The sequence below is a fragment of the Bos taurus genome, chromosome 1 (genome assembly GCF_002263795.3).
Source record: "Bos taurus isolate L1 Dominette 01449 registration number 42190680 breed Hereford chromosome 1, ARS-UCD2.0, whole genome shotgun sequence".
In the NCBI taxonomy this organism is placed as follows: domain Eukaryota; kingdom Metazoa; phylum Chordata; class Mammalia; order Artiodactyla; family Bovidae; genus Bos; species Bos taurus.
The window spans coordinates 62223281-62295369 of record NC_037328.1 but is presented as its reverse complement, the minus strand read 5'-3'; positions in this window follow the sequence as shown (position 1 = coordinate 62295369).

Sequence of the window (72089 nt, the reverse complement as noted above, 5' to 3'; positions counted from 1 at the left end):
GCTGTTGCACAGATGAATATGTATGATGCAGAAAGATTAAAGAAAGGCTTTCAAATGCCTAGAAAATAAGAAGCTAAAATCCAAATTTTTATTCCAGGAGAGATAAGTAGTATGGTCCTTATCTAAAACCATTATTGGAATTGACAGGAGTTAGAATTCATAGATACCTATTGACCTGAACTAGACTGCCTTTAATGGCATTCAGATCAGAATAGCAGTAAGAGTAAAGGACACAGGCCTCCATTGTCAGTTTCAGTGGAGCCTGCACTATTGGAATATACATGACCCTTCTCTCTTAATATTCATCAGAATTCATATGGCATGTTATGGTTCCCAACACCTTTGGCTGCTAATGAATTGATCACAGCTCCACTGGAGTGATTTATAGGCATTTCTCAATTATTCAAATTCATGGAGGGAAGATATCAAAGCAAAAAAACAACATGTAAGAAATCCTTATATAACTTTAACTTTCTCTCATGTTTCCCCTCTCTCTTCCTCCACCTGCTCCCTGGCACTTCCAAAAACAACTTGCAGTCAAATTGATGAAATTGATTTCCAAGAATTGATAATATAGATTGGGAATGAAGTTTAGGAGCCATGTGTCACAGTCGCAATGTCACCACTGATTCAGCTTTTGGAAAAACACACAGCTTTCTTGGACATCAGCTTTAACATTTACAAAATGGGTAAAATTACTTCCCATGTGAGTTTCAGTGGTATGTTGGAACAGTAAATAGTACATTAGCAAAGATATTACAAGTGCATAAACCAAATTCTTCAGACATGTCAGGCACTTTGAAGACAGTTTGAGGGCAATAATAGATATATTATCTCATGTCTTTTATTATCATGCATTTTTGATGAGTAGAGTTCTCTACAAACTCAAAAGAATTAGCTGAGATCATCTTATCTTTTATAATCTATGGTCTCTGAACTCAGTCTTCCCTGCCTTCCACTCTGGAATCTTCTTGGACAGTCCACCTGGCAGGGTACTATTCCAGAAAGAACAGTGATTCGGCATTTACAAAATCCAGGTTCTGATGTCACCTTAGTCATTAATTAACTCTGTGATCTTTGCAAGTGTCTCTGTTCCTTTGTCTTAATTTCTCCATTTATATATTTGGCAACTGGAATAAATGTAGCTCTGGTATGTTCAACACAATAAGTTATTGTGTATTCACATACACTTTATTTGGAAATACTTGGTTTATCAAATTGCTGTAGATAATTTACTTTTCCTTATTTTTTCCATCAAGGATTTTTAAAATTGAGTATATATTAAAAACAGAGATAAACAATAGGAAATACCATAAAATGTGTTATGCAATAAGATGATTGCTCTCTGTGATTCTGTAGAACATAAGTGCTTAATTTCTACTAGTTTCTCAAAGTAATAGTCAAATATAGATTCCTGATCCTCTTTATTGCCTTAGTAGCCCTCTGAAGAGACAAGAGGCAGTGAAATCTATGAACCACTGCGCTGGCCTGCCTTTAAGGTCCCTTCTGGGTCAAATAACCCATGATTCTCTATATCAGACTTGAGCCATCAGCTTTGTGTTTTGGTGCTGTGTGTTTGGTTCTAGAAAACTCTCTCTTGCTCTTTGAGTGATCGAAGCTTGACTTTTGGATGTTCAGGCCAGGTTAAGATCAACAGCCTTCCCATTTGGTAGCTAACTGCTCCTGTGTATTCTAGAATCACAGACTCACTCACCCTGTTCATAATAATAAAAGATACTTAGGCAGATGGTGAAATTAGTTAAATGATCTGGGTACAAATAAATGCAAACCAAGCCCCAAGATACTATTTATAACCACTTTTCCCATCCTTAGAAAATGTTCCTGAAAAATACAATTTTAGGAGTAAGCGTTAAAACTGGTGAAGTCTTCCTAATAAGACAGTAGAGGAAACCAAGAGTTCAGAGGTTGCCACTCTCACTATTATGTGAACTGCCTTAGCTTTGGCTGCCTAAGTTAGAGAGTGGAGGTCCTAGTCAGTCCTAGGTCTAAGAAATGCTATAATTTCACCTCAACATACCTCACCTCTTATTTGCCTGTATTCCTCCTTATACGCTGCATTCTCAGGCCAAACTTCATAGCCTGTTGCTCTTCAAAAGTACTAAAGGCCTTAATGCCTTTGCTCACACTATTCCCTACATCTAGATATAAGGGTGTGTCCAAATTCAATCCACTCTTCAAAGCCCTGCTCAAGAAATTAGTTCCCCCATGAAGTCTTACTTTCTGCTCACAGCATAATGTACTGTACTACACAATGTTGTGAACTCATAGTCCTTTCTTATAATTCCCCCTCATTCTTCCCAGTTAATATTTCTTGTATATTCTCTGTATATGTGTTCCCTCTCTTTCTCTCTCCTCCCTGGCTCCTATCTCCTCTAACATAGAAGCTACATCATATTCATCTTCCTAGTCTTATAATACTTTGTGGTTGTGAGTCACACAATTAATATTTGTTGAGTGACTAAAGGAATGCCATTCAACCAGAAGCTGGATTAACTGATTACGGTTAGAATGATTTAGAAAGGAATCACTCCAGAGCTGTGTATCTACTTACTCTTCCTGATGATAATTAAAGAAGACCCATCAATTCTCCTTTCCTTTAATCCTATTCCCCACTTGGGTAGTTTTGTTAACAAGAATTTGCCAACGAAGCCACAGAGCAAATTTGTGAGATTAAGGAAAAAACACATCAGACTTAACAGCACTCCAAAAAAAAGATGTTATCACTTATTCTCCAGTCAGTCACTTGTCCTCCTTGCCAATTTGATATAAGAAGAAGTCTCTTCTCTCCACCCTATACTAACTCACCACATTATTTTCTTTGTAAATGAAAGTGGAAGGAAGGGAAAGAGATAGTTCACATTTAAGATAGTTTTAGAAATTCAGTGATGTATTCATAGCTGTAATATTGTCCATAAAGATAAAGCCAAGCACACAGGCTGCTGAAAGTCTGTGCTGGCTGAGTAGTCTGTCCTGATGATTTTTCCATATCTGAACAATTTATACAATTGACAGTTTTTCTTTTTTATGATTAGAAAATGTGATTGAAAAACATACAATCACAATTTTAAAATCATATTAATGAACTAATTGAAAGCAACCCAGATATAATATCTCATTTAAAAAGTAATAAAATTAATCCATCCATTTTTTGAGTCACTGAGGTGTGTGGAAAAAAGGGACAATAAAATTTTTATTACATTATCTGTCTGGGGATGGTTCCTGAATGACTTATTAGCAGATTATTATTTTTCCCATGGTGCTTTTCTGTCAGTCATTTGAAATTGGCCTTGTGCTTAAAGAAATATGCAACAGTGATCAGAAATCCAGAGAAAACAGTACTAACCCTTTCTGATGCTGTTTCTGATGCTCAAATTGTGCCATCCCTTCCTTATAGCTCTCTTTATTTGACTCAGCTTCACTTAGCATGATCACCACTATTAGGTGGGCTGCAATCTGTGGGGTTGTGAAGAGTCGGATATGACTGAGCGACTTCACTTTCACTTTTCACTTTCCTACACTGGAGAAGGAAATGGCAGCCCAGTCCAGTGTTCTTGCCTAGAGAATCCCAGGGACGGGGGAGCCTCATGGGCTGGGGTCTATGGGGCCGCACAGAGTCAGACACGACTGAAGAGACTTAGCAGCAGCAGCAGCAGTAATAGCTAAAAGTATGGACTCATAGAACTTCCCTGGTGGATCAGTGGCTAAGACTCCGCTCTCCCAGTGTGGGAGTCTGCATTCAATCCCTGGTCAGGGAACTAGATCCCGCATGCTGCAACTGAGACCTGGCACAGCCAAATAAATAAATCAAAATATGGGCTCTGGAAAGGTCAGTTTTCATTCCAATTCCAAAGAAAAGCAATGCCAAAGAATGCTCAGACTACCACACAATAGCCCTAATCTTACACGCTAGTAAAGTAATGCTTAAAATCCTCCAAGCCAGGCTTCAGCAATACGTGAAGAGTAAACTTCCAGATGTTCAAGCTGGTTTTAGAAAAGGCAGAGGAACTAAAGAGCAAATTGCCAATATCCACTGGATCATTGAAAAAGAAATAGAGAGTTCCAGAAAAACATCTATTTCTGCTTTATTGACTATGCCAAAGCCTTTGACTGTGTGGAGCTCAATAAACTGTGGAAATTCTGAAAGAGATGGGAATACTAGACCACCTGACCTGCCTCTTGAGAAACCTGTATGCACGCCAGAAAGCAACAGTTAGAAGTGGACATGGAACCACACTGGTTCCAAATAGGAAAAGGAGTATGTCAAGGTTGTATATTGTCACCCTGCTTATTTAACTTATATGCAGAGTACATCATGAGAAACGCTGAGCTGGAGGAAGCACAAGCTGGAATCAAGATTGCCGGGAGAAACATCAATAACCTCAGATATGCAGATGATACCACCCTTATGGCAGAAAGTGAAGGGGAACTCAAAAGCCTCTTGATGAAAGTGAAAGTGGAGAGTGAAAAAGTTGGCTTAAAGCTCAACATTCAGAAAACTAAGATCATAGCATCAAGTCCCATCACTTCATGGCAAATAGAAGGGGAAACAGTGTCAGTCTTTATTTTTGGGGGCTCCAAAATCACTGCAGATGGTGATTATAGCCATGAAATTAAAAGATGCTTACTCCTTAGAAGGAACGTTATGACCAACCTAGACAGCATATTGAAAAGCAGAGACATTACTTTGTCAACAAAAGTCTGTGTAGTCAAGGCTATGGTTTTTCCAGTGATCATGTATGGATGTGAGAATTGGACTATAAAGAAAACTGAACGCTGAAGAATTGATGCTTTTGAACCATGGTGTTGGAGAAGACTCTTGAGAGTCCCTTGGACTGCAAGGAGATCCAACCAGTCCATCCAAAAGAGTCGGACACGACTGAGCAACTGAACTGAACTGAACTGAACTGAACCAAACCCTAAGGTTTAAAGAGTTTAAATAACTATTGTGAGCATCCTGTAATTGGTGGAATTGGGACTTCAACCCAAAATGTCTGCCTCCAGAGCCCATCAGTTCAGTTCAGCCATTCAGTCGTGTCCGACTCTGCGACCCCATGAATCGCAGCACGCCAGGCCTCCCTGTTTGTTACCAAGTCCCGGAGTTCACTCACTCACGTCCATCGAGTCAGTGATGCCATCCAGCCATCTCATCCTCTGTTGTCCCCTTTTCCTCCTGCCCCCAATACCTCCCAGCATCAGAGTCTTTTCCAATGAGTCAACTCTTCACATGAGCTGGCCAAAGTACTAGAGTTTCAGCTTTAGCATCATTCCTTCCAAAGAACACCCAGGGCTGATCTCCTTTAGAATGGACTGGTTGGATCTCCTTGCAGTCCAAGGGACTCTCAAGAGTCTTCTCCAACACCACAGTTCAAAAGCATCAATTCTTTGGCACTCAGCCTTCTTCACAGTCCAACTCTCACATCCATATATGACTACTGGAAAAACCATAGCCTTGACTAGACGGACCTTTGTTGGCAAAGCAATGTCTCTGCTTTTCAATATGCTGTCTAGGTTGGTCATAACTTTCCTTCCAAGGAGTAAGCGTCTTTTAATTTCATGGCTACAATCACCAACTGCAGTGATTTTGGAGCCCCCCAAAATAAAGTCTGACATTGTTTCCACTGTTTCCCCATCTATTTCCCATGAAGTGATGGGACCGGATACCATGATCTTAGTTTTCTGAATGTTGAGCTTTAAGCCAACTTTTTCACTTTCCTCTTTCACTTTCATCAAGAGGCTTTTTAGTTCCCCTTCACTTTCTGCCATAAGGGTGGTATCATCTGCATATCTGAGGTTATTGATGTTTCTCCCGGCAATCTTGATTCCAGCTTGTGCTTCTTCCAGCCCAGCGCTTCTCATGATGTACTCTGCATATAAGTTAAATAAGCAGGGTGACAGTATACAATCTTGACGTACTCCTTTTCCTATTTGGAGCTAGTGTGTTGTTCCATGTCCAGTTCTAACTGTTGCTTCCTGATCTGCATATAGGTTTCTCAAGAGGCAAGTCAGGTGGTCTGGTATTCCCATCTCTTGAAGAATTTCCCACAGTTTATTGTGATCCACACAGTCAAAGGCTTTGGCATAGGGTTACCCTCTATAAAAGACCAAGAATAAGAGTATCTGGCTTGTTGGGATGCTTTGAGGATTAAATGAGGTGTGAATCCCCAGTAGTTGGTAAGTGCTCACCTCAGTAAACTGCCATTACTGAGACCAGTCTTCCCTATCACTCATTTTGTACTGCTTGATGCTATACCTGTTAGTGTCCCAGGCAAGCGTGATAAGGACTTGAGCTGCCTTTCTTTCTGATCGGAATCCTCAGCTATCACAAGCATGGCGGTTCTCTTGGGCTCACCGTCTGTCTAGTCTACTTCTCCTCTTCTGATGCCTCTCTTCTTGTCCATATTTCATTATATTATCTTTCTGGAGATGAATCTTCCATCATTATTAGAGGAATATTATTTTTCTCATCATACTTTTATGTCATTCATTGGAGATGGTCCTCATACTCAGCAAGTAGTTTCTATATTGCATCTTCATTACCTTTTCAAGTCCTTACTTCTACCCAAGTCAGTGTCAATTGTTATCGCTCCTTGTTGGGAGAAACACTTAATATGGCTGCCACCTTCAAGGCTGGAGCCAGTCTGATCAACTGGTTCTGCATTAAGGCAAAAGTCATCTTCAGAAAAGTTGCATTTGGAAGGCTGTAGACTGCTTGCTGGGACTGAGAGTGGGTGAAGCTGTGTAAACATGAGGAAGAAAGTGGCAATGGATAGAGGGGAAATCAGTTCAGTCACTCAGTCATGTCCGATTCTTAGAGACCCCATGGACTGCAGCATACCAGCCTCCCTGTCCGTCACCAACTCCCAGAGTTTACCCAAATTCATGTTCATTGAGTCAGTGATGCCATCCAGCCATCTCATCTTCTGTCGTCCCCTTCTCTTCCTGCCTTCAATCTTTCCCAGCATCAGGGTCTATTCAAATGAGTCAATTCTTCGTATCAGGTGGTCAAAGTATTGGAGTTTCAGCTTCAGCATCAGTCCTTCCAATGAACATTCAGGACTGATTTCCTTTAGGATGGACTGGCTGGATCTGCTTGCAGTCCGAGGGACACTCAAGAGTCATCTCCAGCACGATACTTCAAAAGCATCAATTCTTTGATGCTCAGCTTTCTTTATAGTCCAACTCTAACATCCATACATGACCACTGGAAAAACCATGGCCTTGACTAGACAGACCTTTGTTGACAAAATAATGTCTCTGCTTTTTAATATGCTGTCTAGGTTGGTCATAACTTTACTTCCAAGGAGTAAGCGTCTTTTAATTTCATGGCTGCAGTCACCATCTGCAGTGATTTTGGAGCCCAAAAGAGTAAAGTCTGCCACTGTTTCCACTGTTTCCATATGTATTTGTCATGAAGTGGTGGGACCGGATGCCATGATCTTTGTTTTCTGAATGTTGAGCTTTAAACCAACTTTTTCACTCTCCTCTTTCACTTTTATCAAGAGGCTCTTTAGTTCTTGTTCACTTTCTGTCATAAGGGTGGTGTCATCTACATATCTGAGGTTATTTATGTTTCTCCCAGCAATCTTGATTTCAGCTTTTGCTTCATCCAGCCCAGCGTTTCTCATGATGTACTCTGCATATAAGTTAAATAAGCGGGGTGACAATATACAGCCTTGACGTACTTCTTTTCCTATTTGGAACCAGTCTGTTGTTCCATGTCCAGTTCTAACTGTTGCTTCCTGACCTGCATACAGGTTTCTCAAGAGGCAGGTCAGGTGGTCTGGTACTCCTATCTCTTGAAGAATTTTCCATAGTTTATTGTGATCCACATAGTCAAAGGCTTTGGCATAGTCAGTAAAGGAGAAATAGATGTTTTTCTGGAACTCTCTTGCTTTTTCGATGATCCACCAGATGTTGGCAATTTGCTCTTTGGTTCCTCTGCCTTTTCTAAAACCAGCTTGAACATCTGGAAGTTCACAGTTCACGTACTGCTGAAGCCTGGCTTGGAGAATTTTAAGCATTATTTTACTAGCGTGTGAGATGAGTGCAATTGTGTGGTAGTCTGAGCATTCTTTGGCATTGCCTTTCTTAGGGATTGGAAAGAAAACTGACCTTTTCCAGTCCTGTGGCCACTGCTGAGTTTTCCAAATTTGCTGGCATATTGAGTGCAGTACTTTCACAGCATCATCTTTTAGGATTTGAAATAGCTCAACTGGAATTCCATCACCTCCACTAGCTTTGTTCGTAGTGATGCTTCCTAAGGCCCACTTGACTTTGCATTCCAGGATGTTTGGCTCTATGTGAGTGATCACACCATCATGATTATCTGGGTTGTGAACATCTTTTTTGTACAGTTCTTCTGTGTATTCTTACCACCATTTCTTAATATCTTCTGCTTCTGTTAGGTCCATACCATTTCTATCCTTTATTGAGCCCATCTTTGCATGAAATGTTCCCTTGGTATTTCTGATTTTCTTGAAGAGATCTCTAGTCTTTCCCATTCTATTGTTTTCCTCTATTTCTTTGTACTGCTCACTGAGGAAGGCTTTCTTATCTCTCCTTGCTATTCTTTGGAACTCTATATTCAAATGGGTATATTTTTCCTTTTCTCCTTTGCTTTTCACTTCTCTTCTTTTCACAGCTATCTGTAAGGCCTCCTCAGACAGCCATTTTGCTTTTTTGTATTTCTTTTTCTTGGGGATGGTCTTACTCCCTTTCTCCTGTACAATGTCACGAACCTCCATCCATAGTTCATCTGACACTCTGTCTATCAGATCTAGTCCCTTAAATCTATTTCTCACTTCCACCGTATAGTCATAAGGGATTTAATTTAGATCATACCTGAATGGTCTAGTGGTTTTCCCTACTTTCTTCAATTTAAGCCTGAATTTGGCAATAAAGTGTTCATGAACTGAGCCACAGTCAGCTCCCGGTCTTGTTTTTGCTGACTGTATAGAGCTTCTCCATCTTTGGCTGCAAAGAATATAATCAATAGAGAGGAAGAGACAAGCAGTAAAACCTGAGTGAACAGAAGGGAGGGCCTGTGAGCATAGGAGACTGAACAGTAGGGCAGGATGAGGAAACATGGAGAAGGCTCACTCTTAAGGCAGTGATATTGGGGGCTAAAGGAAGGATTATTTGTTGTTGTTGTTGTTTTTCAGTTACTCAGTTGTGTCCAGCTTGTTGCGATTCCATGGAATGCAGCATGCCAGGCTTCCCTGTCCTTCACTGTTTCCCAGAATTTGTTCATACTCATGTCCATTGAGTCAGTGATGTCATCCAGCCATCTCATCCTGTGTTGTCCCCCTCTCTTCTGCACTCAGTCTTTCCCAGCATCAGAGTCTTTTCCAGTGAGTTGGCTCTTTGAATCAGGTGGCCAAAATATTAGAGCTTCAGCTTCAGTATCAGTCCTTCCAGTTTGTTGTTATTTTTCAGTTGCCTGGTCATATCCAACTCTTTATGACCCCATGGACTGAAGAACACCAGGCTTCCCTGTCCCTCACCATATCCCAAAGTTTGCCCAAGTTCATGTCCATTGCATCGGTGATGCTGTCCAGCTATCTTATCCTCTGACTCCCTCTTCTCCTTTGGCCCTCAATCTTTCCCAGCATCTGGGACTTATCCATTGAGTCAGCTATTCACATCAGATGACCAAAATACTGCAGCTTCAGCATCAGTCCTTCCAGCAAGTATTCAGGGTTGATTTCCCTTAAGTTTGACTGGTTTGATCTCCTTGCTGTCCAAGGGACTCTCCGGAGTCTTCTCCAGCACCACAGTTTGAAGGCACCAATTCTTTGGCATTCTGCCTTCTTTTTGGTCCAGCTCTCACAACCGTATGTGACTGCTGGGAAGACCATAGCCTTGACTATATGGACCTTTGTAAGAGAGTAATGTCTCTGCTTTTCAGCACACTGTCTAGGTTTGTCATTGCTTTCCTGCCAGAAAGCAATCATCTTCTGATTTCATGGCTGCAGTTACCATCTGCAGTGATTTTAGAGCCCAAGAAGAGGAAATCTGTCACTACTTCCACCTTTTCCCCTTCTATTTGCCGTGCAGTAATGGGGCCAGATGCCATGACCTTAGTTTTTATTTATTTAGTTTTAAGCCGGCTTTTTCACTTTTATTTACCCTCATCAAGAGGTTTTTTAGTTCCTCTTCACTTTCTGCCATTAGAGTGGTATCATCCACATATCTGAGGTTGTTGATGTGTCTCCTGCCTATCTTGATTGCAGTTATAACTCATCCAGCCTGCCATTTCTCATGATGTGCTCAGTGTATAGGTTAAACAAACAGGGCGACAGCAGACAGTCCTGTTGTACTCCTTTTTCAATCTTGAACTGATCAGTTGTTGCATACAGGGTTCTAACTGTTTCTTCTTGGCCTGCATAATGTTTCTTTTGGCTCCTTGGGGTACAGGTAAGATGGTCTGGTATTCCCATCCCTTTAAGAGCTTTCCAGTTTATTATGATCCACACAGTCAAAGGCTTTAGTATAGTTGATGAAACAGAGATAGATGTTTTTCTGGAATTCCTTAGCTTTTTCTGTGATCCAGCAAATGTGGACTATTTGATCTCTGGTTCTTCTTCCTTTTCTAAAACCAGCTTGAACATCTGGAATTTCTTGGTTCACATAATGCTGAAGCCTTCCAGTTTACTTATTATGAATTATTTATGACCTCATTAATTTCAGTTATTGAAGTAAAGTGATGAAATATCTCTCTAAAAATGTGAATCATTTATATTTTAAAATATAGTTTTACTGATGGACACCATGCCCAATGTTTTTAATCAATGGCTTGTCCCAGTTGCAGTTGAAACAAGAGAGGTAGATGTAACCCACAGCATGGATGATACATAGGATCCCATGGGAGAGTGCTGTTCACATTCTGAAAACATAGCAAGGAACCAGAAGCAGAAGACTATCTAGTAGGTAGTGATACTTGGTGATACTTTATGTGGGTCTATAACTGAGAAGCTGGATCTGAGCATTTCTCTTGGGGACTTTTCACCCTTCTGTGCCTGTTAAGCTCTATTCAAGGTTTTGAAAAATATCATTTGAGGGAAGTTTCAATTGTTTGCTCTAGTTTATTTCTAGATAAAAAACTGAATCCCTGCTTCTTTTTTACCCTCATAACCTTCCCTGCATAACCTAAATAAAAAGAAAACAAGTTTCTTTAATGGGCAGCCAACTCCTAGTTCCTTTTCTGGGATTCTCCTGTGCCCTCCAACTAAAAATAGTGAAAAGTGGCTTCTAAGAAAAAGGAATCCCAGGAAGAGATATCCCTAAAGTCTCAGAAAGTTAGAAAGCTTCTTCTGGAAATGTCCACCCCTATCCCACAAAACCTCACATACATATACAAAGCCATAGTCTCTGGAAGTTTTGAAACCTTTCACATTTCCTACCAAAATCCATCTCTCTTCCACTGAAAAGTCAAATTCATGTAACAGATGAGAAATGTTATTATACTTCTTAGACCTTTTATGTCTATATTATTGGTTTGTTTTTAGTTTTTATGGTGACTTCCACTTGATGTGATAAAACTCTACCTGACTAGCTTAGGTTGGAAAGAGTGTGAAATTGATAAATTTTGGTTCAATAATTCAGCTCCTTTGTGTGTTAATTTCCTTTGTTAATATACCTCTGTCTCCTCTTGACCAGTTGCCTCAGAACAAAATTTAATTGGTCACAGGGTACCAAGAAAAATAATGAGTTTGAATTCATGAACTTGTAATATACAACACACCTAGACAAAAATGATCCTTCTTTATCAGCATTTGGAGTGGTAACTCCTTGCCTCATTTTTCTCAGTTTGAACCCCAGAATTCTGACATTAACAGAAAAGGACTAATTGTTCTAGTTATCTTATGTTGAAAATGCTAAAACGTTCATCTTGAGAGCACATGAAAATACATAAATCATTTGTTGAGAATGATTATTGGAATAATTTTAAACACTATTTACTATAAAATTGTATATACAGCATCAGAGAAAGACTAGCTTTGGACTCTGATCCTGTCCAGTTTTCTCAGTCAGAGACAAATAGAACTTGACAACCAGATCAGACATGAGAATTTCCTTTTGCTTGACCTACATCCTCATCTGTGTGTTCTTTGATAGCATCAAAGTGCAGAATTTCAGGTGGTTCATTGCTGGGCTAAGATATTTGTGTCTTCCCTCAAGCTTCCATACAAAAGTGAAACCTTGTATTAATCACTTTTTCCAAATGAGTTCTTAATGGATAGTACAAGTTCATTCATACAGAAAAGTCATTTATAGCTTCTGCCCCATTCTCTAACCTGTGGAGTCCAAGACTTGTCTTTCCAATCTTAGTGTTTGCATTCTGCATTCAAAGTTTTTCTGGGAAGGGGATTTTTCAAGTCTTTTTGGTAGACTCTTCCTTCTTACATCTAAACTGAAAATGGATCTCCGATTTTTTAATGCTTTGCCTCTTCTCAGGTAACATCATTATACGTTGTCCTGGTGATAATAGCTTAAAATACTTCTATTCAATCATTTCATATTGAATATAAAATAGATTAAACACATATGTGACTGCTGCACTAAAGACAGCTTAAAGCATCTTTCATCAGCAACATATTTGTGAGAAAAGAACAAAGCATTATTAATAGGGCAAAGCGCACCAATTTAAACCATTTGCAGCCCCACCACCTAACGATATCCACTATTAACAGTGTTTTATGTACTCTTTAATCTCTTTTGATGAATATATAAACATTTTTAATAAAAATGTAATATTTGCATATATATACTTTATAGTCTGTTCTTTACAAGGAATATTATATCAAGAAAAATTTCCCAATTATTTAAATATTCATGTGTAACATCTATTTTTTTTTAACTTTAATGTGGTTTGATCTTAAATAAGGACCTTCAGAAAATAGGTAAACATTTAAATGGGTGATGGGGGAGCTGAAGTATTACATACATGAAACCTTTGTACATCAATTAAATGACCAGAGTATGTTGCTTCACCTCTTCATAGGAGACTGTCCCCAAATGATTCCCCAATTAGGCCAACCAAGCTGAATAGAAAGGCCCACTTCTTTACCAAAGTGTGCATGCTAGAGACAGAAGAGGATTTATGATTTTAATGGATTTATAATTTTAATATAGGATTTAAAATTTTTATTATATTGGTCAAAAATCACTTGCAGAGAAGAGAATCCAAGCTATTTTTTTTAAATAGAACTTTATCAAAATAATAATAATAAAGGCTTAAAAAGTCCAAGAATGGGTTGAAGAAATAGATTTCAGACCAGGTTTTTAGGGAGACCGCCCCTTCTCCCAAAGACACATCATTAAATCATCACACCAAGGGAAGTAATGCCTTTTCTGGGACTCCAGAAGCTGCTATATTCAGGAAGTTTCCACCGCTATCGGCTGGTCCATGGACAAGACCGTCCTAAATAGAGGCTATTTCTCATTCTGTTTCACAGCACCTGTGAATCTAGTGATTGGACCCTGCTGCCTAGCAACCAAATGCCTCCACTCTCTCCTCCTTTCCTTTCCAAATCCCATGGAAGTGTTCCAGTTGGAAAAATTAAAATTACATCTAATAAACTAGCTGCAAAAAAACCTGGAAAATGTAGTTTTTAGATTTCCCACCTTGACATTACAGAAGGGTATGCTATAAAGAACATCAAATCCAATTTGAGCATTAATCCCTGATATCCACAAAAAAATATCTAATGTACTTTGGAAAAATTTATTTATCTCTCTTAGCATGCTTTACACATTTCTTGATGTTAGGGCATTTATAGGCCAGCTTTGTAAAATATAGATTTTTTTCTGTTTAACCTAGATGAATTCAAACCCAACTCTGGTTAGGAGGTGTGGAATCAGATACTAATAAGCAAGTGATTTTGGAAAACAATAACTTTTTAAGTGTCATTAAAATTCCCTCAAAAGTTTGTAGAGCTAGAAAAAAACTAGGTCTCAACCTTACTAGGCACTTGGAAAATGTCAAAGTTTTATAAGTGAACCAGTTGATGATCTCTGGTGTTTCTAATATTTTAATCAGGGTAAACGTGTATCTGGAAGTTTTTTTTATTTTTTATTTTTTGTACATTTCATAGAATAAGAATGGGGAGAAAGTAAATAGATTAGGAAACTCTCATCTCACTTTCACTTTAAGCATGTGTGGGGGTTCTCTCTTTTCTATAAAGGAAAAATAAAATCTCGTTTAATCACTAACTGAATAAAGGCTCCATGCCAAGTCACTTCAATCGTATTCAACTCTTTGCAATGCTATGGACTGTAGCTTGCCAGGTTCCTCTCTCCGTGGGATTCTCTTGGCAAGGATACTGGAGTGGGTGGCCCTGCCCTCCCTAGGGGATCTTCCCAACCCAGGGATTGAACCTGCATCTCTTATGTCTCCTACATTGACAGATAGGTTCTTTACCACTAATGCCACCTGGAAAGCCCAAATAAAGATTAAATACTCCAAAAAATAAGCACTGTAGTTTTAAGGAGTTGTTCAAGACTGCTAGGCTCCATAAATATCATACTTCCTTAGTACATCACTATTACAAGGAGATTATTTCAGTAATCTCTTATTAATAATCCATGTATTATTTAAGTTATTTTTCTGCTACTGAGTAAGTGAAGGTTTCAGTAACCTAGCTAAACACTGTCATGCAATCTCCCTTGAGAATTTGCAAGAATCAGGTTAGGATTAGATACATACTCTTCGGCAATAAGTCAGAATTACCAACTCCTCAGGCAGCCTAATGAGCAAGCCCTTCAGATGCCAATCAGACACTCCAGATAGAAGGGAGCCAGCCATGCTTTGCTTTGCCAGGGTTATAAATACTGTGTTATGATCAGAATAAGTGAACACATTATAAAGCTTACCTGAAGTGAATGAGGTATTTCTAAAATCTACATTTAGGGTTTCTTCAACCAGTTATAGGGCTTTCCTGGTAGCTCAGATGGTAAAGAATCCACCCTCAATGCAGGATACCCTGGTTGGATTCCTGGGTCAGGAAGATCCCCTGGAGAAGGGATAGGCTACTCACTTTAGTATTCTTGCTTGGAGAATCCCCATGGACAGAGGAGCCTGGTGGGCTGTAGTCCATGGGATCTCAAAAAGTCAGACACGACTGAGCAACTAAGCACAGCACAACCAGTAATAACTTTTCACCTTTTTTCATCATCAGTAGAAGGCTAAAATAGAGATTTTGGTTCTTAGAAATTGATTGTGAGCATTTATTTGAGATTACCCTAGTAAAATCTCCTTAAAGAAATTAATATGGTTGATAACAGCCATAGGGAATCATGAATTTTAAAGTTACAGCTGAAAGTGGTTCAAAATAAAGGGAAAAAAAGAGGAAATAAATTTTATTCTCAACTTGTAGAATCATCTGATATCTCTGTATTTCCATATTATATTAATTGAAACATCTGTCATGTAATATTATAGAATAAAGTAATATTTACTGTATCTGTTTATCTGAAGCATTCTTTTAGAAATAAGGGGGAATTCATAAAAATAGTAAATAGTTAATCATTTAAGGAATGGTTGAAATGTCCTTATACTGTTAAAATCAAAATTTTAGTTGAAATTTTACAGATGATTAGTTCATAATATAGGTTAATTATTACTAGTAATGAGATTTGTCACTGGCAGATTGAATACTCAAACTTTATAAGGTTAACTCACAATACTATCTATTAAAATGTAGATTCACAACTGAAATAGTTTTGGTCTTTCTAGAGTTCCTTTGTTCTTTCCTTGAGAAACAACTCTTCTGGGCTAACCTGGAAATGAATTATTTGCAGTAATAGTCTAGAATCACATATGCACTTAAAATAAAAATGGGGTATTCTATTTAGTCCTCAGGGCTATGAGAAAAGGCAGATTATTTTTCGTTGTTTTGCCTTCATAAGACAGAAGTTTCAGATACTATGAAATTTGCAATGCTACCAATCTATTTGCAAACCATACCAGATGGAGAAACTATTATTAAGCAAGTCAAAAGGAAATTCTTTTGATTAAATTAAATATTGATGTAAAGGAGTATGCTATTTGGATCCTCTTCAGTGATATATTGTTGACCTTGAATATTTCTTCTCTAACACTCCTCTCATAGATTCATGATATTACATTATTTCTTCTTATGATTTCTTTTTTTTTTTTTTTTAAGAAATTGCCTTTCCAATTGCTAATCCTCATTCTCTTTTTTTTTCCCCTCTCCCCCAGATCCACTTCTGGGATATTTGGTACTCTTTTCATATATACTCTTCTTTTGATAATTTCTCTTTAATTATACCATGTTAATAATATCAAAGAGGGCTTCATTCATTGTATTATGGATGGTCTTTTAGAATTCTCACTCACATTCAGTGATCCTTTCCATTGCTTGCTCTCTTTCTCAGTTGCTCATTAAAAAGAATACATTTGAATCAGTATCTGACTCTGTGAGTCCATGAAGTGTAACCTACCAGGCTCCTCCATCCATGAAATTTTCCAGGCAAGAATACTGCAGGGTTGCCATTTCCTACTCCAGGGGATCTTCTTGACCCAGGGATCAAACCCATGTCTCTTGTGTCTCCGGCATCAACAGATGGATTCTTTACCCACCACCAGGAAAGCCTGATCTTCTCCATGCCAGTATTCTAATGCTAAACTCTAAGTAAAATCCAATCAGAGTGTCTTTATTTATTAAAGAAATATATACATAGCTTTGAGGAAAGAGATGAGAGTAAGGAAGGATTTTAGGAAATCTTTGCTCTATATATTCGTCAGGATCATCTCTTCTTTCTTGCTCCATCAATAAAAATTTCAGTATACAACTGCAAGACTAGTCAAGGTACTGAAAGTTTATTTGTGGATTGGTGTTTAGTTTGAATGTGTCCTGAGTTGATATGGCCTTTTGGGATTGGTGGGCCACTAAGCCCTGTTTTATTAAGGTTATTTCTATGATGAAAGTGCACTCTTGTATGTGTATCTCTTGTAGTGATGTTGAATTTATTGTATTTTATATGGTTGACATTTGAGAGTCATAAACTAAGACTTGACTTGTGTATAGAAGAAAGAGGCAGGTTAAATATCACTGAAGCGAATGTATAATTCCCCAGGCCAATCATCTACAGATGAAAATGTACTTTAAACCATCCGAGAAAGAGTTCCTTCCTGCATCTTTGAAAACTCTTTTTGTTTCTAGGATTTTGGATTTGAGGAGTCTAAATATGCTGCAGCAGTTTCTCCATGGCAGTGCAAAATTGCATATGTACATGGACAGATTCATCAGATTCTCAAAACTACCCAAAAGAGGTTAAAAGCCACTGATCTAATTATATGTTATATGCTTTATGTTAATTTCCCTTTTGTTACCTGAGCCTTTAGCCTTTTGAGAATATAGTAGCCTAATCTCAACTCTGAATTGGGAAATTAAGAGAAGGGATAAGCATTTAGGCTCAGGCCAGAATGTTAAAGCAAGGATATGCTCCACTCCAGTCCGACACAGTGGGGACAATATTCACTTAAGATGAATTGCCAAGGAGGAGACGAATCACAGGGACAGGTGTCCAGATTGAAAGAATAACCATCCCCAACCTCTCAACATGCTATAGAGATCAACCTCATTGCTTACCTTGAAGAATTCAGGTTTTATCTAATCAGGAAACCAGCAGTTTTCTTTATATGCTTGCCGGATATTTCTCTACCTGAATCCCTCACCACAAACTCAACATACTTAAAAGCAGCTTAATAGTCAGTCCACTATATTCCCAAATCATACATCTCTGCCTCCCTCAGAGTTTTCCATTTCTCTGAATTTTCCAAATCATTTAGGCTCATAACCATTTCTGCTTTTTCTGCTTCGCTGAAGTATTTCCCACATCGAGGCCATTATTCACAGGGTTAATTTCCTGTCTTCTTGCTCATCTTTAACACTGTGCCAGTAGGGGACCTGTCATTCAGACCACACTCAGCCCTGTCCAGTACACAGAAATGCCTCCAAGAGCCTCTTCTCCTTTCACTCCTGAAAGTGAGTTGTTGTTATTTAATGTGGAAGACTGACATTTGTTTGCCAACATCTTCATTTTTCCAAACAAGCATATTTGAAAACAAATGAAACGAGATTATCATTTGTCATCACCATTGTTTTTTTTTTAAACATTAAAACTGATATTCCTTTATAACTAAACAGGCTTAATTTAACATTTTGGAATGTTTCCTTTTTGTTTATTTTTCTCATTTACCTGAAGACGCTGAGATTTTAAAAATGAACACCTCTCCTAGCATCGGAACTGACAACCAAAACCATTGGCCTATGGCACTTAATATGCAGAAAGGTTAAGAGCTTGCCCTGGAGCCAGATCCATGGGAGTGTCACACACTAATTCTGAGATCTCAGTCAAGTTGCTTTCCTCTCATCTGTTTTGATCTGAAACAGTATAAATTGGGGATGTGAATACTATTTGCCTTGTAGAAATAAGGTAAAGATAAATGAATTAATAAAGGCAAGTTGCTCAGCATAGGAGTTGGCACACAGTAAACTACCAATAAATGGAAGATATAATCATTACTGTTACTATTTTGAACTCTTATTATGCTTCCTGTGTTTAACTTTTCACTAATAGCAGGTTTTTTCTTAAATATGTGTTGATTTAGCTAGTTCCTTAAACTAAGTTAGTCCCTTGGATAATTGTTTTACCTTATGGGGGATCAGTAATTCATGCATCTTAGGACTAAGACACTGCTGCTATTTTTCATATATTTAACGTGAGAGACATTTTTCTAGAAAATTTTTCATTTCATTGAATGTTATTATTCTTACTCTGAGAAATTTAACTGTGTGACTTATTTTCCGAAAATGGACTTCAATTTGGCCTTTGCTGTGATCAAAAAGGAATGAAGATTTTACTGTCTGATCTAGGTTTACAAACTAACCTAAAAGAATCCCCTTTGGGCAAGACTGCAGATGAATTTTCTGCACCACTGAATTTCACATTTCCTCATAATTAAAAGGGTGGGTAAAACCCTCCTTACTACATCTTAAACACAAGAATGTTTACCTGAGCACATCCAAAAGAATACCAACCTTTCTCTAACAGAGATAAATAGTCATTTATCAATCATATTCCTTACAGAGATAAAAGATTATAAAAACAAAGATCCATTACAGCTGAAAACCCTTGTCTTTCTGAGCCAATGTTGGAACATGGCTGGTGAATTGTAATGTTTAACTCTCTTGGTGAAGCTAACACAGCTGAATGAAGGGCTATGCAAATAGTGAAACCAAATGTATATGGAATAGTCAATTTATTCTTTGAAACTTGTTGAATATATTATAAAAACCTTAGGTGATTAAAGGAGAATTACTCTTGCTTCATACAAGCATAAATCTTTATTTGATGGGGAGTGTGAAGGGAATAATTAGGCTCCCTGTAGCATAACTGATGTTCTCATGAAGAGAAAAAGAAAACACTGATGAGATGCTGATGTATACCTTAACTCATATCACAGATCTAGACACAGAGGAACTGAGACATGAATGAATTGGCAAGCATCATGGGATGATGAACTGAGATGGGGGTGTTGGGGTCCCTGTCTGATTCTAGATCTTACTAGCTATGCAGCCTTGAACACAATCAACTCACACATTTGAGGTTCAATTTCTTTTTCTGTAAAAACCAATGAAGCTTGATATCTTTAAGAGATCTGGCATAAGGTATTTAATCCACACAGGAGCTATAATTACCATAAGGTATTGGAAGTATAGTGAAGTAAATTTTATAAGTAGAGTCTTAATGTCATACATACGTGCACTCATGTACACACAGGCAGATGAATGACTGATCTATTAGTTACTATTTTTATTTATTTTTAGCTGCACTGGGTCTTCTTTGCTTTCTCTAGTTGAGGTGAGCAGGAACTGGCTACTCTCTAGTTGCTGTGCACAGGGTTCTTGGTGTGGATTCTCTTGTGGCGGAGCACAGGCTCTAGGCGCATGGGCTTCAGTAGTTGTGGCACACGGGCTCAGCTGTACCGCAGCTTGTGGAACCTTCCTGGACCAGGGATGAACCCATGTCCACCTCATTGGCAGGTGGACTCCCAACCACTGAGCCACCAGGGAAGTCCTAGCAGCTACTACTGGGCGTTTACTCTGGAGCAGGCTGCATCAGTGGTAAGCAGTATGGTTTGGGACACTGAACTCTCGGGGCTTTCAAGCTGCTGGCTAAAACTAGATCATTGGATATGGTTTTCTTAATATGCTTTATGAAGTTAATCAATGTGTATATGAATCTGCATGGATTTTTTTCAGGGCTGTTGTTAATGACTTAAGTCAGCAATGCAATATTGACACAGATCTAAGACAAAGCATGACTCCAGTGGGACCGCACATAAAGTTTACTGAATAAATAAATAAACTAGTTAGCTCAACTTCCTTTTTTTTTTTGCATGTACAATATTCAAAAACATATATAAGATCTCTTATTTTCATTTGTGCCTAGATATAAGGTAATGTTTAAACCAAGCCATGGATTGATTATCTTTTTTTCAGAGATTTATTTTCACCTGGAGTGTTAACAGGGCTTAAATCATATATTCTATCATCTTTCACCATGGGCTCCAGGTAAAGGAGCTGCTGCTATTCTGCCTTAGATTGGTGTGGGTGGTGTTTAGGACAAGAAAATAATCAATGGCATCATAATCAGAATATGCCAAACCATAGACACTATGAATTATAATATTAATATCTAACACATATTAAGCATATATCATGTGGTAGGCACTGTGATAAGTGCTCTGGGCAAAGTAACTCATTTGTTTCTGTTTATAACCCTATGAGGCAGGTCATGTATAGATAAGAAAACTGAGGTTTAAAGGGATTTAGTGACTTTTTCCAATCCTGCAGCTCATGACTGATTATATGAAATTATGATCCCAGGCTATGTACCTTCAAGTCTGCCTTCTTAACCACGACTCTTAAACGGCTTCCCTTGAAACTGAGGTCTCCTTTGGAAACCAAGGTATCTTTCATACCAGGTGTTCTTTGAACTTCACAGTATTTATTTCTACTTTTCTTATAACCTCTGTAATCATCCACTTATTGAGTTGCAGCTCACAGTATGTGTGTGGGAGGTTGCAGATAACATACCAGCAGTTTATGTTCTTACTAATGCTTGCCAGCTGTTCTGGCACAGTATTTATTTGCCCTGTAAATCCTAGACTGTTCATTTTTATGAAAAAAAAAATCTGTCAATTGACAGTTCATTTTATTCTTCTACTGGAAACACTAGAGCATTGGGTATCCTTGACTTTGGCTTCACAGTGTCTAAATAAATGGAATTCTGGGCAGAAAGCCTGATAGCTTGAAAGTATGATACAGCAGCGTTTTCTCATAAAAGTTCCACCGAGTCTCAAATCAAGGTCTATCCTTTCTCCCGCCCCAATTTTGTAAATTACTCTCTGTACCTTCATCAACACAGGTAGGGGCTAATGAAGGTTAAATCTTTCTAATTTAGCTGTAAATATGGTAATTCAGTGTTTGAGCTGTGTGACAGGTGTCAGGCATACGTGCTTCCTCCAAAAGGCCCACACAATGACCTCCCAGTCCCTAGCATCATCTTTATGTCACCTAATGCCATATGGCAGAAAAGCCATTCACCTGATGGGAGCGACTAGACATTCTTTCTTATCTTCCTTTTCCGGTTGCATCTTTTCTACTCAGGAAAACAATTTGATATAATCATCCTGAGGTTCTTGGTCATAAGGCAGTCATCAGCCATTATATCTTTTCCTCCAAAGTTTAGTCTTTAAAACATCCTGCTTTGAGTTTCTATGGAAAACATTTTGATACATTCATTCCCCTTGGAAACCATTTCATCTTTCCCTTGATTCGTGGAGTAATTATGACTCCCTTGTTAGTTCATTAACTTTTCTTTTCCATTAAGCGGTCTGTCTTTTTCGACATTACCTTCTGTCAGCTAAAATGCCAAATGCAAAATAATTTGGGACTAAGGGGAGTCCATTTGGTACTGAACAACAACAAAAAGTCAACCTCTCTCTTTACAATGGAGTTGGAAAGGTGTTAACATATTGTTATTACATTTGTGATGGAGTTTCTCAAATATTTCAGGGCTAATAATTTTCGTAAGAGATTGTTCCTAGAGTAGAGTGAGGAAAACAGGTGCTGGGGGAGCATGAGACACTGGGTACCCTTTTCCCAGGAACAGAAATAACTACTGTTTGTTGTTTACTGTGCCTTGAAGCTAAATCTCAAATTCCCTTTCATGTACCAAACATTTTTATAGCCCTGCCTTAGCCTCCAGGTACTTTTGATATGTTTATATAATGGGAAAACTATTGGAAGTCAATAGGATAGACTACAGTGTACCTGTATCCTGCTTCCATGTCAGCTGGAGCTCACAGTAAACATTTTTAAAAGGCATGGTGTTTAGGGGGAAAAGCTTTTAATTATGTTCTGTTTTCAGCATCTATTGGGCAAGCATGAAAGTCCTTTGAAGTCAGATATTGCCTTACAATTTATACATCAGCACAGAGAAACCAAAAAATACATGGTTTTATTCTATTTTTGAAACTCTGTTCATGTACCAGTGCCTAGGGGCTTCATCATTTCTGACCATTTCCTCCTAGGCTGCAAATTGCAGACTCATTTGAGTGGTATATTTGATTTTAATGGGTATTTGCAGCAATCCTCACCTTTAGTGTGCTATGGAAATTTGTTCACTCCTGGAGACACCTTTATAATACTCAGGAATTTGGTTTTAGGATTTCTAAGTATTTGGGAAAATGCTATATATTTATGTATATACATGCATATAATTACATTGCTATTGCTAAGTCACTTTAGTCATGTCCGACTCTGTGTGACCCCATAGACGGCAGCCGACCAGGCTTCCCCGTCCCTGGGATTCTCCAGGCAAGAACACTGGAGTGGGTTGCCATTTTTTTCTCCAATGCATGAAAGTGAAAAGTGAAAGTGAAGTCGCTCAGTCGTGTCCGACCCTCAACGACCCCATGGACTGCAGCCTTCCAGGCTCCTCTGTCCATAGGATTTTCCAGGCAAGAGCACTAGAGTGGGATGCCATTGCCTTGTGTGTACATAAATGCAATTATATGTATTTACATATGTACATGTGTGTATATGTATATATATACATATATACATATATGTATATATATATATATATATATATATATATATATGGAAGAGGAAGGCTTCCCTTGTGGTTGAGATGGTGAAGAATCTGCCTGCAATGCAAGAGACCCAGGTTCAATCCTTGGGTTTGGAAGAACTTCTGGAGAAGGGAATGGCTACCACTTTAGTATTCTTGCCTAGAGAATTCCATGTACAGAGGAAACTGGTGGGCTACAATCCATGGATTGAAAAGAGTCAGACAGGACTGAGTGACTAACACACACATACACACACACACACACAAAAGAGGAGAATGAACAAGCTGGCTTGCAACTTAACATTCAAAAAATTAAGATCATGGCATCTGATCCCATCATTTCATGGCAAATAGAAGGGGAAAAGTGGAAGCACTGACAGATTTCCTTTATGAGGGCTCCAAAATCAGCACAGATGACTGTAGCCATGAAATTAAAAGACACTTGCTCCTTGGAAGGAAAGCTATGAAAAACTGAGACAGAGTATTGAAAAGCAGAGATGTCACATTGCTGACAAAGGTCCATATAGTCAAAGGTGTGGTTTTTCCAATAACCATGTACAGATGTGAGAGTTGTACCATAAATAAGGCTGAGCACTGAATAAATAATCATTTTGAATTGTGGTGCTGGAGAAGACTCTTGAGAATTCCCTGGACAGGAAGGAGATCAACCAATGGATGCTAAAGGAAATCAACCTTGAATATTCATTGGAAGGACTGATGTTGAAGCTGAAACTCCAGTACTTTGGCCACCTGATGCAAAGAGCCCACATATTGGAAAGGACCCTGATTCTGGGAAAGACTGTTGGCAAAAGGAGAAGGGGTTGACAGAGGATGAGGTGGCTAGATAGCATCACTGACACAATAGACATGAATTTGAGCAAACTCCACGAGATAGTGAAGGACAGGAGAGACAGTCTATGAAGTTGAAGAGTTGAATACAACTTAGCAACTGAACAACAGCAGCAATATGCACGTGTGTGTGTGTATACACACACAACACACACACACACACACACACACACACACACACACATACATATATATGTAGCATTTTCCCGGAGAAGGCAATGGCAACCCACTCTAGTACTCTTGCCTGGAAAATCCCATGGACGGAGGAGCCTGGTAGGTTGCAGTCCATGGGGTCGCTAAGAGTTGGACACGACTGAGCAACTTCACTTTCACTTTTCACTTTCATGCATTGGAGAAGGAAATGGCAACCCATTCCAGTGTTCTTGCCTGGAGAATCCCAGGGACGGGGGAGCCCGGTGGGCTGCCGTTTATGGGGTCGCACAGAGTCAGACGTGACTGAAGCAACTTAGCAGCAGCAGCAGCAGCATTTTCCCAAATATTTAGAATCCTAAAACCAAATCTTAAGTATTATTATGGTATCTCCAGGAGGGAACCAATTTCCATAGCACGCTAAATGTGAGGATTACTGCAAAAATCCATTAGACTCAAATATACCACTCAATTGAGTCTGCAATATATGCCAGACATATAGACATACATACATACATACATATATATATATATATATATATATATATATCTCCACACACATAAAATTATATGAACACATTTGAATAAAGCTTTTGAACCTAGAGATAGGCAGATAGATATATAAATCTCACTCATCACAGTATATATCAATAAAATAAAATACTGAGATTTCTTAACATTTAAAATAACATACTCTTGCCTGGAAAATCCCATGGACGGAGGAGCCTGGTAGGCTGCAATCCATGGGGTCACTAAGAGTCAGACACGACTGAGCGACTTCACTTTCACTTTTCACTTTCATGCATTGGAGAAGGAAATGGCAACCCACTCCAGTGTTCTTGCCTGGAGAATCCCAGGGATGGGAAAGCCTGGTAGGCTGCCATCCATGGGGTCACACAGAGTTGGACACGACTGAAGTGACTTAGCAGCAGCAGCAGCAGCAAACATACTTAGCTGATTAGAAAGTGCATCGTCTTCAGTTTCCTTATTACATGTTTGGAGGTTGTCTCCTCAAGACCCTTAGTACAAGTCCATTCCATACTAGGACTTAAAGATCTGTTTATATCATCCTTTCTTAATGGAGAGGACCCTAAAATATGGTATTGAAACCAGAGAACTAAAAATCCTAAAGCACTGCACACTGCTGGATAACATAGGAATTGGCAACTTTAGCCACATCTCATTTTAATAGAAACAGTGTCAGCGGAAGAGTTTAAAGGAAGACATTCTGTGGAATTCACTCAGAGAAGTGGCATGTGGGGACTTTGTGAAAGTATCGGGACAGGTTTGACTTAAAAGAGGAAATTTAAGAAATTAGCATGAAGGCCTGATGGCTGCCTTCATCTAATTGAAGAGCTGCCCAGTGGGACATTTGATATTTGGTTCTGAACCGAGGCTGCCAAACTGGGACAGTGGGTGGTAGTTATGAGGCCGATCACCCTGCCTCAGTATACAGAACTTTCTAACAGAATGATCTGCTGTTAAATGTGATCAGTTCTTTGTGTTACAGAGATATCCTTTCTTGGCTGTATTCTGGCCCAAGTTTAAGGGATTCTGTAGAGGAGAGTCTTACATAGAGTTATACTAGATAACATCTATATTAGTTTACTAGGGCTGCCATAACAAAATGTTGCCAACTGACAGGGTTAGGGACTTGGAATGTATTTTCTGACACAGCTCAGGAGACTAGGGGTCCAAGAGCAAGGTGTCGCAGGTTTGGCTTCTTCCAAGGACTTTCTCTCCTCTCCTTGCAGATGGTGCCTTAACCCTGGGTCCTTCATGGCTTTTCCTCTGTGTGTGTGTCCACCCTGGTATCTCTTTGTGTATCCAGATTTCTTCTTATGAGGTCACCAGTGGGTTTCGATGACAGCTTATTCCAGAAGCTCCTTTTAGCTTAATCACCTCTTCAAAGGGCCTCTCTCCACAGACGGTCATATTCTGAGGTGCTTGGGATTAGGGTTTCAACCTATGAATTTTGGTTGAAATTAGATCTAATAATGTCTAAGTTTGCTTCTGATTTCCAAGAAATTGGAGGAGAGAAGGGACAGTTCAAACCATACCAAAGTCTGCTCCCTGGAAGAGGAAAAGTCCTCAACCAAAATAAAGGATTGAGTAACTCTATAAGCATCCTTCTCTGAATTAATTCTTAGCACCAGAGGGGTCTTTTGTCTTCTCTCTGCAAATTCAGGTTTCACCATAAACTGTGCTCTTTGGCTTCTGGTTGAATGTGGAGAGGATTAAATTCATTATAATATTAAATAGATCAGGTGGAATTAGCTCTCAGCAGAGAGCAGCTGCTGGCTCCAGCAAAGTTGTGACAGGCTCTGCCAACTATGCGATGCAAATATAATCATCTAACATCCACTGTTTCCAGGTCTTGACAAGCCCCACAGACCTGCTGGGCAGTTCTCATCTGGCCCCACACGTTTTGGCTCGACAGTGGCTCCATTAGAGCCCAAAGCGCAGTGTCTCTGATGGGCATTCAAGACTAAAATCTGAGTAGTAGTTTAGACCTAGGTTTAGAGTGACCGAGGGAGAAAAAAGAATCCAGGCACACATGTTCATTTTGTGCTTATTAATACAGTTGATATTGATTTAGCTACTGGCGATGCTGTCTGCTTTCTGCTTAGAACAGCAAAATGAAGTGGGGACACATATACCTTGGCATCCATTCTATTATTAAGGAGCTTTAATTTTGCTGAGTTTGTACATGTATGATTTCATAGCGATAGATTAGTTTGAAAGACTATGATGCATTTTTATATGGTAGAAAGTACTAGAATAATGGATCTTTGATTTATTGGATGAGATAGGTCTAGGTGGAGCTGAAATGATTTAATTAGGTAGAATGAAGTCTGACCAAGTCAAGTGTATCAGTGTGGACTCACACAGTTTTAGGACAAATTTAGGCACTATCCTTATAGATGTTAATGAGCCTATGAAAAGTGTTCCTTAATTTGGAGGAGAAAGTATAGCTGCTCAGTCTCCTTGAAAATTTGACCATTTAGAGAGACTAGTGTCAAGGAGGAAGAAATCTTCCTCAAAAAAGCAAATGTTTGGTAATATAAGGGAGCAAAACTTGGCTCTCCAAGTGTCTCTTTGGCATGCAGATTATTTTTGAGATGCCCAAGATCAGTGCCCAAGACTCAGGAAGAACTTTGGCCTTCCCTTTAAATTCCTAAAAATTTTTAGGTAGAGTGCCTGTTCCAAAATAGAGCTGTCATCAAAGCACTCTGCAAAAAACACAGTCTAGGTGTGGTGGGAGAAACTCCACAGGGCTTAAAGATGAGAATCCCCTCTGTGTACCATTGTCTCTGCAAGGACCAACATTTTTTATTTTTTTACAAAGTATTTGCTTTCCATCTTCCTGTGAATTGCCTTCTTGCCTTTGAAGTCCCCCCTCTGCTCTCCACCCCGCCCACCCACGGTTCCCAACTTCCTCTTTTGCTTTTAGCTGAAGATAGTACTTAAGGTGAGAGTTTTAGCCATTTTGATCAGCTACCCAGTTTTTTTCAGGGTCTCTCCCATATATACATGTTATTAAATTTTTGTTTGATTTTTCTTCTGTTAATCTATGTTATATCAATTTTAATTCTCAGACCAGCTAAAATTTAAAAGGGTAGAGGATGTTTTCTTCCACCCTGACAGTAAACAAGTATTTGCTGGACCATGCAGGCAATGGGATGCAGTGGGGAATTCTCACAAACATATTTTATTAATTTTTCCCTATTAATCACATCTGGTTCATACTTTTGTTATACATGGTGACAGTTCCCTTCCTGGAACAGGCCCTCTAGGTACACTCTTTTCGGCAGTCACGGGGAAGGTTAAAGGTCCTCCCTGAGTCTTTCGGGCCTTAAAAATGATCAGTCTAAATTAATCCTCATGCCAAAGAGACACAATTTGGAGTGGCAGTTTTTGCTCCTCTACCCAAGGAATAAGGCAAGAAGATAATTGTGTTTACTGGAATTACCTGTAAATGCAAGTAAAGGAATATCTTTCCCAGATTACTTTGCCAGTAGAAACCTAGGATGCATATTGTGTACTCTCATAATGAGAAACTTCAGTATAAACTGATCGTAAAGCAGACCAAAGTAATGCCCTATAGAACCCCTCTTCTTATGTGAAATGAGTTTGGTTGCATTTTTTTCTGTGCCTGTATGTGCTTTTCCTGGGGTAAGATTGCTTCCAGGAAGGTTATCTTCTACTATCATGTTGATGTCTCAGAATACAATTCAAATAATAAAAACAGAGACAGATGGTCTGTGAAAAGGAGAGTGTCACCTCCTTTCACAACTAGTTCTCTGACTCAAAGTGAATTTGTTAGCAGCGTCCAAAGTGGAATGCAGCATTTTCTCTACACCCCCTCAATGTTGGAGAGAATCTTCTACACTCTAACTACCTGACACATAATGCATTCTAATGAAGACAAAGATGCTACACTCTGCTAACATATTCATGAGAGAAGTGTTTTGGTTCAATATTTATATTATCCCAAGTAAAATGGCACCCCACTCCAGTACTCTTGCCTGGCAAATCCCATGGTCGGAGGAGCCTGGTAGGCTGCAGTCCATGGGGTCGCTAAGAGTTGGACCTGACTGAACGACTTTACTTTCACTTTTCACTTTCATGCATTGGAGAAGGAAATGACAACCCACTCCAGTGTTCTTGCCTGGAGAATCCCAGGGACGGGGGAGAACCTGGTGGGCTGCCGTCTCTGGGGTCGCACAGAGTCGGACGTGACTGAAGTGACTTAGCACCAAGTAAAATATGCACACACTGTAAACTTTTTTTGATGATAGTTCTGTCCTCCTTCCAATCCACTAGGCACACACCACACGTGTTCACAAAATGATTGTCTTAAACATGACACATTTGTAACTGACAATTCCAGAAGTGAAGAATGTGCATGAGCTAGTTATCTGGGTTCAGGATCCTAAAGGCTGGCTACCCCACAGAGGTAAATATTCATTTCTACTTATAAGCTCTCTATGCTGATGGGTGTTTGATCATGAGCAGTGTGGTTTGCATTCTGCAACTTCTTTTATGAAAACCTGTTGTTTGAATTTGAAATAAATTTCCATATGAAGACTGGATTTTCCATCAGCAAGAGCTTTACTTACTGTAACAATACCAAATTAAAAAGTCATCCCTATCTTCATTCTGGATCAATCTTTTAGCTCCAGTGTCTTTCTTGCCCCACTATCTCCAAGAATTAGACTTCTATCACAAGTTTATAGTAATTCTTATAAAGAATTTCTTTGTCATTTGTTCTTTCATTTGTGCTAGAATATATTTACTGAACATCTCTTATATATCTGATACTTAAGGATGGAAGAGAAATACAGAGAGGAACATGACTTGATTCAGTATTGAGGGGAAATCCATGCAAACCAAAGTCTATGGCTGAATGTGACGTGTACTTTGATATGGGTATTTGTAGGTTCTGGAGACTCAGAAGAAGGCACATATCCTGGAATGTGGACCTTTCTGTACTCTGTCTATCCATTACTTAGAATCAGGTCACATTTTTAAGTGTATTCTCTTTTCTTGTAAGAATTTCACCTCCTCCCCACCATTTTTTTTTTCTTTTCTGCTTTCTTTGCTTCTGTGGTCTTCACTACCTGCCCCTATCACTCTTTCCACCACCTCTAGTTACTACAGCTGACTTCAGAGTGGGAAAAGCTCTCCTTAGCACTTTTCTTTATTGGCCCTCTGAAGAATGTATTGCTAGTGTCTATCGTCAGGAAGATCCCCTGGAGGAGGAAATGGCAACCCACTCCAGTATTCTTGCCTGGGAAATCCCATGGACAGAGGAGCCTGGTGGGCTACAATCCATGGAGTCGCAAAGAGTTGGACCCAATTTAGGAACTAAACAACAACAATCAGGAAATAGATGTAATCCTGGAAGTGATAAATGAAAAGAGTCTCACAAAACTGGTAAACATTTTCAAAGGTGTGGAGATAAAGGAGTCCCAGGAAGGGGAGTCCTAAGTGGAGGGAAGAGACAAGGCATGTAGCTATGTGCAGATGAGAGATGGGGTGGTGTTTTCTCTGAACTGTATGACTGTAGGGAACGTAGATTGCATCCTTTCAATGGGAGGATTGCCTTTCTGTGATTTCTAGTTTACTGACACACTCAAATGCATGTTCTTTTTACTTGAAGATGCTCTATTAATCTGGAAGTAAATTTGGAACTTGTCATGTTCTCCTCTCAGTTGTTGATAAAAGTAAAGCAAGAAAACAAATAAAAAAAAAACACTTCTGACATATTCACTCCTATATAAGACTCTCCCCCAACTTTTCTCTCAACCTCAATCTTAGATTCTTCACCTCTCTCAGAACTTTCAGCAGAAGATAGTTGAGAACAGAAATGAATGGCATATTTTCACTAGTATGGGCTGAAGATAAAGTTGACCTACATTTTAATGAAAGACCTAAGCTGAAGAATCTTGGGGGACTCCGTTGAGGAAATTGGGAGAAGGGACAAGGATTGAGCAGAGAGAAGGATATTGCATAATAAGAAACAGGAAGGTGACCAAGAAGCTGGAGGGACTTTGTTCACCAAGTGTTGGGGTGCAGCTTGGTGTTTGTGTGACTTGTCATTTGCTCATCTTTTATGCCAGCCTTGTCTGCATGGTGCCCATAAAGCAAGAACAACATAATAGTGGTTGGCTCAGGTGTCTTATTTGATCACTGAGCTAACATTTGTTTAGCACCTACACTGGGGATGCAGTGGTTAAAATGTATACATAATTCTCTGTCTAAATGACTTTATTATATTTTCATCTTTAATGAAATAAAAATCATTTCAAATTAAGCTTCCAAAGCAATAATATATCAAAAAACTGGAAAAGTAGAGTCACTGGAGCAAATCAGACCAATAGTTCAACCCCATCTATGTATTTGACAGATTCTTTCACATCTCTGAGACTCAGGCCTTGACAATTAAAGGTAATGCTTACTTCATAAGATCATTGTAAAGATTAGCTACTGCCTGATAAAAATAGATATTCAAAAATGATAGTTAAATTTTGTGACAGTACTGTGACATAGACACTGTTATGTAATAGGGCAAAAATCTCTTGAGGTATGATGTCATGACGTGTTGGCGTGAATGTCAATTTCCGTCTGTAATCCCCCTTTCTGAGTATACTGTTTTGCAATCCATATGCCACCTTCACTCTTACTTGACAGACCTACTAAAACCACTCAGATCTGGTCGTGGGTTCTATGATACTCATCGTATGTACTCATCGTGTGTGTATGTATGTCACCATCTCAAACTTAAGAGGCTTTGTCCTGTTATGACTGATAGAAAATGCCATAGACTTTGTTACACCAAAAATTCAAGGTTTTATGACTATTTCACTGAAGCCTTCCCCTTTCAATAGAGTTTATCACAAAAGAACTCTTAGATACTGCATGGTATATCAGATTTGGATACATTTTATTATTTTTTAATGGTGAAAACCATCTGAATAGAATATAAAATGAAACATATACAGTTGCAGCTTATGAAAATCATAAGAAAAAATACTGAGGCGGAGGAAAGAAACACAAGATTAGAGCTATAAATTGCCAGGGAGAATATGACAGTGAAAACCAGAGCTGCAATTTTATTGTGTTTTTTTTTTCCCCCTTTTCCTTGACCCCTAGAGAATACACAAATAAAATCAATTAATGGGCCTTGAAGAAGAATTACTTTAAACTGTTCAATTAAACCCCGCAATGCAGAGAACAGAAGGGAGAAAAAAAAAAACAACAATAAATACGTCTTAAAAAATGGACTTGTCAGAGGCGCCAGGGTCCCGACATGCACCATTACTGACGGATCGAATCGTACTTCCATTAACACCATAATCTTATAGACTCCACAGGCTGTAAAAAAGGGATTTACTTTAATCAGGTTTGGTTAGAACTGAATTTGAAAAGCGCTACAAGTGAAATAAAACATGACCTCCACCTCTTTGATTTTTCTCCAGCACTGGTTCCCCAGTATGTAATTTGCTGTCCACCGATGGGTCATTTTTAATGACTGTGATGTGCTGGTACATGTCTCTCTCTTTCGGTGGTGGAAATCAGTAATACAAACCTGCAATAACCATTTTTAACTCTTCTTAACTATTTTTCTTCATCTAATCATTTGGCTTTAAAAATTACCCCTAAGTCTAAGATTCCAAAATAGTTCTCCCAGATGAGATCTTCTTTTAGGCAATTCTCTAGGCTTTCCAAAGTTTTGAAAGAATTATAATCAGTTTTCCTTAAAATAAGAATGCCATGGGCTTTGGGTAAATAAATGCTGAGCGAAAGAGAGCGTCACACCTTTCTTTCTGGTCACACCTCTTGGTGCCTACTCTGCTAACTGACCCTGCATAGGGGTCAGTGTGTGCAGTGTTGGCCACTCTTAGGGTCTCTGGGATGTTTCTAGAGTTTCCCTGGAGAATTTATGTTCCAGAGAAAGCACTATGAGAAACACTGACTTAGACAGCTTTAATTTATCTCACCCAGTAAATTCCTTGCAATAATTTGATTGCTGCCTTGTTGGTAATAAGCACTCACCCACAGGTGACTGGAGCAACTCCGACAGACCAGAGGAGATGAATGGCCATTAAGGAGTCTGGGAAGTCTGTAAATCCAAGAGGTGTCAGAATAATCTTTTCTCGGTGCGTTTTGCTTCATACTTAGGCTTTTCCAATTTATCAAAAGATACCAGTTCAATATTGAGTTGGATTTCTTCTTCCTTTCTTTATGGAGCAGAGGACCTAAGAAGACATGCCATTCTAGTGTCAAGCAGCTGTTGTCTCTTGTGTGTGTGTTTTACAATATTAAGATGAATTGTGTTTTGTTTGGTATAGTTTTTAATTTATAAGACTAGTAAAGGCCACGGAGCCATACTGTTTCGTTGAGTCAAGCAATGCTATATAGACTCGATTCTTTGTAATGAATTCTGGTTATACAAGGGGGAAGCTGTGACTCTGTATCACCTGTAGTATGTGTGTGTGTGTGTGTGTGTGTGTGTGTGTGTGTGTGTGAATATTGTTGTATTGCCTATTCTTAATGTAAACCCTAACCCTTCAGATAACCCTGTGTTTTATATATTTATATCTACTTTTTATTATTTTCCATGCTCATACTCAGTCATGTCTGACTCTTTGCAACCCTTTGAACTGTAGCTCATTAGGGTCCACTGTCCATGGGATTTTCCAGGCAAGAATACAGGAGTGGGTTGCCATTTCCTCCTGCAGGGGATCTTCCTGACCCAGAGGTCGAACCTGCGTTTCTTGCATTGCAGGCAGTTTCTTTACCCACTGAACCATTTGGGAAGCCCTTTATTCCTTCAAGGGCTTGATGAAAGTTCTTTTCCAGACTAAAATACATCAAATTTCTTTATTATCCTGGTGTTGTCTCATCAACTAGAAAAGGTCAGAGATATTAGAGAGGGAAGGGTTATGAGATGAGTGGGGTTCAGCTGTACCTTGAAAAATTCTGCTGTGGTAGGAGGAAAGTGGCTTCATCCCACTAGTTGGAAAATTCTGTTTCATTTGCATTGTTGCCTAATTGTGATTATGTATATCTAAATTACAGAAGGCCAAAGGATAACTCAGAGGAGAGGTAGCTTAAAGTAGGTTTTATGGGGGCCTTGTTCACCGAAACTTGGTCTCCCCATGTTGCTCTCTCTCTCAAATTCTGGCTGAGTCTCCATCTGGAGCGCGGAACCCGCCATGCTTGCTAATTATGCCTGGGCTTCTAAGATCCAACTGGGGAGCCCTCAGTGTCTCCCCTCCTTCAGGAGAATGGAAGGACGCCTGCAGCCTACGCCCCCAAACATATGAACCTAAGAAGGTAGAAGAAAAGTTTTCCTCCCAACAGTACCAAGCCTTTTTCATGCAAGAAGATAGTCTTTCCCTTAAAATCCATCTGGAGATAACAAGATACTCCAGGAGTAATCCCAAATGTAACATTGCATGTACAGAAAATCATTTTAGTTTTAGGGCTGAAGACCAAAGGTCATTCTTAAATTTTGAAAGGACTCATTAAACAAAGTATCACTTATGTCACTGTAAAACAGCAACAACATCAACATGCTATGGGAGCTTAGAAGTGACAACTGAATATGCATCTTCTTAATGAAAGGCTGAACCTTTTGAGAGGTCAAGGCAACATTTAGAACACTGATACAGCAAGATGTGTGGGATAGATAATGTTACCTGCATTTTAAAGATGAAGAAATAGAATCATAAAGATTTTGGGATGGTCATATACACACTGCTACATTTAAAATGGATAACCAACAAGGAACTACTGTATAGCACATGGAACTCTGCTTCATGTTATGTGGCAGCCTAAGGAAATGGCAAAACACTCCAGTATCCTTGCCTGCCTTTTCATACTGTTCATGGGGTTCTCAAGGCAAGAATACTGAAGTGGTTTGCCAACAAAGGTCCGTCTAGTCAAGGCTATGGTTTTTCCAGTGGTTATGTATGGATGTGAGAGTTGGACTGTGAAGAAGGCTGAGCGCCGAAGAATTGATGCTTTTGAACTGTGGTGTTGGAGAAGACTCTTGAGAGTCCCTTGGACTGCAAGGAGATCCAACCAGTCCATTCTGAAGGAGATCAGCCCTGGGATTTCTTTGGAAGGAATGATGCTAAAGCTGAAACTCCAGTACTTTGGCCACCTCATGTGAAGAGTTGACTCATTGGAAAAGACTCTGATGCTGGGAGGGATTGGGGGCAGGAGGAGAAGGGGACGACAGACAGTGAGATGGCTGGATGGCATCACTTACTCGATGGACATGAGTCTGAGTGAACTCCGGTAGTTGGTGACGGACAGGGAGGCCTGGTGTGCTGCAATTCATGGGGTCGCAAAGAGTCGGACACGACTGAGCGACTGATCTGATCTGATCTGTTCTGATCCTTGCCTGGAAAATCCCATGGACAGAGGAGTCTGGCGGGTTGCAGTCCACGGGGTCGCAAACAGTCAGGCATGGCTAAGCGACTAACACTAGATAGGGGAGTTTGGGAGAGAATGTGTATGGTTGAGTCCCTTCGCTGTTCACTTGAAACTATCACAATATGGTTCATCAGCTATACCCCTCACCAAAATAAAAAGTTTCTTCAAAAAAAGTTAAAAAAAAAAAAAAAAGTAGGTTTTATGAAGGAAAAAGGAAAAGGAATAAGGAAAGAAAGACCAGGCAAGAAATACTGTCAGCGAGATGGAGAGAAAGGAGTGAGAAATACATAGATTATGTCAAGCATTGAGAAAACATGTTGATTGAAATACGAAGGATAGCAGTTCAGAGAAGATGAGCAAATATGACAATACTAGCGTAACAAAGACTCCAAATTAGAGGGTCTGATGGAAGATTTGGTCATAGAATTGCAAGGTTAATTCTAGAAGCACTTTTAAAAGCCCCCAAAAGCATAAAACTCACTTTAAAAGAACTCCAATTTTAAAAGCTCCCTAGAGGCAATGTAATAGAAAAGGGCTTTTAAATGCTATTTCTGTTTTTTTCCCTGTTTTCCTGAGGGGCTGTCTCAGAGGGATGATTTATTGTCTATTATATTTAAAGTGACAGGGCCAATTTTGAAGGCCCACTGCAGTGGTGCTAGCATCAAAGCAACAGGATTGCACACTGTACCCCATGTACAGCCAGTCAGTACCCGACTTCTGTTTGGTTTTGGGCAGCTTGACTGACAGAAATGGAATGAGAGGCACATGGAACTCTCTTCTTATGAATATGAGTACAGTCCTATTGTTCACATCTAAGTGAGGCTAATTAATAGAAAAAATCCTTAATCAAGGCAAGTTTTGACTGGATATTTTTCCCCTTGAAAGGTAAATGAACATAGATTCTTTGTAAAGGAGATGCAGGCTGATATTTCCTTCAAACCAATATGAAAATCTTCCTTTTACTTACTTAACAAATACTTATGTGCTCAGTGTTCAAGGCGGAGAAGGCAATGGCACCCCACTCCAGTACTCTTGCCTGGAAAATCCCATGGATGGTGGAGCCTGGTAGGCTGCAGTCCATGGGATCGAGAAGAGTCACACACAACTGAGTGACTTCACTTTCACTTTCCACTTTCATGCATTGGAGAAGGAAATGACAACCCACTCCAGTGTTCTTGCCTGGAGAAACCCAGGAACAGGGGAGCCTGGTGGGTTGCCGTCTATGGGGTTGCACATAGTCGGACACGACTGAAGTGATTTAGCAGCAGCAGCAGTGTTCAAGGCACTGGTCTAACTGGTTTGCATAGTTGTAAGTAACATTGCCTTGTGGTTAAAAATACAGAGGAAGAAGGAGAGTTAGTAAAGGATATGGGAAAACAAACAAACAAACAAACAAATAAGAATCTCCTGACCCATGATTTTCCTAAATAATTTAAATCTAAGGAATTGAACTAGAATGAGTTAGTCTAAATCCCACTTGTGAGAGCTATGAGTGAACTTGAGTCATTCAACCTCTTTGAATAAGAAAAGCATTAATACATTATCTGCTGACCATGGAGAGTACTACTAGAATAAGTTCAAGTAGCCAACACATTGGGCCAACACATTGAAAAACTCCATTATGAGTAAGTTTAACTGTGGTTGTCAAGTTTTCTCCCAGCTAATTTTTTCCATAATTTTTAGTGCTTTGTGGAGCCGAGGGTGTTTTGGATAATGTATTATCTTAGAACTCAATGTCATCCTAAATACACTGACCTCAAGGTGTAGTAAGTGGAATAATATATTCTATGCCTTTAATAAAATTCTATTAATTAGAATAATACCAAAGTTGTTCATGTTTCACCCTTTCACATTGGACTTCTTCCAGAAAATATTTGTGTTTACCTTTTCTGAATAATGTGATAATCATTGTGTAAAATTTGAAAACATAGGGGGGAAAAAAAGGCCATTGGCAATACTATTACCATGATTTAAGTGATGTTAATATTTTGACTAATTTCCTTCTTTTAAAATATTACATATGTATCTGAGTATGATTTTTCAACATGGCTTTAAACAGAATTTACTTTTTGTTTCCTTCTTTTTCATTTAACATTATTCTTTTAAGTAAAATAATAGCAATTGGAATTACATGCATTTCATTAGTTCATGACTTCCTTTGGTTGGAAATTTTTCCATAAAGTATTTTTACAATTTTAATGCTGTAGTGAGTGTATTTATACATAAGCTTTTATCCTTCTTTATGATTAGTTTTTTAGAAATAATATGTTTCTAGAAACAAAATTTCTTTTTGGGTTAGTTTTACATTTTTAAGACCATTTATAAAGATTTGCCAGTTTCCTTAATGGATTTTTTTTTTTTTAACCAGCACCAGGTTGAATGCCTTTCTTTCCAAGATGCTATTCTTTCCACACCCATACTAGCAGTAAACATTATCCTTTGTTTATTGTTTTTGAAATTGTATTAGCTATATATGATTTGAATATATATTTATGTAAAATATAAACCTATTTCATTATTTTGTGATGTATGATAAGTTTTAGCCACATTGTACTTTTAAAAGTACAGTCTTCTCTGAATCATATTATAAATTGAATCACCTTATTAACATAATATTTACGGAATATTCATAATAGGAAAAAATGTCTTGGGAAAAAGTATGATGCAAATATGAATGTAAAATATGCTCTGAGCTTCCTGAAAGCCAAAACAGAAAAGATAAGTCTAATTTTTTATTCTCTGGAAGCCAAAATAATAATAATAAGAGAAGTCTATTTTCTTCATTAACTGATAGAATTCAGAAATCTATTTAAGAGTGACAAACATATTTTTGTGGTAATTTATGCTAAAATGAAGTCATTTTATGAAATCTTAAAGAGAGAAAGTACTTAGTATCATAATGGAGAATGCCTTTAACCATTTTATAGAAAAATCCCAAACTATGCTTTCTTGTGAATTTATTTCTACCCTCAGTAAACAATAACTGTACTGTTACTGTAGTGTCACTAAGTCATGTCCAACTCTTTTTTGCAACTGCAGGGACTGTAGCCCACCAGGCTCCTCTGTCCATGGGATTTCCAAGGAAGAATACTGGAGTGTGTTGCCATTTCCTTCTCTAGGGAATCTTCCCGGCCCAGAGATCAGAACCTGTGCCTCTTTAACTAGTAGGTGAATTCTTTACCAGAGTCATCTGGTGGCTCAGATGATAAAGAACCCACCTGCAACTGATAAGACCTGGGTTCCATCTCTGGGTCCCTGGTTGGGAAGATCCCCTAAGGAAGGGAATAGCTAGACCATGAATTTAATTCTATGGAAGATTATGCTATGATTTATAAATTTCCAATGACTGACTGATTTTGATATACAGACAATTTAGAATACCTGTATAATTATACTATGCACTCAATATGTACCATATTCTTCACAAAACTTGATGAGATATATACTATGTCTTCATTCTGCAGGGGAGAATAATAAGACTTTGAAAAGATAAGAAACCTTTCCAAAGTCATACAGCTAGATTACATTGAGATTAAAGCTTTAATCAGAGGTCTAAGCTCTAATGACTAAGCAATACTACTTTCTCACTTCTAGAATTGTTTAGTAGAATGGAAGCATTAGCATTTGGAGAAATCAGAGAATGGCTTGCCTTTTTTCTTTTTTTAAATCAGACCTATTACAGAATAGGTATTTTTGAAGGTCAAAGGATAAATAAAAGTTTTGGCCTATTATCTAAAGAAAAATGCAGAATTTTCCCATGGAATTTATTTAAGCATGTCATCTTTTCACACATCCTCTGTTTGGCATTAATTGTACTTCAGTCTGGACAGGCCAAGTAGACATACAAAGATGGACATCTTGGTTCTGAATCAAGAAAATAATTCTGTTAGAATCCTCACATTGTGGACAATATGAAGATACTCTGCCAATTTCTGCCATATTCACTAGGAAATTAATGAATTGATGCTACATGTTTCATAATGTTTGTTGTTGATATTATTTGTTTAAACATTTTTTCTTCTACAGCTTAGTTTTATCTCGTTAGATCACCCAATTTGAATGTTGTTATTTAAAAAATGCACTTCTTCATGCTTAGATAACCTGTAATTTAGACATATAATCAACGTTCATTTATTCAGGAGTCAATTATACAATTTAATAATTAGACGACTGCCTCTTGACTTTGGCTTTTGGTCATTCATTGACACCACTGTGTTAGGGTGCTTTAACGGCAAAAAAAGATATGCACGAATCTTACTCTTGGTTGTTAAATTTCTGCTGCTGCTGCGTCGCTTCAGTTGTGTCCGACTCTGTGTGACCCCATAGACGGCAGCCCACAGGCTTCCCGTCCCTGGGATTCTCCAGGCAAGAACACTGGAGTGGGTTGCCATTTCCTTCTCCAATGCATGAAAGTGAAAAGGGAAAGTGAAGTCACTCACTCGTGTCCGACTCTAGCGACCGCATGGACTGCAGCCCACCAGGCTGCTCCATCCATGGGGTTTTCTAGGCAAAAGTACTGGAGTGGGGTGCCATTGCCTTCTCCTGTTAGATTTCAACTTTTTTGCCAAAACTAGGTTATGGGTAAAATTAATAGACAGTTTTTTTGTGGTTCATCTTTCTTCATCAGTAATAATAATGACAACAGTACAGAAATCAATTTTTAGCATACAGCTATTCCAGAAGACTAATGCCAAGTGCATAGATATATTAAACAACAGTTATAATAGCTAATATATAACCCTTTGTTTCAGTACTGTTCTGAAATTTTAGTATATATTAACTCATTTAATTCTCACAATGACCCTATGATGTAGGTATATTATTATCCTTATATTATTGGATAATATCATGTGAAAAACCCAAACGAACTTTTGGTCAACCCAATACATAGGAAAAACAGTGGCAAAGAGGCATTGGTGACAATCCCTAGGTTATACATGTGGCAAGTGGCAGTTCCAGGATTTCAGTGAGAATACATGAGCATTTGGAGCTTGTACTCTTAAATATTACTTTGTACAAGTCTGTCACATACAATATTTTCATAGTAATCTGGATTTATTCCTTCTTTTACAGGCAATTTATTTTTAAGAAAAGTCTACAGCAGGCTATCCTTAGATTTTATTCATTCTGCCAAACACTTAATAAAACATATTTACATTTAATTCTATTAATGTTATACTATATTTCCCATCACTATAGTTAACTAGGAGATTTATACATCTCAAGACTTAGCATGTTTCCTCGAGATTTGTAATAATAGTTATAGAATTCTCTTATTGTAATAAAATCAAGGCATTGTGGAATTGAAAGTGATTTCAGAAGTCATTTAGTCCAGATGCTTAATTGAAATCTCTTTTACTGTATGAGTTTTTGAGTAGTTTCTTTTAAGTTCCATCTACTCATTATTTATTAGGAAAATCATTCTGCTTGTTAAAAGATCCCTTCATTTGAACCAAAGTCTATTTCTTTGACATTTTTACCTATTGTTTTTACTCGTAGATTCACTCAGAATAAGTCTAAATCTTTTCCTCATAAAAAGTATTTTTTAAAAAGTCTTTGAAATAGTTAACTTGATTATCTTGTTGTTTCTTTTAAACATACACTTCTTTGGTTTACTTCCTTCAATTTTTATTCAGTGGACAGTGTTCCAGGTCTTCCAGTCTTCCAGATCTGACTACCATCTTCATTTGACCTAGCTATTGTCAACATCTTTATACATGATGGTCAGAGTTAAAATATGTAACACACACACACACAGACATATATTTTATGGCATTCATGCAGTGGAAGATCTATGACCATCCTTGCTCAAACCACTGTACTTATATGAAACCTTAGAGGACATGGGCACTACTGACACCATCAGCACATTGTTTTATTGTAATGAGATATGTAGTCAATTACAGTTTCTAAGGATACAAAGCTGTAAAGTTGCACACTCCAGTTGATACTTATGAAGAAGTGGTGGATCAAGGCAAAGCAGTTCATATTTGTCTATGTTAGATTTTCTTTTGTTAACTTATTTAAAATGTCCTAGAGTTGATTTTGTACCTTGTTTCCATTAGGCCTTAGCTTTGCTTCTTAAATTTTGGGAAGTGCATTGATAATCCTGATATACATTATATTCCAAGTCATCGTAAAATGTCAAAGAGGATAGTGCCTGCAATGCAGCCTTTGCTAGACTATCAGTCTTTCCTTCAGAGTGATATAAATCCCTGTAATAATACTCTAGGATTAAGAGCATACCTATCAATTAAGGGCATACATAGCTACTTCGGATCCAGCCTGTGTTTTTCCATTTACTTTTAACAACTGAAACATTCGCTGTGTTACTTCCTAAATCATAAGCCTTTGTTGTTCAAGTATCAGTCACCTTTCTTTCAGAGTTTAGGTAAATTACTGGGAATTAATGCTAAATCAGATATTTTCTAAATGGGAAAGAGAAGTACTAATGTTCTATGGCATTTTAAGTCTGTGACTTATCATGGAAATCATAGCTGCTGCTTGACTTAATGTTACTTTGAAATGAGCTTGCTGCCTGCTATGGTGATTATTATGCATTTATATAGAACATTCTTTCTAAAATGGTGTACAGTCATTTTTATTAGCTATTCTTTTCCATAGTCACATGAGCTACTTCAGTATTAAATTCATACAAAATTGGAGGCTGCCATCACTGCAGTCAAAACATTCTCTTAAGCTGTTAGGTCAAGTTTGATTTTGTATTTATGAAACTACAAAGTGCCCCACCGCCTCCATCAGCCTACTTGAAAATGAGGAAGTGACAATGACGAAAAGAACCTTTTTCCTGCCAGGTAACCAAGAAGTCGTTAGCAAAAGTTGGACTAGGACTCACGTTCCCAAAGTGTGCTCATTACTGTGGAGTAACATGAGTGCTGAATTGCTTCTCTTGTTTTCCTCTTACTTGTATCCTCCTCTCCTTTTTCTTCTCTATTTTAGACAGTCTCTTCAAATGTATGAATTGTACTCTCCAAGTTAAGTACCACTTTATTTCTTGTTTTAAATTTTGTGATGTTTCATCAATTTATCCAATTTATTAATTGGAAAATCTGGAGAATAAGATGCAAAGTGGGTGAAAGAGGACTTAATTTTGCACCAACCTTGGATCCCCTACATAATTCTCTAGAACTTGTTGATTGCTCCTGGGAAGCTAACTCTGATGTCTCACTGGTCCTATTGGTGCTCTGAGAGCTGAGGCCCAACGACTCTCTCCTGACCGTCCTGTCAGTGTCGGCCACCACCTGGGCTTTGCTTGGCTGCCTGTAAGTGGACTGCTTTGCATGTTCTAAATGCTGTGTGATGCTTCCTCCTGTAATCAGACTGAGCATTACTGCTTCCCCCAATCATCCTCTGTACTTAATTGACCAATAGAGCTCGACATATGGAGGATCGAATCACAAACCCAAATCAGCAGTTGTCAGAAGAGATTAATTCAAACAGGAGGCAGCAAGACACTTGTTTTCTTTTTTTCCCCCTCTCTCTCACTTCATGTTCATTTTCTGTGGTCTGATGAGGGAAATGATTATTAATATCTCCAGCTGTGCCCTCAGGCAGATGCCAGGAACTTCAGTGAACTGTTTTGCACTTCCCTAGCTTCCTTAAGTCTTTCTTCTGGAGATACTTTCTGGTGATGTGCTTAAACAGGTGGCCCTGGGGTGAGTCTGGTGAGTTTATATATGTGCATCAAGTTCAATCTGTACAATCCTGTTGGGAGAGTCTTCCCTGTGATCCATACTGAAAGCACTTTCCTTCTTGGGGTTACACAGAGCTCAAAGTGGAAAAGATGACTGGGTACATTCTTACTGTCCAATTTCTCCTGGATATAGTTCTCAGCCTGACGGTTAATCTGTCCAGGTGTGTTCAATTTTTTTTCTAATCTTTTCAGGCCTTTTCTAGGTACTGCGAAAAACAGAGAAACATGGCATATAATCATTGCTCTTGAACATTATATAAGGAAAAATGAAAATTACCTTTTATTTTATATCTATATATACAAGATATTGTATTAAGTATTATAAGCTTAGAACTTTAAGTCAATTGCTTAGTTGGTTAATCGTTAAGGACTTACTTGAAGGACATGGCAACTCACTCCAGTACTCTTGCCTGGAGAATTCCATGGACAGAGGAGCCAGGCAGGCTACAGTCCATGGAATCACAAAGAGTTGGACATGACTGAGTGACTAACTTTCTTTCATTTGTTTCAAGTGACAGAAAATACAAGTCAACCTCACTTAAAGAAAAATAATCCATTGGCTTGTCTATCACAGAAAGGAGTAAATTCCCATCAGGCACAGCTGAATCCAGGGGATTGTCAGAGCCCAGGCCGTCTTCATCTCTGGATCACCAAGACAGTACCAAGGTGGTTGTAAGCTTTCACAATTATATTCTGTCTTTAGTGCTTAGTCATGGGGAAAAGAGAAAGCTGTTTTTTTTTTTTTCCGCCCAGTAAATTCTAAGGGTCCTGGGCCTAACTTTCACCAGCCTAAAAGTGTGGCTTTGGGGTCTAGAAGATACAGATGCATTGTCTTAAGTCCTAATCTTGCCTAGTAGTTAGAAGCAGATCGCCTAAGTCCAAATACTAGCTGATACCTTCAATTTGTAACCTTGGGCAAGTTACTTAATTTCTCTCCGTCTTTGTTTTATCATCTGTAAATATAGGACAGAATCCGGTAATACTTATAATGAGGATTAAATGGGTTAAATCATGAAAATTCTAAGAGTAGTATCCAGAACTTAATTGATTATTCTTGTTTACATTCAAGATGTTTACAATCCAGTTAGGATTCTTTTTTAATGTGAAAAATTGGACTAAACAGCTTCAGTATAGTATCCAATTCAATAATTGTATGATTGTTTTTTACAGATATTAGTAAAAAAAATTAGACTTAGGAATAACCTAAATAATTAACTGAAGCTGAAAATATGCTACCAAATGTTTCCATAAGGCTCTTCTCTGTAGCAGGAGTTCCTTTCTCATCCCTGAGAACTGTATTTAGTGTACTTCCTATCTTGCTGTGAGGGCACGCTGCACTCAGTGGGAAAGGTGCTTGCCCAGCTGGCTTGTTCAGTAAATGAAGATGGAACCTGATTGCAAAAATCCCCAGCCAGGGCCACAGCTTTGTCATTCAGGAGATTTGTGGCTTTGAAAGGCGGTCTTGAAAGGGATGCCCTGACGGGCTTGGACAGTCCTTATCCAGTCAGCACAACTCTATCAGTGCTGCATCTCCTGCAAGCTGGATGAGGAAAGGTAGCAGAAGACACAACAGCATAATAGTGCAACAAACTGTGAGGAGACACGAGCTGAGACGGAGACACTCTGTTGGTGGGAAAGAAATACAAGGGCCCGTGTAGTAGGAGAATCTCAGAGGATGGTGTGACATCAGTGGAGGATGGGTTGGGTTTGTTGAATGAATTATTTCCCACTTAGAGTGTGTCTTCTGTATTTGGAAGATTGCCCCTCCCCTTGTAGCAGCCAAGAAAGAGCCTTGTTGTTCTAGACATGGTGGGGAGCGGCTCTATAAATCTAAGGTAGCTCATAGTTAATGATTGTGTCACCATTACTTGGTATCTGAAAAGTAATTACTATATGGTTAATGACTAAGGTCTGCTATTGGAGAAGTGAGGTACAGGGGCTATCTGGAATATTCCTCTTCTTCAAAATGTGAGCTGTACCATCTATACATGTTATCACCAGTCAATTTGCAGAACATAAAAGAAGTAACAAGGTTAGCTAAAGAGGGATTTTATTAGTTACCACTGAAAGTGACAATTCTGACATCACTTTTATTCACCATAGCCTCATGTTCACATTTTACAGTTAACTGGTGAGAGATCCTCTTGGTGCAGAGTTTTATTGCCTCCTCCCCACCCCAGGCTAGAACATGGGGGAGAAGGAGAGACTTACCTTTGTTATTCAGCAGTGGAAATATCCTGAAAGTAGGTCTTTGGGAATCTTCTACCATCATGCTTCTCCCCTTCCTTTTCTGCCTTCATTTTAGCCTATTTGCTGTCTGTAGCATCCCCCAGGTATACCTGGGTTTCTTAGCATCTTGTTTCAATTTAGGATACATTAGTCTTTAGCAGTGTTTCTCAAAGTATGGCCCAGTGATTAAGTGCATCAGAAATATCCACTCTTATTGAAAATACAAGTTTTTTGGCCACTGGAAACAGAATCACTGAGAGACCAGGCATGTGAATTTTTTTCAAGCTGCTTGGCTGATATTTATAAACATAGTGTACATATATATATATATATATATGAATAAAAACTCCTAAGAACCATTGGTTCAGAGCAGCACTAGTAAAAAAAAAAACATACAGTAAGATTTACACATAATTTTTAATTTTCTAGTTGACAAACTAAAGCAAGGAGGAAAATGATAAAATTAATTCCAATAATATACTTTAATTCAATATATGTAAAGTATTATTACTTCAACTTGTGATCAATATAAAATTATTGATAAGATATTTTATATTCTTTTTTTGCATAGTAAGTCTTCAAAAATCCATGGCACATTTCAGCTTTTGAGCAAATACTCTTCAGATTTTCAGTAGACACACATGGCTAGTGGTTACCATATTGGACAGTACCCATGTAGAGATATGGAGGACAATTTTTTTTTTAACACAAACTACTGATATAGTCAGAGTTTTATTGCACCACATGGCTTTTATTTATCATAGAACATATGATTCTTTTAAAAATTAATTTATTTTAATTGTAGACTAATTACTTTATAATATTGTAGTGGATTTTGCCATACATTGACATGAATCAGCCATGGGTGTACATGTGCCCCCATCCTGAGCCCCTCTCCCACCTCCCTCCCCAACCCATCCCTCTAGGTTGTCCCAGAGCACCAGTTTGAATGCCCTACTTCATGCATCAAACTTGCACTGGTCATCTATTTTTCATATGGTAATATACATGTTTCAATGCTATTTATCATAGAAAATTGTGATTCTTACCTCTGGTTTTGAACTGACTAAAATGAATCATCACAAAAATCCCACATTCTTTTAGTCATATATCTCTAAAATTCCAGCTTGTAGTTTTTGATTACATAATAAATGAGATAATTATTTTAAGCTTTTTTTTCCCTCTCATTTAGGGTATATTTCACTTCCCTTCTGTCATTCAAGAGGCTGAATTATTCTGAGAAAATATGTAACAAGAGCAAGTGTTCTTTCAATACCTATAGTAAAGCCATGAGAAATGGGCTTTCTGTGGTAATAATGATAATACTAGAGTTTATCAAGCACTTGGTTTGTGCCGGGTACTCTGTGACACTCTTTATATAGTGTGTATAATTTAGTTTTCGATGACCTCACCAAATCCATGTAATTATCCTCATCTAGCAAATTATGAAATGGAAATTCGGAGAAGTTAAATAACTTGCCAAAGTTCACACAGAAGAAACCAAGGCTCTTTCACGCAACATACTACAGTTTTAACACTTTTAATGTAATCAGAATTCCCAGAATTTTAAACTGGTTTTATTAAGGAGTATTAGGTCTTTTATTTTGTTTTGTTATTTAGCCCTTTCACAGGGCAGCTTTCTCAATCAGAAAATGCTTTGAGCAGAGAGATTTCATACATAGGTAAACTGTAAAGTGTCTCAATGGCTTTGTGAATGACCACATTCATGTCTGAGAGCTGTCATCAAGGAAAGGGAAGCAGCTCCTCTCTTTTTCTCCTTTCTTGTCCCCTTATCTCTAAGTCCATGGTTTCTTCTAGTTGACTTTCTCAGTTTCCAACCCTACCCTTTTGCATAGCGAATGGTGAAGTCTGAGCAATCTGAAAGACATGCTTTTGGTCTCCACTGCTTTGATCTGCCATGTACACTGAGATGAATGCAATCCTAGTAAAAGTACAGAGCTAATAGGAGAATCCAGCCATATCCTATTGGGAAGATGTAGCACTGAGCACACGTGAAGGGAGAGGGCCGAGGAAGGAGGCAGAGGAGAGGGAAACAGCTGTCTGGTAAAGCCGCACAGGTGTGGAGGGCACTCATCAGGTTCCCACAGGCTCTGTCATTAAGGCTGTGGCAGATGTTCTCAAATGTGACTGGCATAGTCACGGGGGAGGCTGTAAACTCAGCTTAATGTTTAGAGCACTGGTGTGGCACTGCTGGGCAGGAGGTGGGCGAGTTTCACCTTTTTGCCAGAGTGGCAGCTGCTCTTTTCTCCTCAGCTGTGAAGTTTCTGTCAAAATCCTCTTTGGCAGTCTCACCTTACCTCACGGGCTCAATTCTGCTCCCTTATAACTGGACTTGAGTTATTAAGAAAAGAAAATCCTATATAAACAGAGGCAACTAAATAGAACCCTTGATAACTTAGGGGATCCAGTATAGTCTTGGCTCAGAATCCCGTGAGGACTTGCCTAATATCAACCCAGCTCTAGGAGATTCAGCTGAGGATAGTTGGATGGCCTGGTAGTATAAAGTCCAGAGCAATCTTAAAAATTGCATTTGAGACCCTGGAATTTTTCCAACTATACCACACAGGGAAGGATATATCAGAAGTTAATTTGTTTTTCCTAAAAGTGACAAAATGCTATTCAACCCTAAATCTGCTGTAGAAATACATAATTTTTTTTTCCTCCCTTCAAAAAAAATTTTATATCACAGATTTCCAGGGTGACAGTATAGGAATAGAGATTGTTGCATTCTTTGTTTCATAGAGAGAGATAAGAACAACTATTAGGTACTGGAAATGTAGCATGGTGGCTTTAAAGTGAATTACTGAGGCCTGACGTTGCATGCTAATGGATTTATTTGAAGCAGGAACTTGTTATAACTGGACTGAAAATCACTGACCTCTTTGTGTGCTCTTCTGTATACATTCAGGTCTTAGTCTCTAGGCATTGCCAAATCCTCAGGCGTTAGAGAAGCCATGGCAAACCCTACCCGTATAGCTTGATTCTGTTCCGTTTTTTACTTTTTTTTTTTTTTTCCTCAAAAAAAAAAAAAGAAAAAAACTAGGCCTCTGGGAGAAAATCTTGGTTGTCAATTACTGGCATTTGAAAGAAGATAGATGAGGTTTTTCAGGAGATAGCTTTTTAGCTGTTTGCCAAAAGACCGTACACTTAGCATACTTTGAGTGAATTTATCAAGGTTCTGGGTCTGGCTTTCAGCCTCAGTGGTTCAAATGTCAATCTTGTCAGTGGCCAGAATTGATTAGATTTAGAAGGTTGACTGATAATACTAAAACTCACCAAATCTGAACTATGCGCCAAAATGTCAAGTTACAAATTTAAAGTGACAGGAGGATCAGAATAGGAAAATCAGCCTGCCAGGCCTCTTTCTAGGCCAGTTCCCATGGGTCAGTGAGCCACTTAGTACCCATGGACTTCAAACAGGGATAATTCATTTTGTAAGTCACATATATGTTGACATGAACATATATACTTATCTCTGATGATGCTTATAAACATTTATTGAGGGCTCACTATGGACCAGGGGCTTCCGAGAGAGGGCTAGTGGTAAAGAATCCACCTGCCAATTCAGGAGACGCAGGTTTGATCCTTGGTTTGGAAAGATCCCCTGGAGAAGGAGATGGCAACCTACTCCAGTATTCTTACCTGGGAAATCCCATGGACAGAGGAGCCTGGTGGGCTACAAGTCCATGGGGGTCATAAAGAGTTGGACACAATTTAGAGACTATGCGACAACAACACTATCTCAAATGTTTGACTGTCTCAAATGCTTGACATATATTAACTCATTTATAAATATGTTTAGCACCCTTAGTGGTAGATCCTATTATTATTATTATTACAGAGGATAAAACTGAGTCACAGAGGTGAAAATAATTTGCATAAAGTTAAAATAATTGGAGAAGGAAATGGCAACCCACTCCAATATTCTTGCCTGGAAAATTCCATGGACAGAGGAATCTGGCAGGCTATAGTCAATGGGGTCCCAAAGAGTCAGCCATGACTGAGCACATCAGCAAGAAAATAATATTAATGAAAGCTCAGGTAACCTAGTGGCAGACTCCAATTTTTAAACACGCTGCTGTAATGTGTATATCTGTTGCAGAAACAGAGCCCATTTCTGGCACAAGGACTCTGGCAGTTTAAGATACTCTAGCAGCTTCTGGCCCTTGGTCTCGCTTTTTCTATAGTGCAGGCTAATCTTTCTCACTTTGTTCATCTTTTCTCTGGACAAGATGCCCAATAATTGCTTGAAATCCAGCTTATTAAATTTCAATCCTACAGCTTCATTGCTTTCCCTAGTTCACCTTGATGGGAGTTATATAGAATTCTCAAACCTCTTTGTTCACATGTTTATAAACATCATGACCTGTTTTGTTGTTGTTTTTTTTTTTTCCTAGAGGTGGCCAGTGTGCACACATTATCTCTATATCCAACTCGTTTCATTCTCAGAGGCCAACCTCATTTCCTGGTCCTCAGTGGATTCTGCATAACTTATCCCTAGGTACCTCCCATGTCTATAAAACCAAACTTCTTGGAAGCCCCCTAACTCTTCAGTTCAGTTCAGTCGCTCAGCTGTGTCTGACTTTTTGTGGCCCCATGGACTGCAGCATGCCAGGCTTCCCTATCCATCACCAACTCCCAGAGCCTACTCAAAACTCATGTCCATCACATCAGTGATGCCATCCAACCATCTCATCCTCTGCCACCCCCTTCTCCTCCTGCCTTCAATCTTTCCCAGCATCAGGGACTTTTCCAGTGAGTCAGTTCTTCACATCAGGTGACCAGAGCATTGGAGTTTCAGCTTCAGCATCAGTTCTTCCAATGAATATTTGGGACTGATTTCCTTTAGGATTGACTGGTTGTATTTCTTCGCAGTCTCTAACTGCTCGTGTACAAATTGGAAACCACAGGACTGACTCCTAATTAGGCAAAACTTTTCATTTGCCAGAGAACTAACTGAAAAACATCCCTTGGGGGCATTCTCTAGCCTGGGGCTGAAGAATGCAAAGGCACATTTCCTTGTGATTTGTTTGCATACAAAATGAAAGTGAAAGTCGCTCAATCCTGTCCAACTCTGTGACCCCATGGATGAGTCCATGGAATTCTCCAGGCCTGAATACTGGAATAGGTAGCCTGTCCCTTCTTCAGGGGATCTTTCCAACCCAGGGATAGAACCCAGGGCTCCCACATTGCAGGCGGATTCTTTACCAGCTAAGAGGTGCTAAAATCTTCTAATTGGTGTCTTCTATAGTACCCTGCTACTAGCTGGGAATATCAGGAAAAGAGTGATTTCTTAGTTCAGTTTGATTGGCTGTACTTCAGCACAGCTGTCCTTTTAAATGTCCTAGATTGAATTTCTGAAGCAGATCATTTATCCTTGTCCATTCACCTCTATTTTGGGCATATCTTAAATTGCTTATTGTATCTGCAGTGAGTTCTCCTTTTAAGTCAATAGATATGTCCTATAATCAAGAGCTTCATAGAATATAGAAGGAATCAGATGTAAATGAATTCTTATTCAAAAGGAGTTCTCCTCTTTACAAAAACATCCCTTGTCTTAATTTCTCCTATCAATCCAAATGCAAAAAGCAGGTCCATTTTCAAGGGACTAACAAAATTTCCTTTTCAGTGTCTTAAGTTTGATCTGCAAGCATCAGTTGAAATTTGGGGCATGACTTCTTGAAAAGCACCAATAAGAGTTAAGTGAGTTAGTGAGCTCAGCAGTCTCTGTGGGAAAATCAGAAAAATCCTGTTTTTCATCAGGGAGGTGTAAAAACCAAAACCCAAAGCTGACATAGGTTTGTCCATGGTCTTAGAACTGTTCTGTTTTTAATATACCAATACTTCATTTGCCACTCTTCATGAGTTCTAGATTACTTTTTAGTATTTAGAATGCTTCATGAATTCACATGATATATTATTGACTGTCATATTTACTTTATCAGATCATCAGCACATTGGTTTCTGTAGGTCTGTACAGTCCAGTACATCCACCACAAATCACTTGTGGCTGTGTAAATTAATATTTATATTCAAAGCAAATGGAAAAGAAAATGGCAATCTACTCTAGTATTCTTGCCTGGGGAATCCCATGGACAGAGGGGCGTGGCGGGCTACAGTCCATGGGGTCCTAAGAGTAGGACACGACTTAGAAAATAACCACCACCAGCACCATTCAAATCAAAACCTAAAAATTCACTTCCTCAGTCACATTTGCCACGCTTGCTATAATGTTCAGTAGTCACAGGTGCCTAAAATAGCTACAGAACCGGCATTAGCACAGCTTACGTTTCATCTACTCTATTATCCAGTGTTGGAACCTTTTCCATAAGAGCTTTGGTATATCTTTTTCCAAAGATGAATTGTAATAGACAATTCTTGCATACTTTCAGATGAGAAACATGAAAATTCTAATAATCCATAAGAAAGCACATTCCTCAGTTGGGTGCCTTCAGATGAAAACTAACAAACAGAATTCTCCTTCAAATTAAAGAGACATTTACCTCTCTTTAAGTTTCACCCAGTAGTCCCAACTAAACAGAAAAGAGTGATATAATTCACTAAATCCTGTTATTGGAGCTATTACTGAAATACCATATTAACATTCCTTTGTCCATGTAAACATGTTTTTCAGTGACTGCAGAAGGGAGCACCTTATCAATCTTTTTGACCTTGCATACAACCATTAAAACAAAACACAACAAAAATTCTCTTTAGTAAAGTTCACAGTTCGTCCTCATTTTGTAATCTCCAAGTAAACATTTTACTGCTGACATCACATTCATTCCTTAAAGGACTCACTTCTTGGGCACCTAGGTCTGATTTCCTCACCTCTCCAAATAAGGATATGAACTGTGAAACAGTTACATACTTAGACAGTTCTGGGTCCTTAGCACAGTGTTTTCCAAATAATGTCGATTAGTTGTGTCTGCCTCTTTGCAACCCCATGGACTATACAGTCCATGGAATTCTCCAGGCCAGAATCCTGGAGTTGGTAGTGTTTCCCTTCTCCAGGGGATCTTCCCAACCCAGGGATCGAACTCAGGTCTCCCACACTGCAGGCAGATTCTTTACCAGCTGAGTCACAATGGGTCACAACCCAACAACAGGTTGTGAGAAGCATTGTTTTTATTAAATAAAGTAGCACATAATAGGTAAATAGGATAAACAAAAATATCAAAATGTACTGCACATAGTAAAATAAAACATTTTTGTTTTATCTGTGAGTCATGATGTAATATAATATTTGTTTTGCTGAGGGTTGCAGTCAAGAAAGTCTGAAAGCTGCTATAGGAGCATGCCTCTTTGGGATATTGTTCCTAAGATATGACTTATCCTAGGTACATTTTGTTAAAGATTTTGCTGAAAGAAATCTTTCAAATATAATCTGAATTTATATGTTTGCTTCCCAGAATCCATCAGATCATTTTATTTACTATATAACAGATGGTTCTATCTTATTACATTGTAATTTGGTCAGTATTTGGAAAGATGCTCGAGCGAGTATAGTAATGAAATCTCCGTCTCCTCCTATCCGTATTTATTTAGCACTTTCAGGATATCTTGCAGTGTGTCAGGCTGCATTGTAAGGACTGTGATGTTCTGGAGAGGGAATGGGAAATTAGCTGGATGGCATTTTAGGTTGATCTTAAAATGTGGTCAGTGTTTTAAGAGACTCCAACTCCATGTAAAGATGGGAGGGAAAACAGGAATATATCTTCTGTTTCTTTTATTTTAAAACACATTTATGTGTTACCTATATTTGTATGAGTTATGAAAATACTTAAAATCATTTTCTCTATATCTTAACCCCATGACTAGTGTTGATATTATTAGTCTTTATTACAGAAGAAAAAAATTTGAAGCTCTCAGATGTTATGTGATTTGCCGGGGGTCACATATTTAATTAAGTAGACCAAGAACACAGATCTTTTACTTTCAGATCCATTCCATGCCTACATCCCAAAGTGTACCCTGGCATCATGAGTGATATAGTCCTTTTCCAAGCATTCATGGGCACAGGACTTAGATATTAAATCATTTGACATTAAGTTTTAGAGGAAGAAGAACAAACTGGTTAATAAATAATTCCTGAATATGATTTGCTTAAAATGAACTATATTGTATATCTATTACAATTTTTACCAGCTCCTCTGATATCACTAATTTAGCCAAACTTCACTAAGAATTATAACACTTCATTCTTGTTACACTCACTATATTTTTTTTTTTCCCCTTATTGCCAAGAAACATTCCTAGGAAGGGAGACATGGCTTACTGAATTTCTTTTAGACCTGCCATCTGATATGTTTTAGGCCTTGGGCATATGAGCTTATAGTAATTTGCATGGTAATTAAACTCATTTAGACAATACACTGCTTAATAGGGGATGGGACAGCTTCTCACCTAGCACTTCATTAAGCTACCTGTGCTGAAGCCTTCCTAGATGACAGGGTCAAGTCCACATCACAGTATTATATATGCTGTATATTTGTTTTTTTGTTTGTTTGTTTTTAAGCTGACTAAATAAACACTTATGTTGGATCCAGATGTAAATGTTCTCTCCCAAGTCTGACCTGTTCTTCTTTCATATATTTAATTGTGCTTCACTTATTTTTTCCTTTGCACTTCAGTCTCCATTTTTCAAATCAACACACATGAATTAAAAAACAGTTGTGTTCACTTACTTCCAGTAATAAAATTACAAAGATGACTATGACAGCTGTTACCTTCATGAACTCACATCTTAGAGTCCATAGCAGTAAAAAAAAAAAAAAAAAAAAGCTGCAGATAGTAGAAAACACAATGGTGTTAGTGGATAAAAGGTGGGATTAATTCACTAAGGAATGCCAAAGAAGCAACAATTAACTCCAATAAGTTTATCAGAAAAGGCTTTCTGGAAGTCTATTTATTTTTGTTTCATTTCAATTGTGTTAAATTTTATTGAATTCTAATCAGTATCAATAGTATTCAAACCTTAATTCTTATAGCATTCCTATGAGGCCACATTTCTCATATTTTCATTTGACATCATAAAGACACTGAAACACGGATAATTAAGAATCTTGTTCAAGGTTACTCAGTTTAAATGATGGAGCTTAGATTTGAACCAAGTCTGGCTTGTACTCTACATTCTTAATCACTGTGTAATATAGCTCTGTTGACCTCAAAAGATCAAAATGATTTTGATAGGTGATGTGTGAGGGCCAGGGAAACTGATGATGTAGTCATGAGTGTTGCTATAGAGATGCATGCATTTATGTTGCTGTCAGCTGCCCTGCTCTTCCACACTTGTATGTTGGGCTTATGAGAGAATGTGGAGGGAACAAAGCTGCTAGAAGAGACTTTGGGAAAGATGAAGCTTCTTGGGTAAGGATGCAAATGAAAGGGGCAAAGGACAAAGCCCAGGGGATCACTGACATTTACCAGGAAGATAGCAGGTGGTGAAGATGATAGACTTCAAAATGCCTCCTCTATGTCTTTCATATAAAAATCATGGAAAAAAATAATGATAATGACACAAATGCTAACTGTGAAGGATCATGTCCATCAAATATTTATTGAAGAGCTTCCCTTGACCTAATGCTTTGCTATCACCCTGCAGACCTCATTTGCAACAGATGGATGTAGGAGGAAGGTTAAAAATGATATGGAGAAATATTCCAGTAGCACATACCCTGTCTATCCCCATATAACTTGTACTTCCAGGATTTTCACACCTAATCTGCTCCTAAACATGCACAATGAGTCACCACCACAAGAATCTGCAAAAAGTGGCAAGGGATTAAATAAATGAACAAGTAAATAGTATTCCCGGGCTTCCCAAGTGGCTCAGTGGTAGAGAATCTGCCTGCCAGTGCAAGAGATAAAGGAAACACAAGTTTGATCCATGGGTCAAGAAGATCCCCTGGAGAAGGAAATATGGCAACCCATTCCAGTATTCTTGCCTGGGAAATCCCATGGACAGAGGAACCTGGTGGGCTACAGACCATGGGATCATGAAGAGTCTCACACAACTTAGTGGCTGAGCACACATGCACAAATATTATTCATAAGAAGCACAACTAATAGGCATTACTCCAAAAAGGAAAAAATAATGCAAAATCAACCAAGTGAGTGGTTCTTTGGTTTGGTGTATATCCTACATGCAGTGGCTTCAAGGTCCTTGCTGATGGAGCACCTTGCAGGGTCACTGTGGAATACACTAGAAAATACCTCTCTACCAACTTGTTTATTAAGGTTTGTATCTTGTGCTTTGGGTCTGTATTTGTCTTACAAGAGCAAAAGAAACAGGCACCTATAGTGAAAGTCTACCCTTGAAAATAATACTTCCTGTACTGTTTTTCAGTTCAAATGTCACATTCCTTTTTTCTTCTAAATTTCTGCAGCATTTTGTACCCATCATACAACTTTGATCTAACATTTTCTCCTATTTTACTAAAAACTCCTTGACCACCAAGATTGCCTCTTCAGCTTTTGAGCAAAACTGTTTGCTAAATGCATAAATAAATGGGAGTTAAAGAATGTTTGAGATATATTATGCACTGAAATAGTGTTATGGGTAAAGAAACAAAACTATTCTGTGAATCCTGCTTTCTTACTAATTGGAAATGTATAAAAGGAGAGGGATTTAAATCATAAGGGTCAAAGAAAGGAAGTCCAGCATTCTTGTCTATAAATTCATTTCGTCCATCTCTACCACATAATAAGACATGAGTCAGAGGTCCATGATATTTGTCTGGGCATGATAGCCTGCATCAAGTCACCTGGGACACCCATACTGAAGGGAATGGGGGCAGAGTGCAATGCAGAAAGACTAAACTTTGGTTTACTAATAAAAGCTGAGAGACTAGAGATTGCTTTGATGATGAAGGAAACCTGGTGCTTTATTCTCTGATAAGATACTAGCCTAGCAGGAGCAATTGATTTGGTAATGGTCATCAGCAATGGCAGGTGGCAAATATGAGCATGGTTCCCATACAAGAATGAACAGCTTCTAGGAGTAAGGCAAATAGCAATTTATTTTTAGAAGAGATGGTGGCAGTCCATCAGAGGCAATCACATTAAGAGGTGAATTTATTTTATTTTTGCTTTAGATTGGTATCCTATTTTTAGAAGCACTATAAGATATGTGCTTATTTATATGCATTTTTTAATTTGGTTGAGTTTATATTATTTAGGGTGGAAATGCGTAATGTGTGATTGTTTCTGGAGTGACAAAGGGGAAGCTTAGCTATTATGTTGTGATATTTAATTAGTCAACAGAGGCATGTAGAATACTGACCCTAGGACCTTGTTGTCTTAATCAGGCTCTCAGGATTAGTTCGGTAGATACAGTTATATAAAGTGACACGGACCTCATACTAGAACTGTGTTGTTTGTTTTGGTTTTGCCTTCTTAAATACTTAAGATAAAAATGGACCAAGGGAGTCATCAAAAAGAATGAAATAGAATGAAAAATTACAATGTCTCTAAACTGCTTGTAGTGGGCTTCCCCGGTGGCTCAAGTGGTAGAGAATCTGCTTGCAATGTAGGAGACCTGGGTTCAATCCCTGGGTCAGGAAGATCCCCTGGAAAAGGGAATAGATACCCACTCCAGTATTCTGGCCTGCAGAATTCCATGGACAGAGGAGCCTGGCTGGCTACAAACTGTGGGGTCACAAAGGGTCAGACATGACTGAAGAGCTAACACACACAAGCTGCTTACAGCACCACCAGAGATGTGGGTGACTATGAGTAAAATCCTTCTGGTCACTGAACATCAGCCGGTGTAAATCAGCTTACCCAGACAGCTCCAGTTTGTAGCTTCCCATTCAGACTTCTATTAAACTTCCTTAGGTTACCAAGGATGTAGGTGCCACCTGACTTCAGTGTATAAATTGTCTTTGAAAGCCATTCAGCCTGAACTGAGGAGTATTTCAGTGGGTTGCAATCATAGAAAGTCCCCCATGCAGGATAATCACCGAAGACTATGTTAACTGTCTCCCCTTTCTCTATTTTTTCTAATTTCCTCCAATTATCAAGACTTATTCTTTTTCATTTTCTCTATGAATCTTGTATTTTGATATTCTAATTCTCATTTTGATCCCTCTTTTCTGACAGCCAGTAAAGCAAGACTTGATTTTCCTCTTCTGGGTCACTATATTCCCCACTTAGAAGGTAATAAACTTAGTTGATTTTCCTTAATAAAAACACCAGAAAATATAATTAATAAAGCTTTAATTTTATTTTGAAACTTCATGAATCCAGTGTCAACCAGATGATGAGACCTCTAACTTGTCAAGAAGATATCACACACAACCCTGAGTTGGGAGTAAGAACATGGCAGGCGATTCGTTAGATTTCTAGTAGAGACATTTCTGACCTGTTGCTGCCCCCTGGATTGGTGACTTGCTAATGGTAATGTGTGCAGTGTAACTCTAGCTTTCCATTTTATTTAATTAGGGAAGTCTTTCAGTCATGTCCTGCTCTTTGCTACCCCGTGGACTGTAGCCCACCAGGCTCCTCTGTCCATGGGATTTTCCAGGCAAGAATACTGGAGTGGGTTGCCATTTCCTTCTCCAGGGGATCTTCCCAACCCAGGGACTGAACCCAGGTCTCCCGCATTGCAGGCAAATGCTTTAACCTCTGAGCCACCAGGGAAGTCTTTGGGAAATGAGAAGTATGAGACAAGTTGTTATAGTAGGGGATGTTGCCTGGCAGAGTTTGGGAGGATTCTGGTGGCCTCCAAGTAGAGAATAATCTGATAATCTGTCCTTTATCCAAATTAAATTCTTTCCATTCAGAGGAAGAATACAAAGGAGGAGGAAAAAGAAAAGCGAAGAGTAAAGAGAAGAGGAGGAAGAGCAAAGAGGATGAGGAAGAGAAGGCGAGGGAGAGAAAGAAGAGTGGAAAGAAGAGAAAAAACAGAAGTAGGAGCAGCGGAAATGGAGGAGCAGGAAGGGAGAAAAAGGATAGAGAAGAAAGCAGAGAGGAAAACAAGCTAATCTGCTCTGGTGAAATCAGAGAGTGAGAGAGAGAAAGAGAGGGAAGGTGGGAGTGTAACTAAGATAGTATTTTTGAGACTTCCCTGAGCACTGAAGATCTATATTCATTTTCAAGGACTGTTTGTCTAGGCTCTTGATTCCAAGTTCCAGTCAGCATCCTTACCGGTGTCTCCTGTCACTGTGTAGAAAAACCAGGACAATTTATGTGTCCCAACATTCAGGGACATTTGTGAAGAACAGGAGGAAAAAATCTAAAGGTAAAGTTAGAGAAACCTGGCAGAGTTGATTCAGGTTGAGTGTGAGAAGGAAGAGGCCAGGTTGTTGTCCAGGGCCCTACAAATGCTCCTCCCGAATCCTCTGAGGATGGTCCCTCCATTCTTGAGGAAACCCATTCACTTCTCACCCAGGAAGCCATGTTCTGCTCCACCCTTGATACCCAGCACCAAGGCCTCAGGAAGAAAAGGAAGGAAGATAACACTGCGTGAGCACCTATCATACACCAGATGCTTCCTAATACATTATCATTCATTCTCACTGCATTGTGCCATAAGTAGTATCTTCATATTACATTTATAGAAAAGACTCAGAGAACTGCTGTTAGTTTTACAAATTTTACAAATCAGAGACTGTTCTCAGGTCATTGTGGCTACAAAGTACATGCTCCTTAGAAGATGTCAAACCCGCAATCTCATTATATTTCAAATTGGGGGTTTTCTTCATTCTAATTAGAACTACTAAATGCAAATAAACTTTAGCCTTGGGATTTTTTCTTCTCGAGATATAGATTCAACTTTGCACTTCTATAGAGTCGGATATTTTAACAGAGGAAGGAACATTTATATTTGTGGAATCTCTTTCCAGACTAATTTCTAGAAAATTTTACTTTTAACTTCTTTTTTTTACATAAGTAATATATACGTATTACAGAAACATCAGAAAATGCATAAGAGCAGAAAGAGGAGCCCTGAAAATTGAGTCTGATGCTACTACCCATAGATAACTAGTGTGAAAGTTATGTTTGTATTCTGTCATGTGTAGTAGATATTCAGAAACTATGGTGAACTGGGGGCTCCCAGATGGTGACAGTGATAAATAACACACCCGCCAATGCAGGAGGCATAAGAGACATGGGCTTGATCCCTGGGTTGGGAAGATCCCCTGGAGGAGGGCATGGCAACCCATTCCAATATTCTTACCTGGAGAATCTCATGGACAGAAGAGCCTGGCTGGCTAGTCTATAGGGTTGAAAAGAATCAGATACAACTGAAGCAACTTAGCACACATGGTCGATTAGTCTATACATCATTTTGGAAAGGAATTTTTCCATTTAATATTGTGTTATCACCATAACCTAATTGTATGTGTCTAGTTAAACTTCCACAGCACTATTTTTAAAATCTGCCAAGCATTCTGTTGAAGGATTTCTAGAAAATGTAATCAACCCCCTATTATTTGACATTTAGGTTGACGACCACCCCCTCCCCACCCCACAATTATAAACAAACTTGAGTGAACATTTCCACAACTAGTTCTTTGTGGGCATTTTTCCTTGCTTCTTTATTATAAATTCTTAGAAATAACCATTATTCTATCAAATCGTTTCACCTATCTTTAAAACTTTTGATAAGTACTGCCACATCTGCCTCAGAGTCTGTACCAATTTACAACTCTGGCAACACCCTCATTAATGTTAGGAAAACCATTTGCTTTTATCTTTGTTACTTTAATGGACAAAATGATCATCTTCTTTTAATTTATATTTCTTGACAAATAATTTGCTTTGGGTATTTTTTTAAAAGTTGATCTGTGCACCTGTTTTTTTTTTTTTTTTTTCAAGTTTCTTATTTGCATTTTACTTTTATAAGAGATAATGTATTTATATATTTTAATCTATTACTCTTTTCCATCTTTCCTCCATGTTTTCTGACCTTGGTGTTATTCTGAGGAACTTCTGTCTCCCACTCAAGTACTAACCAGGCCCAACCCTGCTTAGCTTCTGAGATCAGATGAGACTGGACATGTTCAGGTGGTTTGTCCGCAGATTCTCTCACATCAGAATTCTGTGAATGTGTAACTCTCTGCTCTTATTAGTATATCACTGTAAGGGCATACTGGCCCACAGTCTTTTTGATTCTCTTAAATAAGCTGATATTTAAGAAGGAGACTATGAGGAGACCATCCACTTATTTAAAATTCACAGAGCATGAGGGGGGAGATATAAATTTGTCTTCCTCTGGTGACTTGAGCTTAACAGCAACATGAGAATAACAGAAAAGAGGAGGAGCTGTCATCTTTCAGCTAACAGGCTAGCTGGAAAGATGAAATTCCCTTCCAGCCCCTGGGCTCTGAGTCCTGGGCTTGCTCTCTTATAGGCCCTGGGGGCAACTCGGGCAGAAGAAAGCCTCTCAAGGTCCTGCAAAGGCTTGGTTTGGTGGCACCGTGGGATCTGGTGGCTGCAATCAGCCTTGAGAAGCTCCTCTGCTAACAGCCTGGCAATGACAGGGAGGCCTTAAGGTCTTCGTAGATGGATGTCAGACTTGTCTCAGGGGGAGGGGAAGTTTGCATCCATCCCTGGTTCCACGTGAGGATGAATTGCTCTCATGTGTATCGCAGGCTAAAAGAAAGTGTCTTTAAAAAAAATCCCACTATTCCATTTTCACATTTCATGAGGCCTGCTCAGATTGTTTATTTTCCTTCCACAAGAACAGCTTTTGTCGCTGTGGGTTTACTGCATGCCTCAGCAAATATTGAACCTCTAATGTTGACATGATGTTCTGTCATGGTAGGGGAAAAAAAAAAAAGAACTCGATCACCTATCAGAATATAGTTACCAAGTTAAAGCTAGTTCACAAGGGGGTAACAGTCACTACCTCATCATCCCAGAAATTGTGCAAGTAAGGTCCTGGAAAGGCATGGATTTCCTGGGCATCTACGAAATATGTTGAATACCTGCCTTATTCTTTAGGATACCAGAGAGTGGTTTCCAAATCACCAAACGGTTAAAAAATCTTATCTTTAAGAATCAGATGAAGATGAATCCCAAGTAATTAGTTTTCAAGATAAGCCACAGTTTTCGCATTTTTAGAAAATGGTAAAATAATATTATTTATACAATATGATCATTGTAAGAATTGCATGATAGAACATACATGTAAGCATTTAGCATCACAGAGCTTCACCTATACTAGGAGGTATACAGTGAATTTAATAAATTATTAGTTTTTGTTTATTCCTTGCAATTATGCTTGGAAGGCATTCCTTTCAGGAACAGGGTGTCCCAGTCAGAGACCACATTTTCCCCAAGGCAGCTGTACTGTACTCTTTTTATCCTTGTTATAGAACCCTCAGTACTAAAACCATTCTTTGCCACCCCTAACCCTCTTTCTGAATTTCTAAAGCCCCCTAAGAAAAAGAGAAAAGCTTCTCAACTTCTTCCAGTCCTGCCATTTCTCAAGCAGTTTTCCTTGCTAGTGGCTCCATAAAAGCAGAGCTTGACAATGGGGGTGAGGGTGGGGTTGAGAAGTATACGATCATTTTTGTCTTAATGAATTTGTTAAAATGATTCCTGCCATTTAAATATTAATAGGGTTAGAACATCCTCACTTGCGGTTTTGTTCTCCCTGAACTCCTATTCTTAGATTAGACCTTGGAAACCATTTTAAGAATTCACTGAAGTTTTTATGACATGTGAGCTCTCTGAAAACAACAGAATTGTCTTGTCATCTTTTATCCCTAGTGACTAGCACAAGGCTAGGCATGTTGGTCCTAGTATTATGAGTGTGAAATATAAATGTGGGTCTCTCCACATTATTTAAAGAGAATAAGCTCTTTGTATGTGTACCAGAACATAGAAGAATGATAGCTTTTTGTAACAATAGCAAAAAAATCCAAGCTATGCTATTCTTATACAGCACGTGTGTACTAAGTCCTAGCCTTTTTCTCCAAATACTATATTGTACTGTAGAAAGAATGAGTGTTAGACTCATGCCAAATATCAATGTAATAGGCAGTGACATGTGTCAACCAATGATGAAGGAGCCCAACGTGTAGACAAATATACTGAAGAATTTAGAATTTTTCCCTAGACCTTAACACCAGTCACCAGTGTAAACAGAGTAAGCCAACTTGAGTCAAGAACAGAAAAATATGCAATTCATTACAACCAGAGTAACTCTTATTGATCTAAGAGCTTTATCACCCATAATTTAAAAACTAAAAAGAAGTGGGAGATCTGACTCCTAACCTCTTTACTCTTAAAAGGCATAAGTGATTTTTTTTTTTTTCAATTTATAAAAGCTTCCTGATGTTTTAGTCAGAGATACCATGCCTCTGGCCTGGTGGAACAGCAGATTCCCCTCATTTACTATTCATTCTCCTATGTTTATCAATTGGAGAAATTCTTACATAGGATCAGGAGAAACGTATATAGACAAATCTGATCCAGTACATTAAGAACACTGTCCCACTGAGAAAGTGAATCCTCAGACCTTCAGGTTATAATGTATTAAATTACATCTTAACTTGCCCTTTATTCCAGGAATTTTATGACTAATTAGGAACCATGGAACTTAGGATTTTCTGATATCAATTTCAGTAGTTATCACCATACATTTCTCATTAGAATATCAACAGCTTATTTCCATTCAATTTATATTAGAGTCATCTGTTGGTATCCATGGAATATTGGTTCCAAGACCCCCTGCAGATAACAAACTCTGCTGATGTTCAAGTTCATATATATCCTAACTTAGAATAGTTGACCCTCTGTATCCTTGGGTTCTGTATCCTTGGATTATCCATGTTAGTCAAATCCACAAATGCAGAACTCTTTGATATGGAGGACCAGCTATATATGCTCTGTGATTCATCAGTCCTTCCCCTCATGGCTTTCCTGCCAAGAAGCAATTGTCTTCTGATTTCATGGCTGCAGTCACCATCCATGGTGATTTTGGAGCCCAAGAAAAAGAAATCTGTCACTCAGTTCAGTTCAGTCGCTCAGCCGTGCATCTTTTCCCCTTCTATTTGCCATGCAGTAATTGGGGTGGATGCCATGATCTTATTTTATTTTATTTTTTAGTATTTAGTCTTAAACTGGCTCTTTCACTCTCCTCCTTCACCCTCATCAAGTCTCTTTAGTTCCTCTTCACTTTCTGCCATTAGAATGGTATCATCTGCATTTCTGAGGTTGTTGATGTTTCTCCCGCCTATCTTGATTCTGGCTTGTAACTCACCAGCCCGGCATTTCTCATGATGTGCTCAGCATATAGGTTAAACAAAAAGGTTGACACTAGAAGCTGTCTCAATACTCCTTTTTCAATCTTGAACCAATCAGTTGTTCCATAAAGTGTTCTAACTGTTTCTTCGTGACCCACATACAGGTGTCTCAGGAGACAGGTAAGATGGTCTGTTATTCCCATCTCTCTAAGAGCTTTCCACAGTTTGTCATGATCCACACAGTCAAAGGCTTTAGCAAAGTCTATGAAACAGAGATAGATTTTTTTTTTTTCCTGAAATTCCCTTGCTTTCTCTATAATCCAGCAGATGTTGGCAATTTGATCTCTGCTTCTTTTTCATTTTCTAAACTCAGCTTGGACATCTGGAAATTCTTGGTTCACATAATGCTGAAGCCTAGCATGAAAGATTTTAAGCATGACCTTACTATTATGGGAGATGAGTATAATTGCCCAGTGGTTAGCACATTCTCTGGGACTACCGTTTTTGGGAATTGGGATGAGGATTGACCATTTCTAGTCCTGTGGCCACTGCTGGGTGTTCCAGATTTTCTGACATAATGAGTGCAAAACCTTGATGGCATCATCCTTTAGGGATTTGAATAGTTCTGCTGGAATTGCATTGCATCCACTAGCTTTTTTTTAGAGCAGTGCTTCTTAAGGCCCACTTGACTTCACTCTTCAGAATGTCTGGCTCTGGGTGACTAATCACATCATCATAGTAATCCAGTTCATTAAGATCTTCTTTATACAGTTCTTCCATGTATTCTTTCCATCTCTTCTTGATCTCTTTGGTGTCTACTAGATCTCTATCATTTTTATCCTTTATTGTGCATATCTTTGGGCAGAATGCTCACTTGATGTTTCCAATTTTCCTGAAGAGATCTCTAGTCTTTTCCTTTTTGTTGTTTTCTTCTATTACTAAGCATCGTTCATTGAAGAAGGCCTTCTTATATCTTTTAGTTCTTTTTTGGAACTCCATGTTTAATTGGATGTACCTTTCCCTCACTGCCTTGCTTTTTGCTTCTCTTCTTTCTCCTGCTATTTGTAAAGCCTCCTCAGATAAACTTTGCCTTCTTGCTTTTCTTTTCCTTTGGAATGACTCTGTTTGTTCTTCAGGCACACTGTTAATTAGATCTAGTCCCTTGAATCTATTTGTTACCTCTACTGCAAATTCATACGGGATTTGATTTAAGTCATGTCTGGCTGGCCTATTGTTTTTTGCAGTTTTCTTTAGTTTAAGCCTGAACTTTGCTATGAGAAGCTGATGATCTGAGCCATAGTCAGTTCTTGGTCTTGTTTTTGTTGACTGTATAAAGCTTCTCCATCTTCAGCTACAAAGAATGTAATCAGTTTGATTTCGGTGTTGACTATTTGGTGATGTGCATGTGTAAAGTCGTCTCTTATGTTGTTGCAAACTAATGCTATGATTAGTGCATTCTTTTGGCAGAATTAAATTAACCTTTTCCCTGCTTCATTTTGTTCTCCAAGTTCAAACTTGCCTGTTACTCCAGGTATATATTGACTTCTTACTTTTGCATTCCAATCCCCGATGATGAACAGAACATTTTTTTTAGGTGTTAGTTCTAGGAGGTCTTCGAGGTCTTCTAGGTCTTCATAGAACTGATTAACTTCAGGTTCTTCAGCATTGGTGGTAGGGGCATAGACTTGGATTACTGTGATGTTGAATGGCTTGCCTTGGAAACGAACCAAGAGCGTTCTGTCATTTTTGAGGTTGCACCCAAGTACTATATTTCCGACTTTTGTTGATTACGTGAGCTACTCCATTTCTTCTATGAGATTTTTATCCACAATAGTAGATATAATGGTCATCTGAATTAAATTTACCTATTCCCATCCATTTTAGTTCACTGATTCCTAGAATGTCCATGTTTATTCTTAACACCTCCTGATTGACCACATCCAATTTTCCTTGATTCATGGGCCTAACATTCCTAGTTCCTATACAATACTGTTCTTTGCCACATCAGATTTTACTTTCATCACCAGACACAACCACACTGAACATCATATCCACTTTGACCAGCCACTTCATTCATTCTGGGGCTATTGGTAATTCTTTCCCACTCTTCCACAAGCATATTGGACACCTTCAGACCTGAGGGACTCATATTTTGGTGTCACATATTTTTGGCCACTTCATTCATTCATTCTGGGGCCATTGGTAATTCTTTCCCACTCTTCCCACAAGCGTATTGGACACCTTCAGACCTGAGGGACTCATATTTTGGTGTTACATAGTTTTGGCCTTTTATACAGTTCATGAGGTTCTCACAGCAAGTATACTGGGGTGGTTTGCCATTCCCTCCTCCAGCGGATCATGTTTTGTCAGAACTGTCTGCTATGACCCATCCGTCTTGGGTGGCCCTGCCCGGCATGGCTCATAGCTTCACTGAGTTACACAAGTCCCTTCGCCATGACAAGGCAGTGATCCCTGAAGGGGATGTATGTGTATATATATATATATATATATGTGTGTGTGTGTGTGTGTGTGTGTGTGTGTGTGTGTGTGTGTATGTGTTTGTGTGTATATATATATGCTAGGCTCTGGATTTGAGTAATTGAAAAAGTTATAATCTCTGTTCTCAAGGACCTGAAAATGAGAGAAGATAATACAAAGAAGCCCAGTGTGCTAATTGAGGATACATGTTTATAGATGCATATACATATGGCTGTATAGAAATGAACAGATAAATTCAGATCTCCTTAAAGCCTTTGCAAAGCTTACACTTCAGTGGGGGGAAAAGGAGAGACACAAAGCAAAATATGAAATAATACAAATATCAGTATTAAAAAAAAAAACACCTTAACTTGACCTTGATAGGCACATACATGTTTGTATGGATGTGCACACATGTGCATATGTGTGTGTGCCCTATGGTATGTTAAGAGTCTCTCAATATTAATTTCTGTATGTAGAAAAGTGAGAGTAGTATGAAATAACTGTTACTTATACCAAAAGGTAGTTAGATTCTTTAGCAGATTTATAAAGATAAGGCCATTCTGTTCCTTTGGATAATGGGAAGAAGTTGTGCTGTTTCCCATTTTACTCTTCTCTGACTAAGACATGATCACGACAGCTTAATAGCTGTGCTCTGAAGTGATGTTACAGCCAACTGCTTGGTGTCTAGGCTACTCCTTCAGTACCAAATGGCTAGTAAGCTATTTGTAGTGGAAAAAGAGATATTATGGAAACACTGTTCTCTAATATACTCAATAGGTCATAGGGTTAGCTTCAGTTCAGTTCACTCAGTCGTGTCCAACTCTTTGTGACCCTATGGACTGCAGCATACCAGGCTTACCTGTCCATCACCAACTCCCAGAGTTTACTCATATTCATGTCCATTGAGTCAGTGATGCCATCCAACCATCTCATCCTCGGTTGTCCCCTTCTCCTCCTGCCTTCAATCTTTCCCAGCATCAGGGTTAGCTTAGCAATTAATACAAATATATATTTTGAATACCTTTTAAATACCTTCCTGTGTAGGAAACATTACTGTATAAAATAATTAGGGACTAACAAACTGCTTCTCACTGTAACTGTTGAGCTGTTGGATTATCACCCAAAACTAACAGATAAGAAAGCTGAGATTCATATAAGTATTCACCTCTTGCCTTGGGTTACATAAAAAATTAATACAGAATGCTTATCTTTGCTCTAATTCTATGCCATATTCCCATCTTTCTTGAACAGACTCCAAAATCCCTTTCTCTTACATGAGTACTTAATATTCTTTTCACAGATCCTCCCTATATAATCCTGGTGACAATACTTGGCCATTCTCCTGTTCAGGTCAATAGACATTTTTGTTAGTAAAAATTTTTAGGGAAAGTTTATGATGTATACTAAATAGGTACCGTACTTTTTAATAAATGGCCTAAAGGTAATTGTACTGAAAAGTTTTCTTCATAGTATCAAGTTTACTCGTAAAGCATATTTGGTGATACGGTACATTAAATTAGCACTTCCACAATTTGAGGAGCATACAAGTGTGGTTCTTCTTGGATGTCATTCACAGGTTTCCTTTGGGGTAGGGCCGGCTCATTTTTGGACGAGGAGAATTCATCAGTATGCGAGTAGCATTTTTACCCCCTTATTGGGAGCTTTTTGAGATGGGACCTAGAGATATGAATACCTGAAACCCCTGCTCTTTACCATAGGAAATAAACTCCTGTGCCCAGGATCTCATTGTCCTTCAGATATAGATATTTTGTAATTCATCGTATCTTTGTAACCGATGTTGGTTCCAGCTCTGAAATGCAAATCTCATTCCCCATGCCCCTGTTGCCTCTTCAGAGGTGACTTAAAAGAACATACCGACACTACCTCTGATAATCTCTGCTTTCAAGAGATCTGAAAAGTGAGGGTTTTTGTAACGTATGCTTTCAATTCTGTTACATAGACCGCTGTGACTTTCACAAGACACATATAGGCCAGAGTACATTAAATTTGATTAAAACTGTGGATTTTGTTTACACGTAGAAGAGAATTTTGAGCTCACTTAACAGATGCCTCCACAACCTTGATACCAATCAGTGAAAAGTGCAGGGTATGCTGTAAAAAATCAATATACCATTCGCTTTGGACATTTCAAAAGAAAGATAGAGATTCTGAAGTTAGAAATATGTTTGCCCTCAAATAATTCATTTTAGCTCTACTTCCAGAGCTCTCTTTTTCTTTTTTTTCTCCCCTGTTACAATGTTGATTAACGTAAGCATGGTGAAATGAAATCCCCAGGTGGAGTACTGAGTCCATGTGGACCAGAGTAGGTGCTTCAAAATGTTAAATGAATGAGCATACAGTATTTATCTTCAATCACATAGGTCATAAAATCTAGCAACAAAGGAAAACACTAATTGCCAGCATTTTTCAACAGCTCCTCCATTGTTTCTTACTAGAAGAGTTTTTTTTTTTTTTTCCATTAGCTGTGTCTTCTGATTCATATGCATACAGATATTTCAATTGTTCTGATCACTGAAGTGTAGAGAGGGATCCAATTCAGTATTGAAATACAAACAAACAAATGAAAAAAAATGTTAGGTAAAAAAGCAGTAAGTTCAAAACAATTGAGTAATATAAGTAACACCTTTTTTTCCCCTTTTTTAGTGTAAGGTCAATGTATTTAATATTTAGTAGCTCACAGCCATCCTACATATAGGTCCTTCTTGTTTTTTAGCTTACACTATTCTAAAGCTCTGAAATTGGATTGTTTCTTCATTTGGAAAGATTTCATCTTCCAGTTGATTGCAATATTTTCCAAATAAAAAAAAGAATTGTTTTTTCCTGTAAAAGGTGGGTTGAAATAAACTAAATTCTAAAAACTTTATTATTTAAAAACTACTTCTCAGAAAAAGTGTAAGCCATTGCTTTGAACTGTCTAGATCACTGTGTTATTCAGATCACTGTATTAATCATAATTATTTTGCAATTTATTTATGTATTTTTTTAGGTAAGCAACAGTACCATTTATGCAAGAATTAAGTACCATTCTGTAATAGTTTTAAAATGCATACACATCCATGCATTGATATTGAGAATATATTTTTTAAACATCGGATTTGGGTCTTTGTTGTTGTCGTTAGTTGTCATTTATTTTTGATAAGAATGTTTGCAAAACCACATTCGGGATAGAGGCAATTATTACAACAACTGTATCAGTTAATTTGAACAGCAGGACAGTTGTAGGACTTCAGTTTCTTCCAGTCATCCAATATGTGAAATTGTTGATAATTTAGGCAAAGATAGAAACTATTGTGCAAAACAAAATTTCAGGCCATATTATTCTGATGGGCTATTTGGTGTGATTTCACCACATTCAGTTTGTCAGATCTTCATTTATCTTATTGCTTGCTGAGATAAATCCAAATGATAGAGGTGCCTCTCCTAGTAGAAATAGGTGTGGATAAAAAAAGAAAATCATCCTCAATCCTTTGGTTGATTAGACAGGGTAAATATTTTCAGTCTTAAATAGGCTTACTGTGGAATCCTACTATGACATGAATCCCTCCTTACAGAAATTCTGTTCTGCAAACACTTCCACTGCTTCTATGTGTACAGTCTATGGCGTGCCCTGCATGAGACACCATAGAAAGAAATCCAGGACATGAGCCCTCTCATTCAATTTCTGAGAGTTCGATGGCTGGTAAATATTTCAATTTCTATATTCTAGATGGGAAAATATAATTTAACTTGTCAAAAATGTTATGTTGTTCAGCAGATGAAATTGCAAGGAAATGCACCATAAGATCCAATCATGCTAATAAAGATAACATTTTGAGGTGCAGAGTTTTTGATAAGTAAGCCCAATGGAAACCTAGTGCCCAAGAAAAATCTTTTGATATTTTTCTCAGAGCCTGTGAATGGGCTAGCAATCAGTTAGATTTACTTAATTTTTGTAATTAATTAGCTCATTAAAAGTTTCCAGGATTCTACAAATTCAGTAGAGCAGTTTCTATGAGACTACAGGTTCTATGAGAATTATGTATGTGAATAAGTATATATACAGCCTCGACGGACTCCTTTTCCTATTTGGAACCAGTCTGTTGTTCCATGTCCAGTTCTAACTGTTGCTTCCTGACGTGCATACAGATTTCTCAAGAGGCAGGTCAGGTGGTCTGCTATTCCCATCTCTTTCAGAATTTTCCACAGCTTATTGTGATCCACACAGTCAAAGGCTTTGGCGTAGTCAATCAAGCAGAAATAGATGTTTTTCTGGAACTCTTGCTTTTTTGATGAACCAGTAGATGTTGGCAATTTGATCTCTGGTTCCTCTGCCTTCTCTAATACCAGCTTGAACATCTGGAAGTTCACAGTTCACGTACTGCTGAAGGCTGGCTTGGAGAATTTTGAGTGTTACTTTACTGGCGTGTGAGATGAGTGCAATTGTGCCGTAGTTTGAGCATTCTTTGGCATTGCCTTTCTTAGGGATTGGAATGAAAACTGACCTTTTCCAGTCCTGTGGCCACTGCTGAGTTTTCCAAATTCGCTGGCGTATTGAGTGCAGCACTTTTATAGCATCATCTTTCAGGATTTGAAATGCTGTACTGGAATTCCATCTCCTCCACTAGCTTTGTTCGTAGTGATACTTTCTAAGGCCCACTTGACCTCACATTCCAGGATGTCTGGCTCTAGGTGAGTGATCACACCATTGTGATTATCTGGGTCATGAAGCTCTTTTTTGTACAGTTCTTCTGTGTATACTTGCCACCTTTTCTTAATATCTTCTGCTTCTGTTAGGTCCATACTATTTCTGTCCTTTATCGAGCCCATCTTTGCATGAAGTGTTCCCTCGGTATCTCTAATTTTCTTGAGATCTCTAGTCTTTCCCATTCTGTTGTTTTCCTCTATTTCTTTGCATTGATCACTGAAGAAGGCTTTCTTATCTCTCCTTGCTATTCTTTGGAACTCTGCATTCAGATGCTTTTATCTTTCCTTTTCTCCTTTGCTTTTTGCTTCTCTTTTCACAGCTATTTGTAAGGCCTCCTCAGACAGCCATTTTGCTTTTTTGCATTTCTTTTCCATGGGGATGGTCTTGATCCCTGTCTCCCTTACAATGTCACGAACCTCATTCCATAGTTCATCAGGCACTCTGTCTATCATATCTAGTCCCTTAAATCTATTTCTCACTTCCTCTGTATCATCATAAGGGATTTAATTTAGGTCATACCTGAATGTTCTAGTGGTTTTCCCCACTTTCTTCAATTTAAGTCTGAATTTGGCAATAAGGAGTTCATGATCTGAGCCACAGTCAGCTCCTGGTCTAGTTTTTGCTGACTATAAAGAGCTTCTCCATCTGGAATCAAGATTGCTTGGAGAAATATCAATAACCTCAGATATGCAGATGATACCACCCTTATGGCAGAAAGTGAAGAGGAACTCAAAAGCTTCTTGATGAAAGTGAAAGAGGAGAGTGAAAAAGTTGGCTTAAAGCTCAGCATTCAGAAAATGAAGATCACGGCATCTGGTCCCATCACTTCATGGGAAATAGATGGGGAAACAGTGGAAACAGTGTCAAACTTTATTTTTGGGGGCTCCAAAATCACTGCAGATGGTGATTGCAGCCATGACATTAAAAGACGCTTACTCCTTGGAAGGAAAGTTATGACCAAACTAGATATCATATTGAAAATCAGATATATTACCTTTCTAACAAAGGTTCATCTAGTCAAGGCTATGGTTTTTCCAGTGGTCATGTATGGATGTGAGATTGAGAGTTGGACTGTGAAGAAAGCTGAGCACCAAAGAATTGATGCTTTTGAACTGTGGTGTTGGAGAAGACTCTTGAGAGTCCCTTGGATTGCAAAGAGATCCAACCAGTCCATCCTAAAGGAGATCAGTTTTGGGTGTTCATTGGAAGATTTGATGCTGAAGCTGAAACTCCAGTACTTTGGCCACCTCATGCGAAGAGTTGACTTATTGGAAAAGACCCTGATGCTGGGAGGGATTGAGGGCAGGAGGAGAAGGGGCCAACAGAGGATGAGATGGCTGGATGGCATCACCAACTCGATGGACATGAGTTTGAGTGAACTCTGGGTGTTGGTGATGGACAGGGAGGCCTGGTGTGCTGCGATTCATGGGATTGCAAAGAGTCGGAAACGACTGAGCGACTCGGAAACAACTGAGTGACTGAACTGAACTGAACTGAAATATATATATGAATTAAAAATAAATAGTTCATAATTCTCACATGAATGAGACTTAAATATATATGAGTAAATGAATGATGAGAGTTTTGACATCAAATA